Raw genomic sequence first — 54,969 nt, 5'->3', positions numbered from 1 at the left:
CATGAGCAAATCACAAGGAAGTGTGAGTAAACAGCAACCCATCCACGCAGAGGTTACAGTTACCTCTAGAAACCAAGGGATGAGGTGGCACTTCATGCATGAGATCTCTCGACTATTGGAAACCATGACTTTGCCGGGCCACGAGCTGGAGACATTAATCTAGCATAATCAGGATTAATGCAGAACACAGCCCTCTTACTCGCACTGACAGATGGCTGCAATTACGTGAGCACTTTAATACATTTAAGAGAGCACGAGTCATAAACTCATCGATTAGATTAGCAAAACCCAAAACAAGTACAGGTCTGTTCCAGGAATTGCAGAAAAATTAATACAATTCCTTAGGGGGCGGGAAAAAGACATAGAAACCTGAAAACTCTCAACACAGTTTAAAACTTTAGAGAAGACAGCTTGACGTGGAAGTGCAAAAGGATAAACCATAAACATAATTATCTGACTTTTAATGGCTAAGGAGCATTTTGGAACAATTTTGTGATTCAGTAAGCATATCAGTCCCATGGGAGAGCTACACCCAGCACCACAGAATAAAAGACACTCTCAGCATATTGCATCTCAGGAAACAGGGAGTCTGATATTTATGTGGGAGTACAGTAGGTCTGCCAGGGCTGTCGCTGTACTTTGGCCATTAGATAATTGCAGGGACGTACTTCACTGCAGTTCTCTGAACGGATCTTTTAGTTGCTGTTATCTTTATATCGATTTTGTTTATCCAGTCTGAATGTGTAATACCTATGGGGGCAATCAAAAGAGCTGGGAGTCAGAACAGTCTCACTGACTGAAGCCACAGACTCAGCGCACCATTTAGCAGTGACGTGAATAAGAAATATTTTGTCTGGAGAGCTTGGCTGAGTCATTTTTAATCTGCTGCTAAATCTGTCCTGCTATAATGCCTTCTTTTTCTGTAATGTGCTTTCCTTTACTTTGAGCCTTAGCCTACTATTAAAATTACACCTATATGTTGCATTATCATCCAGTGTTATAATTCTACCTTGCTCTGTATAATCATATTAATCTGTATAATAATATTGCACAGTATATACCGTACATACAGTATAACTAGCATTCCAAACTACATTATATTAATTTTCAAAAACATACAAGTTGGCAAATCTGTGATTAAAATCTGTGCTGCTGTATGTCTACCACTAGATGTCACTATGATAGTGCTTGAATTGTTCAAATAAAGCTCAATGATTGTATGGATGGACGTGAGAGTCCTTTAGAGAACAGTTCAATATTAAAAATATGACATGACGTATTATAGACATATGATTATTGATTGATGACACTAGTTAAAAAGTTGGTATTAAGAACATGTTACATGATAATTACGACGTCTTGCTCGTGTCCATACCGTTATTCTTGTGCACAGGCATTTTTCATAGTGCAGATAGTAAACGAGTTGGTGCAACAATGCTCAGTACTGCATTTCTGAATAAGGTGATTACTTTAAAATTGCAATCAGAATTACTCAAATAAAAGCAACAAAAATAAGGGTAATTTTTTTTCATAAAATTACAGGTTAATTAAAAAATAAATAAATTAGTGCTGTTAAATCAATTAATCGTGATTAATCGCAACTAAAATAAAAGTTTTTACATAATATTTGTGCATGTACAGTGTAAATGTACGTATAAAAACACACACATACATGCATATACACAGCGCACACATATATATCATATAAACAAACTTTTATTTTGGATGCGATTAATCGCGATTAATCAGTTTGACAGCACTAAAATAAATTAATAAAAATCTACCGACAGAAATCTAAGAGTTGGGGGAACATCTGATGTGCCCATAATCATTGACTTATTCACTATTCCCTGTATAGTGAATGCCACGTAGTCGACAATATAAACAATAGAAATAATTTGTTAAATTTCATGAGAGGAGTACTATTTAAACAATTATGTAAACTTGTTTTTGATACTATGAAGTTTTTTTAATTATGTCACTGCACTGTAAAGCAATGATTACTAGATTACAGTAACACATTGTACATCAGACTAAGGGAACACATCATTCAAGTTCTCACTTCTCTTTACTAGTTGTCCATGAATTTCTATATTAATTTAAAAATTCTGCTGTTAGTGTATAGCTTAAGTCCTTGGCAGCTGGCCCCCCAATTACATTTGTGATCTATTGTTTCCCTATTCCTCTTGAGAGAGTTGAGATTTTAACAGCCCCCTGCCGTAAATGCAAGTCCAAGGGAGATAGAGCCTTTTCAGACAATTTGTGGAATAATCTCCATTAAACGTGAACTTAAAACGTATTATTCTGTAGCTTTTAATATTAAATAGGCCTCTGATGTTATTGTTAGGTTACATTTATGTATGGATTAATTTGTACAGACATTTGAATCCACGTTTAAATGTTTTTTATGATCCAATATGGTTACACTTTATTTTGATAGTCCACTTTAGACATTTTACTAACTATGAGTAACTTTGCAACTACATGTCAACTAATTATCAATAATTTGCAAATGAACGTTTTTTTATATCTTCTTTTTTTATTATTCTTTTAATTAACCAAAAACACTAGCTTGCGCTATTCTATCCGTTTTCTTTTTATTTACTATATATTTAAAATATATGCGGTCACACTTTATATTAGGTGGCCTTAATTACTATGTACTTAAATCAAAAAATAAGTACAATGTACTTATTGTGTTCATATTGCATTGCAAAACACATTTACTGTTATTCAGGTGGGATACGGGTTAAGGTTAGGGACAGGTATGGTGGTATGGGTAGGTGTAAGGGATTGGTCAACAGAATAAATATAAATGCAATTATATAAATTAATTACATTTGTTATTACATATAGGTATTTAAAAAATATAAGTACAATGCGAAAAACATGTATGTACACAATAAGTTAATTGTACCAAATGATTAATTTAAATGTAAGTACATAGTAGTTAAGGCCACCTAATATAAAGTGGGACCAAACTTGCTATGTATACTGCAATAAGCTAATCTGAGACTTATCATAGCACTTAAAACAAAGAGCATTGCTCTTTTGTTGATTTTGATTGCTTCCTTTGTCCTCATTTGTAAGTCTCTTTGGATAAAAGCGTCTGCTAAATGACTAATGTAATGTAAATGTCTACTAACTCTCAGAGTAGACTTGGGTTAGGTTTAGGGTTGGTAGAATAAGTTGACATACTTGCAAAGTTTCTTATGTTGTATATTGTGGACCCATCAAAATATTCTACTAATAAGCAGACGGTTTACTAATACTCTAATGACTGCTAGTTGACATGTAGTTGCAAAGTTACTAGTAGAATGTCTAAAGTGGACTATCAAAATAAAGTGTTACTTAAAATATACTTTTATATACCTTGAGCATTAAATCTGTACTGAAGTTGTGGACCATCATGAATTGCGACACTGTAGCTTTAAGGAGGGGGCGGGCTGCGCAGCGATGACGCAAGAATAATAATGAAAGGATGCTTGAAAATTCCTCCTAGACTGCAGCGTGTGTGGTGACCAGCCGAGCCGCACACTTCACACATCCTAACAAGAGTAATTACACAGGGAAGCGGAGAGTTAGACAGAGACCCAAAGAAGACTTTAAAACAGGAGAAGAGACAGGGGCTCTGGAGAGACTCACAGGAGAGACACACACGACACAACTCACTTATAAACAGAAAGAGTGGGATTTTGCCATACTAAGTTCAATTAAGGATACGTCTTAATTTATATACCAACCTACTTGGGGGGGAACTTTCAAAGAGAAAAAAAAAGCAACAATCAGTTACTTCGTTCATTGGTGTTAAAGATGTCATGTTTCATGTCACTATGTCTGTCCATTTGGGTAGTACTCATGATGCCTGGCAGGACAAGTGCACAGACTAACAACATCGACGTGATGGTCATGTTGCCTCGCAACAACACATACCTGTTCTCTTACCAGAGAGTTTCTCCGGCTATTGAGTACGCAAAAAAAATCCTGGGCAGAGACGAGCTGTTTGCAGGATTGACATTCAATGTGCAGTATCAGAACTCCGCGTGCGGGATGGACGCGCTGTACGCGCTAGTGGACAAGCAGAGAGACGAGCGTCCCGACCTGATCCTCGGTCCGGTGTGCGAGTACACCGCCGCGTCGGTGGTTAGAGTGGCATCGCACTGGAACATCCCAGTGATCTCAGCAGGTGCTCTGGCCACCGGCTTCAGCGTCAAAACCAGCGAGTACTCGCATCTCACAAGAATCGCTCCAACTTACCTGAAAATGGCTGAGACGTTCCAGGCGATGTTCGGACGTTTCGGCTGGAGAACTGCATCCCTGATTTACGACGATGATAAAGACGAGAGAAACTGTTACTTCACGATAGAGGGGGTTTTTACGGTGCTCTCAGAGTACCACCACATCGCCACAGATTACGCTGTGTTGAACTCCAACGAGGAGATAGATGCCGAGGGGATCATCGCGTCCGTCTACGGGAGCGAAGGTACTTGTTTACTTGTCTGTCATTTTGGCAAATCGTTTTAACAGTTATTCCTTTAAACAAAACGGTATCTATTTTGCTTCTAGTACTTTTTTTTTGTGTATATTAGTCGCTAACAAATTGCAAGTTTTTGCCAATAAATCTGCGGCTCGCTTATCAACCATTCAGTTCAGACCAGTATATTCCAATTGTTGCTGGCTCCTGATCCAGTTTTACTAGTAATTATTCATTAGGTGCTAGTTTTGGTTTCTTCTCGCTCATTAGCCTAGTAAAACATATCTACTCAGGCTTTACTGACAAATCGTTTTAAGTCATAAAACAGCTTCCAAAAGTGTTAAAACAATCCCTGACTAAGTTTCTTGCCAGAAGGTGATAGTTTGCACAAGTGGAATGGATGGCATCTTGCTGGGTTTGAGCCCATTACCTTTCATTTATCAGCCTATGATCACAAGTGGTAGCAATCCACGTTTCCAAATAAAATCACAGTAACAAGATCAGGATAAAATTGCATTGCAAATGAATGATGTATTAGGAGGAACATGGGAGTGGAGATGGGCCTCGGGATCAGATGCGTCAAAAACACCTACAGCGTATCATTCTTACTCTCAGTAAGGCATCCAAACAACCACTGTATGTGAACAAATGACTGAGGAAAATTACTTAAAGTGTGGCTTAATTTTTGTTATTTAGTATTTTAGTGTTTATTTAAATGCTGTTTGTAGCCCTTGATACCTGTATTTGCTTTTAAAGAAAATAAATGATTTAAAGGAAACACATTTCAGATGTGGTGTTAATAGATGTGATGGGAGTAGTGGTACGTAACTGACAAGACATTTGGAAAACATTGAGAATATTAGCCTAAAAAAGATTTTTTTTTTTCTCCACCAGCAGTGACTCAACTCGGGTATTCAGAGGTCAAGAGGGTGGATTTGCTAAGTATTGCCCCTGGTCAGCACATTTGTTATTAATTCACGTTTAGTTTAAACTGGAAATTCGTTTTTCTGGAAGTGGTGTTTGCACCAAATAATAATGCATTGAAGGAAGCAGGATCCACAGCATGTTAAACTGCCAAGGATGGTGCATCGGACAAATATAGAACATATGCAGATATTTCTCTAACTAGGGCTGTTTTAATTCACTCCTGATCTCCTAGGGCTTCCCGTCTGTAAAGATAGACAAGAGGTCAGTTGCAGTCCATAAGAAAGCTTGTGGAAAAAATGATCAGAATTTTGACAGGCGGTCAACACTGAGCAAGAGCTGTTGGAATTTTGGGGAGCAATTGTAGGCTTTAGCACTCCTCTAGACATCCTCGAGCACTTTTTAACAGCTTTTCTCATGGCGAGTAAAGTCATGCGCCGTCTGCCTGGCTGATTCTTAATAACCAGAGAGGATACACCCTCTGCTACTATTGGTGTTGGACACATTGTGGCGCTAAAAGATATGCCTGCTGTCAAAACCATGAACTGTCTGCTGTTTCAGCCTGCTTTCAAACATCATATCCGTCTGCCCCAAATCTGTGCCGTTTCAGAAAGTCTGACGGTGCACCTCCTTACCGATCCTGTTTCATAAACAGTGCATTTCTTACATTCCTAACAAGAATGTTGTCGATTTCAGAAAATATACAGATATGCCTCAATACAGGGGCCCTGCTGAAGGCTCAGTCCCCTGTATCGGTTTCCTAAGACAGTCGTGTGCGTCAAAACGAACATCTTGGGTTTCTTAAGCTAAAGCATATTGCGTGAACGCTGGTCATTAAAGGAATGTTCTATCAATTCTGAAAATGTCAGTATGGAATGACTGAAACGGGGTAGGAGGTTAATGCTGTCTTGGGGCTGTTTTGACACTAACAATGCCAGGGTTACAGCTCTTGAGGCTTTTTATAATTCTTTCCCTTTTCTACTAGTTCACAGCAGCTAAAGGTCCTCGACATGTTGCAGTCCCCCAAAGCAACTTTAAAGGTACAGGTATGGAATGCTCCTCGTATGATGACATGCATACTTCCTTTGATCTGCCCATCACAGGCCAAGCAGAGATTTGAAAGTGGAATCTCACTGACGGGATGCATTTTTCAGGTCACCAAACACTCAGGGCAAAATCTGACATCTGTTTCAAGCCTTTTCTGATGTATAACATTGAACTGCACTTTCATATTCATAGGATCCACCCCAAGGTGTCATTTCTCTAGAGAGAGAAGAAATCCCACCATTTTTGTTTTGTTTAAAGTAGACAAAAAGTCAAAAGTAGACATTTTAACTAAAACCTGTGATAAAGGAACCTACTAAACACAGCCAAGTGTATGGGGACAGTCCCCACTCATGCCATTTTTTTTTTGGAGCTTATAATTTTCAGTCAAAATGTCATCCCTGTGTCTTCCAGTGAAACGACTTCTTTTTTAGTGAACAACCGATAGATAGAACCAAGTGCCCGCCCTACATTTTCACCTGCATGTACGTCACAATACTGTAAAATGCAAGGCTTATTGGAAATGCATACATCTATATACATTTCTGCAAAACTGTACCTATATGTATGAATCACTGCAGTTTCCAGTTAAAATGAACACTAGAGGCAGTAAAACTCCAACAACTTTTATTCCTTTCCATACAAAGTATGATTTACAGGTACAGGGTTTTGATCAGTAAAGCCTAATTTTCACACAATTACTTGCAGAATATTATGTTATGACTTTAAAACAATTTTCCATCCTGCACGATTTGAAAACTGATACTTTTGAATGTTGACGTCACATATACAGCTTCAAATGCATGAGTTTTCTAATTTGGTAGGTTTGCTCGGTAGCTCACGCAATACGCTGTTGCACTTGAGTGATGAAGAGCTCCGATATGAATCCTGTGAAACTACAGTTAGACAAAACTGCTCAAATCCACATAAGGAAGTTAAAATAGCAAGGCTGCATCAACAAATGCGTTTTTATTAGGGGTGGGCATAGATTAATTTTTTTAATCTAGATTAATCTAGATTAAATCTTGGAATTAATCTAGATTAATCTAGATTAAAATGGCTAATTTGAATTCTGCTGAAGGCATTCAGAATATGTGTGCTACCCAAATAATGACTAAAAGTAAGTCTTTGAGAATGGATCATAAAGCTCATAAAGCTGTTCTATGATAATTTGTTGATGAAAATAAATTATGTTCAATAAGATGTACTGTTTACTAACTAACTAACAATGAAATTATTTTTTCTACCTATTAGATTGTGTTTTTTTAACGTCAACACCTACCCAACCCTAAATTTAGCCCTTACTGTAATAAAAAAAAAACAGTATTATTGTTGTACAGTGTGATAAAAAATATACATCTACGTATGTATATCTATGGTAGCCAGTGTTTCCCCTACGTTTCCACTACTTCTACGTTCATGTTACACCGTACTTTTATTTTGACAGGTTGCCGTGAAGTTTCTGTGCATACAGCATGATATGATGCTAGTTTTCTCAAATGAAACGGTAAAAGTGACACTCACAGCAGTTTTGGAGATTGAGTTTATCTGTTCATGTGAGATGCAAATGCCAAAAATTAGCGGGAGCGTCACGTGTGTTTCAGTATGCGTGTAGTAAAAGCTCGTCTCCATCATTCATACATACAGAGGCAAACGGAACATACCGGATTCATATTAAAACGGTCTTTTTGCATTTCAGTTTTCACAGACACTAGTCCATATCGCGATTTGAATTAAGTGACAGACCAACATTTGATTTATGAATCCAAAAAACTACGAATTTACGTGGCATTTCGCTATAGTAGATTCGGTTTTTATGAATGGAGGACGACGCGACCCCGTCTGTGTTTTGGCGGAGGAGACGTAAATGCGCGACCATATTCTATTGTCTTTGGTATACATCCGCGTTAAACTATCAAGGTGAAAGTCATCATAGCTTGCGTAGTTTAGACCCAGCTCCCAACCCAAATTTGAGAATAGATTAACGGCGATATTTTTTTTATCGCACGATAAGAGTCTCACGTTAACGCAGCACGTTAACGCCGATAACGGCCCACCACTAGTTTTTATATCACTTTTGCATTTGTAACACTATCAGGTTTAGGGTTGGGTTTGGTGTAGGGGATATTTCCAACAGGATAGAGCATTAACCTTTAGCGGCACTACCCGGATATTTGAATTCTGAACAGCCGCAATACGTACCTCAACTCAAGCAGCGTAATAAAAACGCAGCAATATGTGCCTGTACCAACGTAATAAAAACGTGGCACGTCACGTATTGGACGTGTGTTTTAGCACCACTCTCTGGACATTTCACTTTGAAACTGCCGCAAAATGCAGTAAGGTATGTAATTACAGTGTTGCAGAAATGTATATAGAGGCACGTATTTTCATGAGCCGATCAACGCTACTTCAGTTACGCTGTGACTTTAAGCGACAACACTGTCAGTCTATGTTGGCATCTACCTTCTACCATCTGACACTTGAATTGGCGGCCAAAACTGTACAGACTGACTTGATGTCAACATCAAATATTATAAGAAGCTTTTGTCGTCCTATTTAAAAACCGATAAGCCTATTCATTGTGCTATCCTAACTATGCATGGTTATATGTTTAGGTGCATTGTATTATTTGCATTTAGTTCAATATTATTTAAAGAGCTTCTGATTAGTACTAAGGCACCCATTTTTTCAAAATAATATTGATCAAAATTTGTCTGATTCAAAAAGGGAACATAACAAAAAAAATGACTAGATAGAAGGCCATTGCACTGGTCATAAAAGTTTGTGTTTATATTACCATAAATTATAGACGTAGCCACTGTATAAATTAGCATATATTTTAAATGCTAAATGGTGCAGCCTGTTCCATGAGGTAGATTGCCGGCATTGGAATTAGTATTCCAGGCATGGTAGACACTTCATTGTTTTGTTTTCAGGGCCTCATAAAAGGCTGGAGTGGTGTACGTACTGTAGAAGTGAGTATTGATACAGTACAAATAGCTAAATTTACGAATTACGAGTTTTTTACAACTATCATTCGTTCACTTTATAAAGATATTTGAATTTGAAAAATGCATACTGCAACAGTGCTTATTTTTGTCCACGAAGTGGTCAGTGACAAAAGCATGTAAGCAAGCTGATTTATGTGGCTGCTTATAATAACAGCATTCATCATTATCTCACACAGTTTCTCATAATCAGATGGCAGTGCAGATTGCCAAATAGTTTTTCTTTGCCTGCAGTCATCTTTGGAGGACGTCATTGGGACATTCTCCAGCGCTTGTGACGCCTGATTTGCTTCATTTGGCCATCGCGATGCCCTTGTTTTTGTTGCTGTCAGTCTTTGTCAAGCGGTTTTCAACCTGTTGCACGAGGCAGCGGCGTGTCGATTGGCACAGCTGAGGCGAATGCAATAAAATACAGATAACTTTAATGACATGGCCCAGCCTGCACATGAGTGCTGATTTAAAAGTATGTTTTAGTGGCTGTTTTATGAAAGATTACGAGAAGAAAGAAAAACAACCAGAATCAACGTTAGAGCTTCATCTGAAGCCTCTATTTGTGTCAAAGAGCAAAGGCTATAGGATCATGATGTTTGGGTTGTACACCGTGAGTGAATATTTGCACTGTTTGTTGTTTGCTTTTGGCATCTGATAGAGCGTTTGGACCTGGAAACTGTGACGTGTGACGTCAGACTTAACAAGCAGATAAGAACGACACATCTGGCTGTTGACTGCACATAAACACATAAAATTCCAAGTTATGATCCCCACCGAGGCTAAATGTCGAAAGATAAGGCACTTTAATGAGGATGGCATAAGGTGTTGCAGTGTTTTGACAGTGAATGACGTGAGCACAGCTAGTTGGAAACCTGCGGAGTGGTCCTCGGGGAGTGAATTTACTAAGCCAGAGATATGTCATTATAGCCTTGCTTATTTTGCATTCTGTGCCATGCTGCCAAAGTCGGACAGAGGGGCGAGACAGTAAACCCTTATGCTCGGTAGCGATATAGCACGAGTTTGCACAGCGATATTATTTCCATGTGCACGTTCACACTATGCTTCTATATAGACCCCCAGGTGCATTAAATGCGGCGCAACCAACGGTAAGTGTGCCATGTGTTGCCTCTTTGCATTCCTCAGCTCATTTGTAACTAGTGTCAGTGGGAAAATCCAGATTTTTGAAATATTGCTGGCTGGAGCTGTACCCCATGGAATCACTGGAGAGCCAACACAGGGCCTGTAGTGTACTGTGCGCTCTGTAATTAAAGGGTGCTATAGTGCAGGAATACTGAGGTGAAGTTTGTCCCACTCAGCTGAGGATATTTCAAGCAGCGCATTACACTGACTGAGCTGTGGGGAAAGTTCCAATCCTCTGAATCTTCCTATTTATGGGACACTTTGCAACTTTTTTGAATTTAAAAAAACCCTCTGTTTGCTTGCTTGTTTATTTATTTATTTTTGACCTCCTCACTCCATGGGAAAATATTTTGTACCTCAGACTGTGTTTCTCTTAGAACAGGTCAAAAAGAAGTTATTCTATGGTGCTTACATAATTGAATCAATGCCACATGTTCTTGTAAACCTGGCCAGTAGCAGAAAGGTCATAATTAATCTTAAATTAACAACACTGCGTGTTCTCAGAATTGAGACGATAATAACTTAATGTGTGTGTTGGATTAGTGGTCTGTAAAACTCTTACGAGAACACAGTGCTTTATTTTGTTTGCCACAAATAGAAATGGGAATCGGAAGGAAATTAGCGATTCCGGTTCTGGTACATAGAGTATTATCATACAAACATACAAACAGCGTTATTTAATGTGTTGACGGGATTTCCACTGAAATAGGAAGTTAGGGCGGGACATATCGAGTAGCTCATCACCTTCTGTTCATTGCTCTTCATCATTGTTGTTTATAATACCGAGGATGTCTAACCGTTTGCGACGTTTGATCTCTTCCATTGTGCTTTAAAATACAGCATTCTGTGTAGAATTCAAATGGGTTGGATATTTGACCCTGGACCACAAAACCAGTCCTAAGTAGCATGGGTATATTTGTAGAAATAGCCAAAAATACATTGTATGGGTCAAAATTACGCCAAAAATCATTAGGATGTTAAGTAAAGATCATGTTTCATGAAGATATTTTGTAAATTTCTTACTGTAAATATCAAAACTTAATTTTTGAATAGTAATATGCATTGCTAAGAACTTCATTTGGACAACTTTGAAGGCGATTTTTCTGAATATCCAGATGTTCAAATAGTTAATTAATTTAATCTCAATTAAAAAAAAAATTACCCTTATGACTGGTTTTGTGGTCCAGGGTCACATGTGTCATGGTCCACACCATATGTGCAATATTGTCTCACTGGAAGACTGGAACACTGTGTGCAGTTTGTGAAGGTTTGCATGACACTGACACAAAAATCTTTCTCCCCATTGAAAACCATGTTTAAACTGTCTGAATTGCTCCCTATCCCCTAAATAATGCAATATATAACATGATAAATGTGTAAACAAATGACCATTTTTAGCCGCAGCTTTAGTGTCTTTTATAGTGCAAGGGTTGGGACGCTTTAGATTCAACAGAGCATTTGATTGGTCAGGAAAATATATTGAGTCTTTTAAATGTGAATTTTGTAGTGCTGCCCTGAAAGATTTTTCTGGTTGACTAGTAGTTGTTCATTTTAAGCATTGGTTGACTATTAGTCGCACGTTTATTAATAAACCATATAAATTATAATACTAAGTCTTTAATTGCCTACATAGCCTAATATGTGCTCAAACGTATACATAAAGCTTGCCGCAGCACACCGGCAGAAGTAATGATTATGAATGTGTCAGGGAAAAACATTAGGGAGGCTGCATTAACGCCTGCACAGAATTTATATTTTATACGGATTACATATGAGAATATTTGTTTTCTGTTTGAATTGGATCATTCAAAAGTAGACATTTCACTCTCTATAAATACATTTTTCATGTCTGTAAGGCTGTATACACGGTATACGTGGAGTTTCGAAGGTTTGCGCTCAAGTTCAGAGACCAAGATGGCAGAAAGCTCATTCTGTGTGCTTTATTTTACAAAGCACAACATTTCATTGTTATTCTGAGTGCTTTTTTCTAAATGACCAAAATTGATGGAGTATTTTAGAAGCAAGTGACTGTACCAGCGACTCTATCTGTCATGCAGTGAGTGCCCTACAATTTAGCTTTCACACTTTAAACAGACACTTAAATAGTGCACATTTTTTCTGGGTAAACAGTAGATTGAGCTGCCATGTAAAGTTGCTACTACTTACATGTTTCAGATGAAAAGCCATATTTGAGGTGGATGAATGATAGGTGAGCTTTTGAATGGTAGATGGTAAAATAATGTTCAGTAAGTTAGATTAATTGAGAACTACACCAACTGATTCATAAATTATGATTCATTAAAAAGAGCTGGCTTAAAGGGGACATCAAATGCAAAATTTACTTTTACATGGTGTTTGCATATAAATCTGTGGACAACCACCCTACAGTGATAAAAATTCACTCACCCCCCTTTTTTATTTATCAAGCTGTTTTGATTTTCTGAGCAGTATGACGTCATATTGCCCAAGCCCTGCCCACAACTGCTGACGGACTGTCTAGTATTAGCATATTTCCACCATTTTCTCCGCGCTCGAGCAGCTGTAGCAACAACAATGTCTCATAAGCAATGCGGGTGTTTTGTAGTTGGATGTAAAAGTGAACATAACAGTCTTCATTTTCTCCCAACATCAGAGCCACTGAGCCGTAGTGGATTAGTTTTGTTTTTGATGGTAAAGCGCCACCAAATACACAAAAAATTGAAGAAAAGAGGGGCAGAGTGAGCAGTAGCTCATTATCATTTAAAGAGACATGCACCAAAATGGGTCGCTGTGAGCAGAGCTGTTTTTGACAAGGTACAAAAGTGGTGTTTTACATGACCATTGAGGAATTTTAAGTATGTTGCAGACTTTTCATGAATACCCTAAAGAATTGTACTAACTTGTGGAAAATGGGCATCCGATGTCCCCTTTAAATTTTGATTTCATGGGGACTTTAAATACACCATAACATTGTATCATTTTTTGGTTCTTGGAGTCGTAAATGTCTAAATTAAATTCAGTAAGTGAGTCAGATTTATTGAGAACTACACCAACTGATTCATAAGTTGTGATTCATTAAAAAGAGCTGGCCTAAGACGAGTCTTTCATTCGGGAATCAAACATTATTTGTCTCACTGTATGTTTTTAATTTGGCGAAAAGAACTGGCTTAAAAGAGCCATTCGCTCGAGAATCTGTGTGTTGTATTTGTGCTAAATAGTAACACAGGGAACACTTTCAGAGTCTTTTAGTTTGGTGGAAAGCATGTGTGAGAACTGTTAACAAAACCAAAAAATGATAAAAATCATTTAGTTACTGTATTATTATTCATAATTATCTTGGTTAGCAACCCTACATTACATAAGATTATAAATGTCAGCCAGGTGACGTTGATAAGGGTGGTTACCCCAAATGTATTGTTTTGAATGATAAATAACATTCTGTTCTTTCTCGTTTTGCAGTGGTCATCATGTGTGCCAAGGCAGACACAGTACGAGACCTCATGCTGGCAGCCCATCGGCGAAAATTAACCAGCGACAACCACATTTTCTTCAACATTGAGCTTTTCAACTCTTCTTCCTATGGTAAAGCTCCACTACTGTACTTATGGTTGTTGTGCAGTGATTACAGAGCTTATCTCTATTCCCAAGATGAGCCATAGTCAGACAAGATTGTCCCTTTAGCACAATGAAGCTATCTACACTGAACTGCAAAAGAGGCCCAGCTCTTCTGCTTGATAGAGATTACATTCAAGAGACACTTGGCTCAACACAATAGCGCCTGGGTATTGTCTGGTGTGCAGGTCCAGGATGTTCCACTGATGTTCTTGTGCATATCTAAAAGTCCCATTGTTGCCACAAATGTAACAGAGTAGATATTTCAGCCATTGTTTTTGGTTTTATCAGCAGAAACAGGCAAAACATGCTTGTATAGTGTCCATATTTTAAGAGACATACTTTTCTTTGACAAATCTTGTGATAGGCTCATTTAAACATGAAATACTATAACACAACATTATTTTACAGGGGATGGATCCTGGAGGAGAGGAGACAAATATGACAATGAGGCAAAAGCTGCCTACAGCTTTCTCAACACTGTAACATTGCTTAGGTCCACCAAGCCAGAGTTTGAAGAGTTCTCCATGGAAATGAAAAAGTCACTACAGCAATCGGACAACCCTGTTTGCGAAGGCTGCAGTGCTGTACGTGAGTCTTTGAAACAAAATGATTGAAAATAATGATGTAATAGTGAATACTGTCAATGTTCAAAAGCCAAATGCATTTCATCATTTTATTGGATTTCATATTCATTTGGTCAAGCATTTGCAGATCTAAATTCCTACAAACATTTTCTTCATCCTTTCGATAAATGAGAAATTAGGGACACACTATTTATTTGAACTATATTGGTTATGTCATCCAAGATGTTCATGTCTTTCTTCAGTCGAAAAGAAATTAAGGTTTTTGAAGAACACATTCCAGTATTTTTCTCCATATAGTGGACTTCAATGGGCATCAATGGGTTGAAGGTCCAAATTGCATTTTCAATGCAGCTTCAAAGAGCTCTAAAAATCTGTTCTTTTACTAAAAAAATGTTTATACTATTTAATTTAACCACAAATGCTCGTCTTGCACTAGCTTTGCGACGTGCGTCTATGGCTTCACGCATTATGTAATAAAAAATAAAAATTAAAAAAATTAAAAAGTATATACATTTAATTTTTTTTTTTTTTTAAATGACAGATCGTTTCACTAGATAAGGTCCTTATTCCTCGCCAGGGATTGTGTAGAGCCTTTTGAAGCTGCATTGAAACTGCAATTTGGACCTTTAACCCATTAAAACCCACTGATATTGAATATTTTATTATTGATTCGCGTTGTTCAGTCACCTGTAGTGGTGAAATGGATCGTAGTTGATCATTTGTATGCATTTCCATGTTTCATACAGTTTGTGAACACAGAATTATTTTGCTCTTTCGCTTCTCCCTGCGCTTGAATGTACGTTTACAATAGCAATAGTCAAAAGTACATTGTATAGGTAAAAATGATCCATTTTTCTTTTATGCCAAAAATCATTAGGAGATTTAGTAAAGATCATGTTCCATGAAGATATTCGGTAACTGTAACTTAATTTTTGAATAGTAATATGCATTGCTTAGAACTTCATTTGGACAACTTCAAAGGCAATTTTATCAATATTTAAATTTTTTTGCACCCTCAGATTCCAGATTTTTTCAAATAGTTGCACCTCAACCAAATATTGTCCTGTCCTAACAAACATACATCCGTGGAAAGCTTATTTATTAATTTAAATAAATTGACCCTTATGACTGGTTTTGTGGTTCAGGGTCACTTTTTATTTGTAATTTTTCTATTTATCTAGTTCTATTTAGGTCTATTTATCTAGGCTATGCTTGTAATTTGTTCTTATTCGTCTTTAAAAATGTTCGACCTTTATTAGTTATGCTGCTAGTTTTTTTGCTCATCTGTTTTTTTTTTTCGTAATATAATCCGAACCATAAATTTTGAGAGCTGTTGCAACCCTACTCTCATTATTTGTTATTTGAACAAAAAATACAATCACTGAAGTTTTCGATCATGCTGATTTGTCCACAGTGAAGTTCAGCTGATGTCTTTTTTTAAGCTAGTTAAATTTATTTTGGGCTAAAATCGGAAGAATGCCTGCTTGAAGGGCTACCTAGGGATTTTGTGCGCCCTGTACACCATCCACATTGTCCCCTGTGAACGGTATACAGGCAAATCAGTCACTCAATCAATCAACCATAAGCCCGCTTCCTGCAATTCCATCCATTTTATGGCCTGCAATGTTCAAAGAGCAGCTGATTCATTTATTCACTCAGTTTAAAGTCAAAATACAGTGCATTCACACTTTAAGTGCTTTTCAATGGGGTGACTTGGCGTTCCATACAGGCCCCATATTTTGGTCTGGCTCTTTGTCCCCATCATGTCAGCTTCCTTTGAAAAGCCGTCAAAGCTTTTCTAAGGAAGACAGCGGGAACTGTCTTTCTGAAACAAACAATTGTGGACGAATCGAAGTGCCAAGGTTAATAACCTCAGTGGGGGCCCTGCCACTTTTGACTGGCTCAATTGCTGTATCAACAGGAGCCATAAAAGACTGAAGCTGGACCTTCACAGGGGACCACCGTCAAATAGAAAGAATTCAGAAAGTATTCAGACAAAGCCCATTCTCGTTCCTAATATGAATGTCAAGACTTCAGTGTGCCGAGCACAACTATTTCATTGTACGAGTGCACTACGCAGAGAACCAGAAGCTTTACCTGACAGAAGCACAGGCTAATGTGATGTTTCACAAGTTGGCCTTCTCCTTGTAGCTGCCGCTTGTATCTGCTCCGTTTTTACTGACAGCGGTGTTCATGCTGAATTAATGAGCTGGATGAAGAATGCTCACTTTATTCATTAAGGAAGGTGATACATTTTTGGGAATTGGCTTACAGTGAGTGGTGTTCTTATGAGCATCCACACAGATTTTAGCAATTCATACTAGCTGCCAGGAAATGCAGCCATACTCATTTGCAAAGAGCCCCCCATATGCAGAACGTAAATCTGCTGGAGAAATGACAGTTTCCACTCTTAACGTTCTGGAAGGTCGACTCTACAGTATAATCCAGCAACAAAGAAAGACCTTTGAAGATTCATAAAATGCGGATATTTAAAAAGTGCTGTTTTAGATCCAAAGGCGCCGTCAACCGTAGGTCCTTAGCGACTCTAAAATGACTGAGTCTGTGAAAAATGCGAAGCATTTTTATGCACTGATGACCAGTAGGTGGGTGTGTTGGATTACCACAGTCATTAGGAACATGTTTTATGGTTAACAATATAATGTATTACATGTTTTATGTGTTTGATTGGATTTATCCAAAGTTTTCTTCCACTTGGAAGAAAATGATCCTAAAAACAGGCAACATTCCTCAGAATCATTACCTATTTTTTTTCTAGCTGAGAAACATCATCTCTTCAAAAGAGGCAAAGTATGAATTGGGTCAGACCGACATGTATTTTATCTTACTTGGTAATAGTTGTCATATGTTGGCCCTCAGGTTTATCTGTTACTTATTTTCCTCGAACTTCGGCTCGCCCTTCGCTGTGCGTCACTGCAGGTTATCAAGTTCCGGCATGACAAAACCACTGAGGCTCAATTAATCCCCAGAAATTCTATTCGCACAGATTTAGCATTTCTAAAATACCTCCTCAGGTGTTTATAATATAATCAGAGCTAAACTCGAGTCAATTTGGGGTCATGTTTCAACTAATGAGGTTTTAATGCTTGGCAAGTGGCTCTAATAGAAAGTGTTTTTACATTTATCAGTTTAGTGATTTACATGTTTTTCCAAAATAATAACTGAAGGCAGTAATAATTTAAACAATTTTATTTATATTTTATATTTTATATAAATATATAATTTTAATTTATGAACTGATGTTCAGCTGTTTTTTTAATAATTAACTTATTTTTATATCATTAGTCATCTGAGCTAAACACTGGTGACAGTCACGGAGATGTACATTTAATTTCAACAAGCTGATTGCTCACTAAAAAAAACACAAATCAGGTTTTCAGGCTGTTTGAAATTTGATTTTGAGTCTGTTAGCTATTTACATACTTTAAGTAGTCCTCCTATTATATTGTTTATTCAGACTGATTCACGAATGCAGAATGTGCACGAACCCAAGAGGCGGGATTTATCGGATGAACCAATCATAGCCGATCATAACTAGTCATATCCAATCATATCGTGCTGGAGGCATTGCCTCCTCTCACGTGACTTCCCCCCATTCATTCTCAATTACCCCCCACCAAACTCACTGAACACTTTAGGGGGTCTTTTAAAACTCAATGGGCTCAGGGGAGGCAAGAGATGCGGACTTACGCTGTAACTGTACCTGCTGGTGTTGCTCTTGTAGTGATTTATACTCTTTTTAATGTCATACTTTGTGATATTTGCTTTGTTTTATTTTTGCATTATGGAATTTCTTCTTATAAATTTTTTTGAGGAGATACTGCCTCCCTGGCCTCCTCAGAGGAAACGCCCCTGATATATCTGTCTGTTCTTGAGCAAGAATGCTGCAAAGTTATTAAAAACAATTCAACCTGAGAAGGAGGATAGTTAAAGCAACTAAAACATTCATTAGAGATAAACAAACTCAATACACTAGATTGCATATGAATGTAAGGCCACCCATGGTTGCTTCTTTCCTTTCCTTCCTTTAACAACTCTTATCTAGAACAAGATAAGCAGTCAAGCGCTTTGCTGACCATTAAGGGTCTCTAAAGCCATCGCACAGGATCTGAACACACTGTGGCTGAATGGCTAAACTGAGACAAACAAAGGAAGTCACAGACTTATTACAGACAGTTCGTTCTTCTTTAGTCTTCTTCAGTCTTTTTCAGCTATAGAGGACTAAAACATGAAAAATATATAAATAAATGAGGAAATGTGAAAATGGAAAAAACAATCAAACATAAATACATGACTTAATGGCACAAATTTATAAATTCATTTTTACAAATTTAATAGCAGAAATGCACAGGTATATTTATGTAGCATAGGTATATTTGAAGAAATAGCCAACAATACATTGTATGGATCAAAATTATAGATTTTTCTTTTATGCCAAAAATCACTAGGATATTAAAGGGATAGTTCACCCAAAAATGAAAATTTGATGTTTATCTGCTTACCCCCAATGCATCCAAGATGTAGGTTACTTTGTTTCCTCAGAAAAACACAAACGAAGATTTTTAACAAAAACCAGTGCAGTCTGCCAGCCTTATCATGGACATGAATGAGCACCAACCCTTTAAAAGTAAACAAAAACATGCACAGACAAATCCAAATCACACCCTGTGGCTCGTGATGATACATTGATGTCTTAAGACACGAAACGATCGATTTTTGTGAGAAACTGAACAGTATTTATATCATTTTTTACCTTTGATACACAGCCACGTCCATCTGTCATGAGCACGAGTTTGGCATCAGTCACGTCACATGAGCACGCGCTCTGGCGTAGAATACGCAAACGCCGGAAGGGGAAATCAGTGAAAAGTCCCGGATGAGTTTGCGCAAACTAATGTAATCTTTTAGCTTTAAATCGGTTTAAACAATCAGGATACGCGCAAGTAATTACCATTTTGAATAGCCGCTATACCCACAATCTCTGTGCTCTGTGTAAACAATGAGTGTCGTATACATGCGACAGATCGCTTCCGGCGTTTGCGTATTCTACGCCAGAGCGCGTGCTCATGTGACGTGACTGATGCCAAACTCGTGCACATTACAGATGGACGTGGCTGTGTATCAAAGGTAAAAAATGATATAAATACTGTTCAGTTTCTCACAAAAAACGATCGTTTCATGTCTTAGGACATCAATGTATCATCACGAGCCGCAGGGTGTAATTTGGATTTGTCTGTGCATGTTTTTGTTTACTTTTAAAGGGTTGGTGCTCATCCATGTCCATGATAAGGCTGGCAGACTGCACTGGTTTTCGTTAAAAATCTTCGTTTGTGTTTTTCTGAGGAAACAAAGTAACCTACATCTTGGATGCATTGGGGGTAAGCAGATAAACATCAAATTTTCATTTTTGGGTGAACTATCCCTTTAAGTAAAGCTCATGTTCCATGAAGATATTTTGTAAATTTCCTACTGTGAATATATCAGATTTTTGATTAATATTATGCATTGCTAAGAACTTCATTTGGAACTTCAATTTTAAAGGAGATTTTCTCAATATTTTGATTTTTGCGCCCTCAGTTTCCAGATACGTATTTTAATAGTTGTATCTCAGCCAAATATTGTCCTATCCAAACAAACCATACATTAATGGAAAGCTTATTTATTCAGATTTAATGTATAAAAATTGACCCTTATGACTGGTTTTGTGGTCCAGTGTCACATATAAACAGTGCAGCATAATTGTGGTACAAGGATAAAGAATAAAACCTTTGTATTTCTTCAAAGGTTTTCTTATCAGGTCATCACAGAATATACAATCCAGCCATTGCAAATGGACTTTGATTCTCATCGTTTGACGATGTTTTACCACTCATCTTAGGCCATGTCCACACTAATACGTTTTCGTTTGAAAACGCATCTTTTTCTCTCCGTTTTGGCCTTCCGTCCACTCTGAGACGGCGTTTTTGTCAAGGAAAACGGAGCTTTTTGAAAACGCTCTCCAAAGTGGATAAATTTGAAAACGTCGTTTTCGCCTTGTAGTGTGGACTGTGAAAACGGAGGCTTTTGAAAACGATGACGCATATTTAGTCATGCGACGTATATTGTACCAATAAATATTTATGTTTACAGCAGTAATTGTGCCTGTGCTATTCACTGTCACACTGTTGCTAAAGAGATTTACCTTGTACACTCTTCAAATTACAGTCCTAAAATGATGGCAAAAAATTTACTCAGTTGCCGTCCTGCAAAACATGACGACAACTGCTTTTCAGATAAAATACATAGACATAGACGCGTCAGTGAACGATGAGATATTTCCGTAAATGATCCCGGCAGAAGAACTGCGTGAAAACTTATTACGTCTGTATAATTTTGAAGGCTTTACGCATGCGCAGTAAGGTGAATTTGACATTTTCCTACGTTTCAGTGTGGACGAGAATCTTTTGGAAAACGCTTGGAAACGCTAGTGTGGACGGAGAGCGTTTTAAAACGAAAACTCCGTTTTCAAATGTATCCGGATTAATGTACACGTAGCCTTAAAGGCTTCATCATATAAGGTTTTGAGTTGTCTTCAATCAACAAGAAAAAGTCCTACTGCAGCTGTTGAATTCCAAGTGACTAAAAGCTCTTCACGTACAAAATGGAAGATATCCGAACATTTGGTTAGCTTTCATTTTTGTTGCATTCCATTTTGAGGATATAGGTTAGGAAATAAATAGAAAAAAAGTGCGAAATGAACATTATTAATTTTTCATATTCCATTTTTTCTTCTCCATAGATGGCATCTTAAAGTTTTATTCTGGCCTTTCTGTCATTGCAGTACAGCTGGTAGTGACAGTAAGACTGCACTGGGTAATTTTTTCACCGGGGTGAGGAAACTGACATGCGGTTGCACCTTTTCATGCCAGAGCCTGAAGTTAATCAGCCCAAATAAACAGAAACAGGCTTATTGGTAAAACAGTGAGTCCAGTGAGCCCTGAGGATGAGTTACATTCACTCTAATGATGCAGGGCTTGTTTTGGTTTAATCACTGCAGTTCAGCCAACTATGAATTAGTGCCGTTATGCAGTTTTCTCTCCCCTCCCGATATCTATGGAGGAATTTAACCCTAGGAACTTTATATATGTAAGAATATATACAAATTTATTAAATGAAAACTGAATTTTAGTCTGATTTTAGTCGAAGTGTGAAAATAAAAATGGGCAGGCTAAAGAAAAACGTACAGTGGATTTATTTATTTTTGTTACATGAGAAATCACTTTATCGTTTAAAGGTGCTGCAAACTGTGATGGAAAACCAGAGATCTCAATGTGGGTGACAGGCCTTGAGACTTCTCCTTTAACTTCTGAGTTAAAATAATAGAAATTTAATCAAAATCTCCTCTATATCCCTTTCATATCACATTCTTGAACTGAGATGGCATCAGTTTTTACATAAACTGTTAGCAATAGTGCCTGATCTTAAATATCAGCAGGGTTTGTTTCGCAATGAGAAAGCATGACATTTTTTTTTTGCACGAGGAATGTTCAGTCTGATACATTGTGTTGCTGAATCACAAGCTGTGCCCTGTATGAAAACACGGCAGGGTTTGTTATGCTCAGAATGCTTGGAGATTTCACCTCTGTTCACGCTTCCAAAAATGAATATGTATATAAACAGTGATATGACTATATCAGCCTTTCCTGCTGTTTCACTCTTATTAGGCAGTTGAGGGTGAATGTAAATATACAGTAATCTTGGCAGCCGGTTATCAAATCTCCCCCGGGCCGCAGACTGACTAAGCCCCAGGTTTTACTATTGTTTGCCTTGGGCTGCGCACACGCAGCATACGGCTCTGCGGCAGGAACGGACCATTAATCCGTATCATAACATAAGCATCTATTAGTATGTGCTTTTCAGTATTCATGGCTGGGTAGCCCATATTATTTTTTAATTGCTTAACATTTCATTGAACAACACAGAGCCGTTTATGGATCCTCTCCATCTTATTCACTCACGATGTTAGAAAACACTGTCTGCAGTTGTTCATTCATTTGCAGTTTAACTGAAGTATGATATCGATAGATTGCTTGTGGATTCTCTCACAATAACCTTTACTTATAGTTTTCTAATAATATATTCTAAATCTATGTAAATGTATTTGTTCAAAAAGAAAGCTATGGAGGTCCAAACAGGGTAAAAATAATAATATATACAGTCAAGCCCAAAATGATTCATACCCCTGTCAAATTCTGACTTAAAGTTACTTTTATTCAACCAGCAAGTTTTTTTTTTGACCGGAAATGACACAGGCTTCTCACAAAAGATAAGACGATGTACAAGAGGCATCGTTGTGGAAAAAAATATTTCTCAGCTTTTATTTACATTTGAACAAAAAGTGGCAAGTCCAAAATGATTCATACCCTTTGCAAACTGTCACAGTCTATGGGAAAATCCAAAGTTCTATACCATTCCAAATAGTCCAAGCTGTTCTAAAGCATCCTAATTACTCTGATTCAGCTGTTTTAACCAACTCAACAGTTGAAAAACAGAAGCTCTCTGCTGTTGGTTTGTGGACAGACATGGCTAAGACAAAGGAGCATTTCAAGGCAGACAGTCCAACAGACACTGCACACCGCTGGGTTCCACGGACACAGACCAAGGAGGTCCACTTCTCCAGATAAGGCACACAAAAGCCCGCTTGGCCTTTGCAAATGCTCATCTGGACAAAGAAGAAGACTTTTGGTCTTTTGTTTTATGGTCAGATGAAACAAAAATGTAATTGTTTGGCCACAATGATGTAGCCTTCGGTAAAAAGAAGAAGCCTTCAACCCTAAGAACACCATCCCCACTGTCAAACATGGTGGTGGGAACCTAATGTTTTGGGGGTGTTTTCAGCCGGTGGACCAGGGAACCTAATCACAGTAAACGGCACCATTAAAAAGGAGCAATACATCAAAATTCTCAACAACAACATCAGGCAGTCTGCAGAGAAACTTGGCCTTGGGCACCAGTGGACATTTCAGCACGACAACGACCCAAAACACAGCAAAAGTGGTGAAGAAATGGTTAGCAAAAACATTAACGTTTGGCAGTGGCCCAGCCAGAGTCCTGACTTAAATCCAATTGAGAATCTGTGGAGGGAGCTAAAGATCAGGGTGATGGCAAGGAGACCCTCCAACCTGAAAGAGTTGGAGCTCATCGCTAAAGATGAATGGGCAAAAATACCATTGGAGACTTGCAAAAAGCTGGTCAGCAATTATAGGAAGCGTTTGATTGCTGTAATAGCCAATAAAGGCTTTTCTATTGATTATTGAGAAGGGTATGAATAATTTTGGACATGCCACTTTTTGTTCAAATGTAAATGATAGATGAGTAACATATTTTTCCACAATGATGCCTCTTGTACATTGTCTTATTATCTTTTGGGAGAAGCCTGTGTCATTTCCGGTCAAAAAAAAACTTGCTGGTTGAATAACTTTAGATCAGAATTTGCCAGGGGTATGAATAATTTCGGGCTTGAGTGTATATATTTTTCCATTGTTTAACAAATTTTTAACAATTACTTACTCTTTTTCTTTCTCCAATAATACAATGGAGGTGTCTCTCTCAGAAGCAAACCTTTTTTTTTTTTTTTTTTACATTGCAGGTTAATATGTTTATGGAGGGGTTCCATGATGCTCTGATTTTGTACGCAACTGCCTTGCGTGAGGTGATGAGCAACGGTCTGACGAAAAAGAATGGACTGGAAATTACGCACAGCATGTGGAACAGAACATTTGAAGGTAATTCACAAAAAATGCTGTTTTTTTTTCTCATCTACGTAATGTTTTGAAGTCAGGCCTCCAAAGTGCTGTGGACACGGCTCTGTGGTGGACATCATTTGCATTTTATAACAACAATTAATCAGCAGCTGCAGTTCTGAAATGCAAATATATACTCAGAGAAGCGTGAGGGTTGACTGGTTCAATTTTGTGTTAAAGTTCAGCGACTGCGAAAGTAAACAGTGGAAGCAAACTTGTCAGTAATCAAGTGAAACCTCCTAATTAGCATGTCTGGATGATGCACCAGCCAGATGGTGTCAGAATAGGATGATTACATGAGAAAATAAACATTACACTTGTGTTAATCAGGCTGATTTTGCATGTGCGCATCTTGGGTTAGGGGTGTAGCATTAAATTAACATAAGGCTATGAATGTGTTCAATGCATAATTGAGAGTTCTGTGTATGAAATATGCACATATCAGTTTGTAGTATTATTCAAGACCTGTTTATTTAAACTATATAAATGTTGCATTAAATTGTCTAAAATACTCTTTTGTTATTCATAATAGCTGCAACAACTTTAATCTATTTACCATCATCTATGGAAGCCAGTATCCACCACTTTTTTTTCTCAGAATTGCATGATATAAACTCGCAATTGAGTTGAGCCCAGTTTGGATGGGAAAAAAGACTGTTCTCAGAATTGAGAGTTTATCTCACAATCTCTAAATTCTGAGTCAGATCGCAACTGCATGTTCTAAACTCAGAATTGTAAGATTTAAACACAATTCAAAGAAAAAAGAATTTGTGAATTTATATCTCGTAATCCTGAATTTATAACTCGCAATTGTGAGTTTATATTTACAATTCTGAAAAAAAGTCAGAATTGTGAGATAAAATCATCATCAGTTCAGTGTACTGGACACAATACTATTCAGACGTTTGGGGTCAGTAAGATTTATTTTAAAGAAATTACTCAATTTATTTAGCAAGAAATTAATCAAAAGTGACAGTGAATACATTTATCATGTAAAATCTATATTTTTCAAATAAATTCTGTTCTTTTAAACATTAAATTCACCAAAGAATCCTAAAAAAGTTTTATTATGGTTTCCAAACACAAATATTAAGTAGCAGAACTGTTTTCAGGATTAATAATAAGAAGACATGTTTCTCAAGCCCCAAGCATATTAAAATGATTTCCAAAGACTGGAGTAATAATGCAGAAAATTTAGCTTTGCCATCACAAGAATTGTATACATTTTAGAATGTTTTCAAATAGAAAACCATAATTATAATAATTAGGGCTGCCCCTATTAGTCGACCAGAAGAGGCTTGGTCGACCAAAATGTATCGTTTAATCACAGAAAAAAAAATTCCACAGGAAGTGGCAAAATCAAGCAGTCCATGATGGACAGATCGTTAATGGCTAGTCTATGTGGTAATATAGTACAACGGGCAGGACATCCAAACGCTCACCTATCATTCATAGACCTCAAATATGGCTTTTCATCTAAAAGATGTATGTATTAGCAACTTTACAAGGCCACTCAATCTAATGTTAACCTAGAAAAATGTGCGGTCACTTGCTCTTAAAATACGCCGTCATTTTTGGTCATACAGATAAGAGTAACACATCTTTCGAATCTGTAAAGTCTCTACATTTATTTATGTGCACTCACAACAACAACAACGAAAGGTTGCGCTTTTGTAAAATAATGAAACAAAACTGAATGCGCTTTCTGCCATCTCTGTCTCTGTGAACTTGAACACGAAACATATATAGAAATTGTTAAGGAAATACTTGGTTGGTAGTAACACTTTTGTCCTAATTAATGAGTCAGGATATGGAGAATCATTATTTTCCTGATATTTACACATTATGTAAATATGTAAATGTTACTCTACAATAAAATCATACTGCAAGTTTCAAAACTCAAAGCAAACTCCTCAGGTTTAAAACATGAATTATCCTTTTTGAAATCAGAATTTTAAATCAAGAGAATCAAGACATCATGAAAGACGTCACTGAACACACAGCAACCAATCCTGATCTAATCAATTTACACTGCTCAACGAGTCTCAACAAGCATTGTTTTCATTGTGTTAGTTATGATGAAAGTATTGGTGAGATTGCAAAAATCATGTTGCAATAAGATGACTGCATCATGTGCTCAGTAGACATAATAATCAACACTTTTTACGATTAATTCATTTTGGCCGCTGTTGTAGTAAAAATGCTGTAAAAGCTTTCACATCTAATACTCATTTCATATGCAGATGTTAGCCAATCATAGCAATGGGTGTTACATCGCAATCTCGTAGCAGTCACGCCCCTCAAACAGACCTTTTTTTTTTTTTGTGAAAAAAGGCACCTCAGGAAACAATGCATTTCATGACCCATTTAAATGAAACGTTACACTCTAAGCCTATTATTAGGAAAATAATAATGCATATTTTGTACAAAGAGAACATTGGACTCCTAACACAATGTTCCATTTTATTCCCATTATTATTCACCACATTTGATTTCCATTATTGTAGCTGTGAACCGAGGGTTCGCAGGTATTCTTGCCACTGTGATTCATTAAACTTCCCTTACAAAATAAGTGCTCAGACATGTCTGCGGCCCAGACCCGTCTCAATGACCGCAGCAAGACAACTAAACGTGAAATAACAATGTTTCGATCGGCCAGAATCATCAGGAACAGGGTCATGTTTTCCTGTAAAATGAAATAATATTTTAAAAATCTCAAGAATTTAGGAACACAGATGTACAGATGAAATTACCATTTCTCCAGTCAAAGCCAACAAAAACGGCAGGAGGTGGATGAGATTTCCTGTTGTATTGCCCACCCGGAATTTGTCGACTCTTGCTGGTGTTTTCCTTGGAATGTTTGACTCTTCAAACTAATTAATTTTCTCATTCCTCACATTCCGTTATACAGGCATTGCTGGCCAGGTGTCTGTAGATGCCAATGGTGACCGAAATGGGGATTTCTCTGTCGTTAGGATGACAGACCCAGAGGCAGGAACTCATGAGGTATGCACGCTTAATCATTTCTGCTTTCAAATTCAGGACAATAACTGAAATGTAGACATATCAGATTTCAGCTAATTTACCTCCATGATAATTGTCTTTTTATGCCTTCAGACTGTCATGAGCTACTATGGCAAGAATAGAAGTTTCCAGATCATGCCAGGCTTTAAGAGGGAATGGTTCTATTTGCGAACAGCACCAGAGCCTCCATCCCCAAAACACAGTGACCCATCATGTAAATTACCTCTACTGCTTCAAGACTGACACTTGTTTTTTGTAACAGCATGACATGTGCATGAGTCAAAATTAAAGGTTTATTTCACTTCCAGAATAAATTTTTTTGCTAATTGACTCTCCCCCATGTCATCCAAAATGTTCATGTCTTACTTTCTTCAGCTGAAAAGAAATTAAGGTTCTTGAGGAAATAATTCCAGGATTTTTCTCCTTACAGTGGATTTCAGTGGTGGCCAACGGGTTAAAGGTTCAAATTGCAGTTTCAGTGCAACTTCAAAGGGCTCTACACGATCCCAAAGGAGGAATAAGGGTCTTATCTAGCTAAACTACTTCTTAACCACAAATGCTCATCTTGCACTAGCTCTGCGCCCACGGCTTGCATTACGAAATCACATTGGAAAGGTCATGCGTGGTTTGTTCTTCGTTTGTGTACTTCGTTTCAAAAAGGTAGGGTAGGACAAAAAAACTCAAATTTTCTCCTCCAACTTTAAAATCGTCCAACATCTTTGTTTGACCTTTTTTTGTAAAGAGCGTTCGACTTTCTTTGCACGTTTGTTTTGTAAACACTGGGTTGGTGTGTTTTCCTCAAAAACCTTCATTTCTTTTCGACTAAAGAAAGACATGAACATCTTGGATGACATAGGGCTGAGTATATTATCAGGAGATGTTTATTCTGGAAGTGAACTAATCCTTTAAGACAACAGATAATTATTATTATTTTTATTACTTATAATAGTAATAATAGCACCTTATTACAGACCCCAGTTTGAAAAGCCCCACTCTACAGTAGGTGAACCTCGCTAAATTATATAAATGTGCTGCTTTCCTTACAAATAGTTTCATTTTCTTTCCTAAGCAGGTGGACTAGGTGTATCGGCAGTGACTGGGATAATAGTAGGGGCAATTCTGGGAACGGCTCTCCTTATGGGATTCTACTTCTTTAGGTAAACACAGAAAACTATTTTTTCATGAAATAATGTATTGTATTAATTGATATTGAGTGCTTAAACGTAAGTTAGACTTCTTTTAGAAATATCTGCAGGTGCTTTAGTATTTGTTGAGATATAAAAGAATTAGTACTGTCAATCGATAAAGAAATACTACAGTTACTTCACATTCAGTTTCCAAATTAATGTAGAAACAACATAAACAGTATATATTTAATATTAATGTTTTTATGACTGAAGGTATCATTGATACCAGTTTTACTGATGTCTCTAGTAAATAATTTTTTTCTTAATATTTAACCATTGACTATAGCCATTTAACATTACAGTACAATTTATTAGACTTATTTATTAGAAAAATAACTTCTAATTTAAGTTTACTTAAAACAATCTTCACTTAAACCTATTATTTACCTGTGTCCTTCAGCAAGTAGGAAATATACCGAAACTGTATAAAGTTATCAAACAATAAGTACTAACTGAAATATTGACGAATTCTTAAAGCTACAAAAGTTATTAATTTGCTCATTTTCATTTTGTTCTTTGAATGACAGACATTAAAGCAGCTGGGTTTTTTAGATTATTTGACTGCTATTACTTTAAGAGCTGCCACTACTGAATGTGACGAGGATCTGACATGCATGATAGTAGTTTCATTTGTGCTTTAATATGAAATGATACAGGCTACACCTCGCGTCGCAGCATTTATGCGTGCAATTTATGGTGTGTTCACACTTGTAGTTCAGTTCGTTTGGTTAATTTGGTCCGGAACAAAAAAGGAAAATGATACATTTGGTCCTGGTCCACTTAGTGTTCATACTGGCATCTTTGTCAGCGAACCTAAAGATACCAAACCTAAAGGCATAGTAATACGTCTACAGCCTGATTTTTTGGTTCATTTAGAAGTATTTGGTCCGTGTCGCATTCATATTTTAATCAAACCGCACCATAGTTCGTTTTGGAAGGAGACTGAGCCCCTGCGTTAACTGCATTAAATATTTGTAACGCCATTAAACTGGAAAAATTATGCACTCATTTTGACAGCACCAAAAAGAACAATACAATATCATCTGCATTCATGATATTTTTCTTCACCCTTCCTCAGGAAAAATTACAGGATAACCATTGAACGGAGAATACCTCGAGAAGAGTGTGACATCGGGAAGCACCGTCAGTTGCGGGAAGACTCCATAAGATCCAACTTCTCGGCAGCGTAGTCTGTAGTCGTAAGTCGACTGCTGGGGTGTTCAAATTCGGGGAAGGTGCATCTCAAATGGGTCTGCGAGCTCATCAAACACCATCCCAGGAACCCTGAAATATTTATAGACATGCTGTAGTGTTTTTTCCTTGTAAATGTCTCTTGCTCTTCAATTCGTAAACTCAGGAAAGTTGAATTATTGGAGGAGAAGTGCTCACAAGGCTTCTTGACTCTCTGTAAAGAAAAAGGATCTTTTTTATTTAGCTACAGACCTTTTTTCCTGCCAAACTCGTCTTGAGGAAGCCTGTCAGTTTTGTAGAAAATAGTCAGTTGACTTGAGTCCAATGGGGAGAAGCGGTTACGAGATATTGAGGACGGTAAGAGTGATACTCAGAACCTAAGCTTACTTTAAACGCAACACTCTCACTCACGTTACCTTCCACTACTTGCTTTAGAATGTCCAGTAGAACACACTGATAAACATCCATGCTTTCTTCTTTGTAGACTTTGTCAGGAGGCACTGATGAATTCAAAACTGATGTGAACTTTAAAATGATGTTCCTCTCTGTCAACACGCATCTCAGCAAGCCTTGATGTATCAAATTTGGCTGCATGCTGAAACACTGAACTGTTTTATTTATTATTAGAAATTCAGATTTTCTACAAGTGATTTCATGCATAGGTTTTAGTCCCACTAATTATATTAATCCAATATAATTTCAGCTCTTTTGAATTACACTGCCATGTACAGTATCATACGCGCTGCTGGGTGCCTCATGACCAAATGTTGTCCGACTGATGGTGATAAAACCGACTTAAAAAGTGTCCATTCATGTCAAGGTGTTTGAAAAAGATTTAACAGCAGGAACATAATATAGGCCTCCTCCACCATTACCTTTTTATGTCCGATGTTTTGTACAGCCCACTCTTTATTGTTAAACATCACACTTTTTGATTGCTAGATAGAGATTTCAAGAAAAGGTGATTCTGCTCAAATCATGCCCGGTTTTTCATCGTCCTGCATCCGTGAAGGTGAACTGCAGAGGCAAGTGATTTCTTTGGTTTAAAAAGCTAAAAAAAGGGAGGTTGTCAAGTTATGTAATAGCTAAAGATACATCACAAAATGATTTTATACACAACAGAAGCCGGTCTACCTATCAACAACAGATTTTGAAAAGCTATGTTCAGTTTATATTGCACATGTACATTTTTTTGAACTTTATGTCTTTAGATTGTCTTTGTCAGGAGGTGGTTATCAATAATCAGTTTAATAGCATATAAAGTATATTTTTAACATTTGTGATGATTCAGTAATGATGATGAGATGTAAATGTGAGAACACATTTAAAACCATCTCTATGGTTTGTGCATCAAAAAAAAAAATTCTAGGGTTTTATTCAGGCTTGATATGATGGCAATTGTATACTGATGTAAGTAAATGTATCAACATAAGATGTGATGTTATTTATTGATATTTTTGTAGAGGTTTCATTTTTCTTAGTGTTGATTTTAACATTGTTTCTTGTGTGAAATATACAGAATCCTTTTTGTAAACAGTATATCTGCCTTGTCAGAGCAAATTTTACCTGATAAGTATATTTACAAGGCTTTGTAAACACTCGGAAGAATTGTAACTTATTTAGATTTAGATACATATTGACCAATTAAAACTAAAATTTATGAAACAAAATAGTCTCTGTGTTTACCACTAACGCTCTTACAACTTACAAATAGTAAGGTCTCCATTCTGGAAAGGCCAACCCTAAAGGTATAGTTCACCCAAAAATGAAAATTCTGTCTTTAATTACTCGCCCTCATGTCATTCCAAACCCGTAAGACCTTCGTTCATCTTCAGAACACAAATTAAGATAATTTTGATGAAATCAAAACCCTGACCCTGCATAGACAGCAACGTAACTACTACTACGTTCAAGGCCCAGAAAGGTAAAGGACATTGTAAAAAAAAAGTCCATGTGACATCAGTGCTTGAACCGTAATGTTATGAAGCTACTAGAATACTTTTTTTGCGCAACAAAAACAAAAACATATATATATATATATATATATATATATATATATTTTTTTTTTTACAATTTCTTCTCTTTCGTGTCAGTCTTCGACTTCGACTTCGGGTCAGAAAGCACTTGGATTTCACCAAAAATATATTAATTTGTGTTCCGAAAGATGAATGAAAGTCTGGTTTGTAACGACATAAGGGTGAGAATGATCCCTTTAAGAGCAGCACATCTTGTTCTTGTAATGTTGCTTCTAAACTACAGAAACAACCGTATGGATGTGTTTTCCATGAGCTGGTGTCCATTCAGTGGGCCAGTGGACTGTCATAGCTGTGGTTTGAAATTCCTCATAGATCTCCAAGAGGGTGTGTGCAAATGATCCCAGACTGCAGAGACACTGTGTGAACACAGGTCATGTAGCCAAAGCAAACACAACCCACTTCCTTTGCTGCTCATCACAACAGGTGTCTCTCACACACAAAATCTTTCCACTAGTGGTCCATCTATACAGCTCCTCCAGAACACATTCTAAAGGGATCACCCAAAAATGAATTACTCACTCTCATGTTGTTCCAGTCCCATAAGACTTTCGTTCATCCTCGGAATACAATTCACGATAATTTAAAGGTGCCATAGAATGGAAAACTGTATTTACCTTGGCATAGTTGAATAATAGCAGTTCTGCACATGGACATGACATACCATGAGTCTCAAACAACATTGTTTCCTCCTTCTTATATAAATCTGGTGTTTGCAAAAGACCACTGAAAAAGAGACCAATTCCAACATAACACAGTCAATGACGTTATAGTTTCGGGATCATTAATAGTAATGCCCCCAACATTTGCATAGCCCAATCATCAGGAGTTCTGCAGGTAGGCTATTGTGAAAAACAAAGCTAGGACAATATATAGGAAATAAATGTTATGTTCCAGGTTGTGTAGAAAATGTTAAGTGCAGGGATGGGCTGGTGTCTGTACTCAGAAAGGCACGGAAAACAAATAAGGCGTTCGAAAAAATAAGGCGAGCCACTGAAGGGACACGGTTAGCTTCTTGCTAGCGCTAGCCAGTTATATCGCAGTACATAAAATTTCACTTACCACATAAACAGAGTAAGGAGAGATGATTGCACGGATGATGGCGAATGATTTTCAGATCCTGATCACCGCTGACAGCATCTAAACTTGTCAAATGTGCTTAGTACTGCCGCTGTAGTATAACGTTACACAGCATTGCAAATCAGTGAAAGTAAAAAGTTATTGTGCATTCAAAATGGCAGTTTCAATGCCCCGCATATTAATAGCTGCTTGAGCTCCGTAATTAAACATATATCTTCCTCCATGTGTTTCCTTCCTGCTAAATGAGCAGCTCTGTGAAACAGCCAATCAGAGCAGAGCTCATCATTATTATTCATGAACCTTCCAAATAAAGTAATAACAGACCATTTCATTCTAGAGACAAATCCTAGGGTTGTAAATGGACTTGTAAAACCGTTTCTGGAGAATTTTTTTTCTGGAGAAAGCCATATATCTTCTATGTAGATATCAGAGAACAATTTAAAATATTGTATCAATGCATTCTATGGCACCTTTAAATGAAATCCGAGAGATTTCTGTCCCTCCATTGACAGTCTAAGCAACTTTCACTTGGAAGACCCAGAAAGGTAGTAAAAACGCCATGGAATTATTCTTACGCCAGTGGTTCAACTTGTGATAGGGATGTTTTTTTTTTTTTTTGAGATTTAAGTGTAAAGTGAGTATTTACTGACAGAATTTTCTTTTTTTTGGGGGTGAACTATCCCTTGATGCTGAGGAATAGTTCTCTCAAAAGTGAAAAATCTGTCATTATTTAGTCACCCTCATGTTGTTCCAATCATCTATTACTTTCTTTTGTCTGTGGAACCCAAAAGGTGGATTTCTTTTTTTGGATGAACTATCCCTTTAAGGTCCTCTTGAATGTTTAACATGCCAGACGCTCTTCAAATTACTATCAAAACGGTGAACCAACAGCTCAAAGTCATGACGCTGAATGCCTATTGGAGTACAGTACGAGTTCAAACGCACTTCAAAGACAGCTGATACAAAGTCATTCTTTGACCTCACATCTGGCAATGGAAAACCACATGGAAAAATTCCTTGAATTCTTTTTAATCAGAAGACTACAGACTATGAGGCCGAACCTGTTGACTAAGCACATGCCCTTAAACAGAGAAAACGTACCTGTTTGTATACACGCACGCACTCTACAGCTGTAATCTCAATGTGAAATTAAACAGCTAATGCTACGTGCTTTTAAACATCTTGTTACAATGTCCTAGTCTTTACACAAACAAAACAGATCAGTTTTCAGCACACGTCGATGGAATGCATTTTTCATTTTTTTCAGAATGGCATAGGGTTCCTGTAATCTGGTGCAAGTGTTTTCAAGTGGAATCCATGATTCAGTGCCTCAGCCATTACAGCTGTTGGAATAGGAGGGATAGTTCACCCAGAAATGATTATTCACTGAAATTGTACTCAACATCAGGCCACTCAAGATGTAGATGAGTACAAAAACATCACAATAATCCACATGACTCCAGTTGATCAGTTAACACATTGTGACGTGAAAAAACTGCATGTTCGTAAAAACAAATCCATCATTAAGGCTTCCATAATACATAATGATGGTTCATCCCGTTGTCCTCTTACATCAAAATCCATGACATATGTTTGTTTTCACTTGTAAACTTGCAATATTTTAACTGAAAGCAATGATTTTAAGTTAAAGGAGAAGTTCACTGCCAAAATGAAAATTTCCTGACAATTTACTTGCCCCATGTCATCCAAGATGTTCATGTCTTTCTTCCTTAAGTCGCAAAGAAATTAAGGTTTGAGGTAAACATTCTCCATATAAATTTTCTCCATATAGTGTACTTCAATGGTGGCCAGTGGTTTGAAGGCCCAAACTGTAGTTTCAATGCAGCTTCAAAGGGCTCTACACGATCCTAGCTGAGGGGCAAGGATCTAAACCAAGGGTCCTCAAACTTTTTCCTGAGAGGGCCACATAATTTTCTTTTCTTTAATGGGGGGCCGGGTCAGTTTATAAAAGAAAATTCCATGGGCCAGACTGACTACTAGTATTATTATTATTATTATTTCATTATGATTTTACCTGTATTTATTATACATTTTAATGCTAGAATAGTTTATTATTTTTATGCACCACACAGACAAATTATAATTTCTTTTCAAAAGATGTACAGGTGCATCTCAATAAATTAGAATGTCATGGAAAAGTTAATTTATTTCAGTAATTCAACTCAAATTGTGAAACTTGTGTATTAAAGAAATTTAATGCACACAGAGTGAAGTAGTTTAAGTCTTTGGTTCTTTTAATTTTGATGATTTGGCTCACATTTAACAAAAGCCCACCAATTCACTAACTCAACAAATTAGAATATGGTGACATGCCAATCAGATTATCAACTCAAAACACCTGCAAAGGTTTCCCGAGCCGTCAAAATTGCACACAAGGAGGGTACGCCACAAACATTCATTGCCAAAGAAGCTGGCTGTTCACAGAGTGCTGTATCCAAGCATGTTAACAGAAAGTTGAGTGGAAGGAAAAAGCGCTTCCACAGACTTTTCAACTGGGAATGGGGCCACTGGTTTCTCAGCTGAAAAACTTTGGATAACTGGGAGATGAGTGAAGTGTTGCTATTGCACCTATCCCACAAGCAGTGCTAGTTTCACCTCAAATGCTATTGAGTCATTTTGTCATTGCACTGAATTTTCTAGTTGGCTCGTGCATCACCTGTTCGATCGCAATGACACATTATGTTGAATGTATCATTCTGTTGGTGAATTTAACAAATAATTAGGCTGCCTTAATGTTAATAACTAAGGGAAATTTTAGTTTAAAAGCCAACATTTATTATCAAATACCGACATGATATAAGTAAAACATATATTTAAAATTACATTTTCAAAATATGTCTCTGGCATTGTTCAGAGGGCCGGTCCAAATGTGGGGGCGGGCCTTAGTTTGGGGACCCCTGATCTAAACAATCGGTCATTTTCTTAAAAAAGATAAAAATGTATATACTTTTTAACCACAAGTCCTCATCTTGCACTAGTTCTACGATCTGCAATCACGTTGGAAAGGTCACGTGTGGTTAGTTTCTTTATCAATGTACTTAGGTTAAAAAAGGTAGAGTAGGGCATAAAACTCTCAACTTCAAAACTCTCATCTCAACTTCAAAATCATCAGACATGGCTGTTTTACCCTGTTTATTTTATTTTTTTTTATAAAGGACGTCTGTTTTTGTTTGCATGGCCGCTTTGTAAACACCGGGTCAGTACTTTTGCCTAGCTAGTGCAAGACAAGCATTTATGGTTAAAATGTATATAAATTTGCATTTTTCTTAAAAAATGAACGATCGTTTCACTAGATAAGACCCTTATTCCTCAGCTGGGATCGTGTAGAGCCATTTGAAGCTGTGCTAATTTGGACCTTCAACCTGTTGGCTCCCATTGAAGTCCACTATATGCAGAAAAATCCTGGAATGTTTTCCTCAAAACCTTTTTTTTTTTTTTTTTTTTTTGACTGATGGAAGAAAGACATGAATATCTTGGATGGCATGGGGGTGAGTAAATTATCAGGAAATCAGGAACTTTTACTTTAAAAATGCCTTGGATTTGTACTAATTATTATCAGTACAAACATGCAGCTTTTCACTTCATGACACATTAATTGACAGACTGGAGTTGTATGGATTAATTGTGGATTATTGTGGTTTTGAACTGTTATTCTGACGGCACCCATTCACTGCAGAGGATCTATTGGTGAGCAAGTAATGTAAACTCATCTACATCTTGAGTGACCTGAGAAATGATTTTCTTTTTTCAGAACAATGTCCATTTGTAATGATTTATGAGATTATCTAAACGGCCTTTGAAATCCAAGAAGAACAAAGGCACCCATTATCATAAACATTCATCACAATGGCATGAGTGTTACAGGTTTTGCTTGTTTTGTTTTTTTAAGAGCATAAAAAGTACTCACTGATAAAACTATGATATAATGAAAGATTTGCAATATACTGCATATGTGGCTTGCAAAACTGTTTTTCACAAAACACATCTACTTTTGAATGAAGGAGAATAATGCTCTTTGCAGACAGATGGTGTAGTTACAGCACTTACCAGCAGAGGCTAACTAGACCATTCTAACCAGCCAAACTTTGACCCCTCTGTGAAATCTAACATTCTTTTTAAAACCCAAACCTGACATGGCTTTTGTTAAATATGACATGCCAAGATATATTATGACTTTTAATATGCATTTAAAACCTGACGTAGTTGTAAGTGGCTGTTATAACAGCTTGTGATCTTAAGCACTACCCACACACATTGTTTAGTATCCCACACCCAATCTACGGCCAGAACAAACATTTTTGATTCATTAAAATGCACTGCATTCTCTCATGAAATCTTAACAGTTCTTTCTTAACAGTTCACTAACAAAGCTTGAATAAAAATGCTGATAAATGAATACAACAAAATATTTCTGGTAACACTTTACAATAAGGTTCATTAGTTAACAATAGATAACTACATTAGTTAACATGAATCAAGAATAAACAATGTTTCTACAGCATTTATTAATCTTCGTTAACGTTAATTTCCGCATTTACAAGTTGTGTTTGTTAACATTAGTAATCCACTGTGAACTAACATGAACAAACAATGAACAACTATATTTTTATTAACTTATATTAAGTAAGATTAATAAATAATGTATTGTTCATTGTTAGTCCATGTTAGTTAATACATTAACCCCCGGTTTCACAGATGAGACTTAAGCCTAGTCCTCAACCTAAATATATAAGTCTGAGCTGTTTCAACTGAAAGAAACTTGCACTAACTGATCTTAAAATATATCAGTGATTTTGTTTTGCTTCAAGATGCACACCAGTAATGTTTTTTTTTTTTCTATGGCACGTTTATAAAAATTACTTAAATGTCCTAATTTAACTATGGCCTAATCCTTGCTTAGGCTAAACCCTGTCTGTGAAACAAGGCCTAAGAAATGTTAACAAATGACACCTTATTGTAAAGTGTTACTATATTTCTTTAATGCCTTTATTATTGAAACTTGCATGGAAAATACAGACCAAGAAAGTTAAAAATATATACACTTGGTTTTAAAGCTCCTTTTAGATAAATCATTTGTAAAGACATTTTTAAACGGCAGGTTATCTGTATATATTTTTTATGAAGGTCTTAAAGTAGTTCACTTTCAAAACAAAAATTTACAGATAATGTACCCACCCCCTTGTCATCCAAGATGTTCATGCCTTTCTTTCTTCAGTCGTAAAAAATTGTGTTTTTTGAGGAAAACATTTCAGGATTTCTCTCCATATAATGGACTTTTATGGTGCCCCGGAGTTTGAACTTCCAAAATGCAGCTAAATATAGCTTCAAAGGGCTCTAAATGATCCCAGCTGATGAAGAAGGGTCTTATCTAGCGAAATGATTGGTTATTTTCTAAAAACATTTACAACTTATATACTTTTTCATCTCAAGTGCTAGACAAGATGAGCATTTGAGGTTTAAAAGTATATAAATTGTATTTTTTTTTTTTTTTTAAGAAAATAACCCATCGTTTTGCTAGATAAGACTCTTCTTTCCTCGGCTGGGATCATTTAGAGACCTTTGAAGCTGCATTTAAACTGCATTTTGGAAGTTCAAACTCGGGGGCACCATAGAAGTCCAATATATGGAGAGAAATCCTGAAATGTTTTACTAAAAAATCATAATTTCCTTACGACTAAAGAAAGAAAGACGTGAACATCTTGGATGACAAGGGGGTGATGTTCAAGATGTTCAATAAGGTTTTAGAAGAACTCTGTAACACAGGTTCTTTGTGAACCCTGTTTCAGAAGTTTTCACCGAGCATCTTTACAGGTTATCCAAGAATGACAAAGAACAGGTACTTTCCTACAGCTGCGGTGTTGCGTAAATGATTAAAGATGACAATGCGACAAAATAAACTCCATTAAATATAATCCTGAAATCATAATTAAAGTGTGGAAGAAGCGCTTTCTAAAACCCTTTACATAACTTTTTATCAGAGCAACAAACTTCAGCAGTCAACGGAATGCTCTCCCTTGTTGCACAATTGCATGTGATCTTGGATAAATATTATTATCCAGGCGGGATGTTGTGAGGGATGCTTTCATTAAATTTACTCAGTGGCCAGATTAGCATCTGTGCTGTTACAAACAATACAGCTCACTGAAACAGCCTCAGTATCAACACTGGCCATTGCGCTTCCAGTCCTCTCAGACTGCTTATGACCTCCGTGGCCTTAATATGTCCTCGCAGAGACGTCAGAGTTTCCTTATCAGTTGGGATTCTTTGTCCCAGAGCCCCCCTGTTTAAAATTCATACACATTTAAGTCTTGAAGCAATTTCAGTCTTCCTTCCTCCTTGATGCAGGGTTTCCTTTTCATTAGTCTTGTTCAGCTCTGATCAATTTCGCTTTCCTGCTACTCTGTTGATGCTCAGGCAGAGGAACAAGCCGCTGCAGCTGGAACTTCTTACACCGACCTTCTAAGGTCTGTCGCAGTCTTCTTTAATGCTTCTAAAAAAGTCTGATGTTAAAAATCTTTGCAATCTATTAATCATCTGCCTACATCTGTCTAAACTGATCTGACTTTATGCATGAGGATGCAAACCTTTTACTTCAACAGAAAAAAGCTAAATTTCATAACATTAGGTTTGGTTGGAAAAGTCTGAAGCATGAAGCATTATGTAATGCAAACATTTAAATACTGCTTGCGATCCTGTTTCCATAGCAATCCGTCTCAGTCTTTTTTTATTTTCTTATCAGAATGACTTGATCTGATGGAGTGGAGTTAAAAGAGAAATGCAATCTCGCTGAAAGCGGCAATTCTTTCTTTCAGTGACAAAAAACAGCATTGACAGTGAAGATATGACTTAATCTATGGAAGAGTATCTGGAACTGCAGATAACGGTGTCAGGTTAGCAATAACAATCAATGGGATTTGTGTTTGTTTTACTACTTCTCTTAAAGGGACAGTTCACCCAATAATGAAAATTCTGTCATTAATTACTCACCCTTGGTTCATTCCAAACCTGTATGACTTTTGTTCATCTTTGGAACACAAATTAAAATATTTTTTCTCTCTTGGCTCATCGTCTGTATATATTTGTGGGCCCTGAACATGTTCAAGCTCTCGGATTTCATCAAAAATATCTTAATTTGTGTTCCGAAGATGAACAAAGGTTCTATGAGTTTGGAACACTGAAGGTGAGTAATTAATAATAGTATTTTCATTTTTGGGCTTCCTTTAAGAATGTTCACAATGTAAGCACAAACAGCAATGTTCTACCAAAGCGCCCATGTCTGAACATGGATATGGTTTCGTACAAATGTGCAGACAGCAGGATGATGGTTTACTTTATTAACCGCTTAATTCACAGTTTGTTTAATTCTTTTTTTCCCCCATCCAGGACCCCACTTGACAAAGAATGAAATTATAAAAACTGAAGCTCCTATTACACAACCAAAGGAAACGTTTTTACTTGAATTTGGCCCGTGTCCAAAAGATCTGGATGCACGTCAAACCACGATGGTTCTCAGCTGTGTTTCCGTCTTCCATTCCCTCTAGGTACTCCCAGCACAGATTTCAGTAACTGGATAGACTTTGAGAAATACAGGCCACACGAGACGTGTTTGTAGTTTTAAGAATTAGCCCTGTAAGGTTATGGGCAAGAAACAGGAGCATATAGTCATCAGGCTCAAAAAAGATCCTGACTCCCAAGTTCTTTGTAGGGAGGACACAATGGTGATAACATATGACCATTGTCTGTTTTATAAAGATTTAGGTTTTTTATTTCATGATGGCTGAACACTCAGACCAGTGCTCATTTTGACAACAAATTTTGATTTAGTCTTAATCACAGTTTTTTGGCTAAAATGCTATTTAGTTTTAGTCATATTTTAGTCATCTGAATTGTTTCGCTTTTAGTCTAGTTTTAGTAGACTAAATATTATAAGATTTTAGTAAACTAAATCAGTGGATTTAGTTACAGTGTAATGTATTTATTAAACATTTCTCTAAAATGACCAAACTCATTGTATAGGTTTGAATAGTAAAGGAGTAGTTCACTTTCGGAGCAAAAATTTACAGATAATGTAGTCAACCCCTTTTTCATCCAAGATCATGTCTTGGATGACATGTCTTTCTTTCTTCAGTCGTAAGGAAATTATGTTTTTAGAGTAAAACATTTCTGGATTTCTCTCCGTATAATGGACTTCTATGGTGCCCCGAGTTTGAATTCCAAAATGCAGTTTAAAAGCAGCTTCAAAGGGCTCTAAATGATCCCAGCTGAGGAAGAAGGGTCTTATCTAACAAAACGATGGGTTATTTTCTAAAAAAAAAATACAATTTATATAATTTTTAACGTCAAATGCTCGTCTTGTCTAGCTCGGCTCGTGATATTACTGCGCCTCCATATTATGGCAGCAAACTTCCTTGACTATTACGCCGGAATGGGAGTGTAGTTCCTAATCTTATCGGCCTAGAAAATCACACCTTTACATTTTCCGCCGGTCTTAGTACACGATATAACTGCAGAAGAGTCAAGTTTTAAATAGGACAAATATCGAAACTCGTTAGTCATTTTTGAACGAGATGCTATTGGTCTAATAGGATTCAATGATCTATGCTAAGCTATGCTAAAAGTGATATCGCCAGAACAGGAGAACGGCTGAATGGATTTCAAAAAGGTAAAACTCAACTTATTAACTCGGGGGGAGTTGGAGAATGAGCCTATTTCCAAAAAAAGTGGAGTGTTCCTTTAACAACAATGCCACAGCGATAGCAACTAAATTAGGCTGCTGTCCCTTTAAAACTGAATGGACGGATACAATATACTGATATACGTCCAATATTCTCCTAACTGTTTACGTTCACGTGTTTACGTGAATACGGACAATTCAAAATGGACAATTCAATGCTCTTCTCCTACTTCCAAATATTTAAAAAAAAATGCAGCAAATGTATGCTAGCTTATGTCCCGTCAGATAAATGAATAGGCTATAATACAGTTCAAATGTACGTATCTAACATCCTAACCATGCTGCAGATTCGTTCTGAATGAATCTCTTCCCAAACTGTCCCTCCCTAACATTTTCATCTACTTTTTATTCGTTGACGATGGCTATAGATTTTCGTTCGAGTATAGTTTAGTCATATACTTTTTGTCATTCAAAAAGTTTTCATTATTACATAAGTGTTTCATTATAGTCTCTTTTTCATCGGTGAAAAAATTACAAAAATAATTAGTCAACAAATTTAAAACACTCATTCAGACTCAACTCATTAGTATTTATACTTTTACACATACTTTTTTGTGAATTTGGATGCAATGTGGACATATAGACCGCATCTAAAAAATGCTCAGAAAATCAGAACAGCTTGATAATTGAGACTGATTTTTGCAGATTAAAAAAGGAGGTAATTTTTGTCATTGTAGGGTGGTTGTGTCCACACACTGCTAAGACACATTTATATACAAACACCATGTAAAAGTGAATTTTCTAATACACACAAAAAATGCACTGGGGTACTATGGTACATCTTTGTACCTTTTTTACCCCTAAATTATACACATTAATATGATAAAAGTACATATTAGTACCTTTCAGCTTTTGTACCTTAGAGTACCACCCCAGTAACAGCCATGTCCATCCAAACATACAAAAATTTATGTGGTAGAATCAATCTTTGCTTGAGAATAGCTACACTATGACCATTAATGTTGCCTTTTTTAAACAAATAAAAAGATTTAGTTTGCCTGGTGTAAACTGTTGAGCATTCTTTTATACATTTATAGGGCAAATGAACAGCACACTGTAAAAAGTGAACAGTTGGATCAACTTAAAAAAATTACTTCAATTGGTAACACCTAAAATGTAATAATTTATTACATTGTATCAACTTAATTTTCCTAGGTCAATCACACTTACATAATTTTAGTTCATTCAATCCTAATATTTAAATTGCACTAACTTAATTCAACTGCATAAGTGAACAGTTGGATCAACTTAAATTTGTTAGATGTTACCAATTAAAGTAATTTTTTTTATGTTTTTTCAACTTAATTTTCCTAAGTCAATTCAACTGCATTCTCGTTGAACCTGAAATATTTAATTAAATGTGAAGTTGAGATATATTTCTAAGCATTTAAGTTGAAAGAATGTACAATTCTAAGTTACAATTTGGAAAGCAGAAAGTCGCGTTAAATAGACTCAAATAGTCATAGTAATCCGACTTACACCCAAGTTTACTTTTTACAGCGTATGTAGCATTGACATGTCATATACTTATATATTATTTGTAATACTGCAACTATCTATTAATCTAGTGGGTGTGTGGCATTTGTGGACAAAATTATTATAATCAGAACAGCCTTCATATAATCAGATCATTAGTTATCATGCATATTCAGTGTGTTAAGTATAGGGTAGTTGAAGATTAATTGATTTTGTTGCATGTGTAGATGCCAAGATCTTCAGGTGATGACCAGTTTTGTGGACATGTTGCTAAGCAACCAATTTGGACAAAGAGCAACTGATTCGGGCGGTTATCATTGTTTCTGTTGGACAGGCTATTGTTTTATGTCGCACTGCTGCTTATCTCTAGTACAGATGCTCTAGGAGTCCCTGTTTAAAATCAGCATTACACAGGCTGTTCTTTCAGCTTCCCTAAACATAAGAAGCGAGGCCTCAGTGAAACCGTCAACATGATCTACGCATTCCAAGCACACACATAAAAGTGGACAGATTAAAAATATGGCACAACTCTTTCAGACATGTTTTCATTTGTAAAACACAAAAATTCAGATGGCTTATTTTCTTATGGAAAGGACTTCAGACGAGGAAAAGAAAACATGGGAATTATATTCATAGCAATGTAATTCGATTTATGCGCAAATGTTCCATAGAGAGTCATGCAATTCGTGTCTCGGTACTCAGCTCGGGCTGTTTTCGGGCTTTGAAATGTTCTTTTAAAACATGATCTTAATTCAGAGCAACCAGCACGCCACACCATCACACATCTTGTGGGCACAGCAACTCCGATGTCAAACTCCATTTGCTTCAGATCAGTTGAGATTTTCATTGAGGAGTGCTCCCTTGCTCCCCTAAAATACTTGCGAGTGAAGCCTGGGGGAAAAAGCCCAAGCTTTAACATCTAAAGCAAATAACATCTGACTTTAAAACTGCATTATGGGATGAAAATCCACAAAAGTACTCAGACTTTAAGAATGTGTCTGATCCACCCTGTTTTATTGCCAGGCTGTGCTTTTTGTAGATTGAAGTTCTGGAAGGTTTACCTGACACATTCCCACGATGGCCGTGGTTTGGATTTTATTAAAAGTGCATGGGAACCGCCTGGGAGTGGTCAAGATGTTTCAATTAAATTACATCCATACCCTTCTTTGTCCCCAATTATTAATATTTATAGCAGAGGGAAGAGGAAGCACAACACCGGCCCAACCTTAATTGCACACAATCCCATGTAAATGAAATGAAGTGTCACTGCCACTTTTGTGCTTGGTCTCGCTTAGAACTTTGTGATTTATTTCTTTTCAGATCAGTCTGTGCACTTTAATACAGATTCTTGGTTATAGGACATTTCAGACTACATAACATTTCCCAGAATCCTCTCTGAGAATCACTTCAAAAACATTCTTTCTGAGGAATTTCAGAACAGAAACTCCATGCCTTCTAACTAGTGACTGTTACACTGACTAGTCTTCCTTTTATTGTTTCATGGATTATGTCCAAACACACTGGAGCAGATTTGCTGCATCAGTGCCTTTCTATACAAATAAGAAAAAGACAATTCACCACTATGTTGCTACAGGTTGAAGGCCCAAAGGTAAAGTTCACTGGGCTGAGATACATGCAAAGAGTGTGCAAAACCTTTTTTATACTAGGCCTACCTGAAATAGCCTGGATTTTCAATAGCATTTGCTTCCTTTTCTGTTTTGAAAGTATTATCTGAATGTACACTGATCTAAACTAAAAACAGTACAAAAGCTGTCACTGGGATGTTCCCTTTTTTAAATACAGTCAAGCCCAAAAATATTCATACCCCTGGCAAATTCTGACTCAAAGTTACTTTTATTCAACCAGCACGTTTTTTTTTTTTGACCGGAAATGACACAGGCTTCTCCCAAGATTATAAGACGACGTAGAAGAGGCATCATTGTGGGGAAAAAAAATATTTCTCAGCTTCTATTTACATTTGAACAAAAAGTGGCATGTCCAAAGTTATTCATACCCCTTGCAAACTGTCTATGGGAAAATCCAAAGTTCTGTACCATTCCAAATAGTCCAAGCTGTTCTAAAGCATCCTAATTACCCTGATTCATTGGGAACAGCTGTTTTAATCAATTTAACAGGTGAAAAACAGAAGCTCTCTGCTGTTGGTTTGTGGACAGTCATGGCTAAGACAAAGGAGCTGAGGACCTGCGGCTGCGCATTGTGGCTGCTCACAAGTCAGGAAGGGGCTATAAGACTATATCTAAATGTTTTGAAGTTCCAGTGACTACAGTGTATGTATAAAAATACAAGACGTTCCACACTGTGAAAAATCTCAAAAGATGTGGTCGGAAGCCAAAAGTGACACCTGTGCTGGCCAGGAGGATAGTGAGAGAGGAAAAAAAGATGATTCAAGGATCACCACCAAGGCCATCCTGATGAATCTGGGCTCTGCTGGTGGCAACATCTCAAGGCAGACAGTCCAACAGACACTGCACACCACTGGGTTCCACGGATGCAGACCAAGGAGGACACCACTTCTCCAGATAAGGCACACAAAAGCCTGCTTGGCCTTTGCAAATGCTCATCTGCAAAGGCATATATATTTTGATCATACAGCCTACCATTTAGGTACTAATATGTATCTTTAAAGGTACAGTATGTAATATTGACAGCTTGCAGTTGAAATTTAGCCTAGAATCTAGACGCGCCCCTAGCGGCAGCAAATTACATTTGCTTCCAAGGTCAGTCTAGTTACTCTCAATTCACTTAAAATTCCGAAAAATCCAAGATGTACCGGGCCAATCACGAGTCGGTGGGCGGGCTTAACATGATGACGCCTGACCTGCGACCATAAGTTCAGTCAGACATGAATTCCTGGTTCTGTGAATTACGCGTGGAAAACTGAACAGTATTTATATAATTTTTTACTTTGGATACACAGCCACGTCCATCTGTCCTGAGCAGGAGCTCGTTACATGTGAACGCGCTGTGGTGTAGAATACGCAAACACCGGAAGCGATCTGTGGCGTGTATACGACACTCATTGTTCACACAGTGCACAGAGATTGTGGATATAGCGGCTATTCAAAATGGTAATTACTTGCGTTTATCCTGGTTGTTCAAACCCATTTAAAGCTAAAAGATTACGTTTGCTTACGCAAACTCATCCTGGACTTTTTCACCGATTTCCCCTTCCGGTGTTTGCGTATACTACATCAGAGCAGGGTGTAATTTGGATTTGTCTGTGCATGTTTTTGTTTACTTTTAAAGGTTTAGTGCCCATCTATGTCTATTATTTGGCTGACAGACTGCACAGTGCACTGATTTTCGTTAAAAATCTCCGTCGCTCTGACTACGTCACCTGACAGACTAAGTCTCTGATTGGTTATAGCGCTATCCTATTGCGTGGAGAGGAGTTTGAAAGACAACCGTTTATCCCACCCCTCCGGTTGAGCCCTGTCTATGGAGAGTGCCCAGACCCTACATTTATGTGGGTCTGGCTTGCCAGGCTAGTTGAAATTGGTACTGCAGTCCAAATTCAAAATAGACTCCACACTTATGCGGGTTACCAGATTAAGGACGTGCAACAGGAATGAGCACAATTGACAATGGAAGGCAAAAAGCCTTAGATTATAAGTTTCTGAGTTGATTTATCCACATTTTAATATGCATGTGGTCGTAGAGCTTTTCAGATAGATGCTTACGTTTTTTTAGGTCGGGTAGAATCTGCAATCTCTGACAGAAGGTGCGTTTCCATTACAGATTTGGGCAAAACTTTGGCAATATTTCATAAATGTTGTTTGAAAAGTATTGCGAAATGACGGCAACGGACTTTTGTGGGATTTTGATGGATTTTGGCTATATTTAATGGAAGAAGGCATAGAAAGAGAATGCAGAGCTGCTTCACACGTGTGCGGCCGGCTGGCGTAAACACAAGCATTGATTAGAGTGGCCACTACCAGCTCTGGTGTCTGTGTCAGAGCCGCAGATGTATGAAGTGCAAATGGTCTAAGGATTAATGGCCCCTTATACTTGAGAGCGGCCACGTATGAAGTGTTTCTTGGAGGTAATAGTACTTTGAAGAATGATCATGTGACTTTTACATATGCCATGTGACCTGTAAATGCAAAAAAAAAAAAAAGGTTTCCATTGCAGTTTTGTGTTATATGTGAGTTTTTTCCCACTGACGTGTTTCCATTAGGCGTATTTTCAATTCGCAATTTCGATTTGCGCAATTAAAAATGTTAATAGAAACGCAGCTCCAGTTTATTGGCTGGCTTTCATGGCTTTAATACACAGTGTTTTTAGAAAACTGGCATCAAAATACTATATCAAAAATATCAAAAAGCTACAGTAAAAACTTGTTAACCGGTTAACAGTACGTTTCCGTACGGTGAATAACTGTGATAACATTTCATTCATTGTATACAGTGAAAAAAATGAAAATTGACATTCCCAGAATTTCATTTAAAAAAAATTTTATCAGTTATGTACAATAGGGTTTTATCTTATCTAATGTTGTTAAATTAATGTTTATTGCATTATTTTAGTATCATGTGTGTTCTCATGATGGTGTTTAGTATTTGTGTGAATGACACTGTGCACCTTCTCTATGTAAGTGTTTATTTCCCCAGCTTGTCAAAAACCTAAAATGTTGCTACCATAATTTTTACGATTAAGTCCTGACAACCACAGCTGTCAGTATTTCACTGTAAATGTTACTGTTTTTTTGTTTTTTTTTACAGTGTGTGTGTGTGTGTATATATATATATGTGTGTGTGTGTGTGTGTGTGTGTGTGTGTGTGTACCTGGTATTCATCACGTTGTGGGGACAAAATTGCTCACAAGGATAGGAATACCAGTAAATTTTGACCTTGTGGGGACATTTCTCAGGTCCCCACGAGGAAACAGGTTTATAAATCATGCACAATGAGTTTTTTGAGGAAGTAAAAGTTTGAACAATCTCCTGTGAGGGCTAAGTTTAGGTGTAGGGTAGGGTTAGGGCGATAGAAAATACGGTTTGTACAGTATGAAAACCATTACGCCTATGGAATGTCCCCATAAAACATGTAATCCAGTGTGTGTGTGTGTGTGTGTGTGTGCGTGCGTGCGTGCATGCGTGTGTGTGTGTGTGTGTGTGTGTGTGTGTGTGTGTGTGTGTGTGTGTGTGTGTGTGTGTGAAAATGCACCTTTAAGGTACTAATATGCACCCTTGAGGGTTAAATGCCTTTTTAAAAGGTACTGCCCTAGTGACAACTTCTGTAACTTTCTTCCTGAAAGTGTATAAATGTTTTCAATCAGAGTTGTTATTTCCTCCACCATAATATCGCAATTAATGTCAATCAGAATAATTTACTTTCACAACTTCAAAACAAAACATTTAAACTGTGAATAAACTAAGGAAATCTTCCTTTATAATCACTGACTGAGCTCTAATTTATTTCAAACACCTCTTTTAAACACCTCTGATTGGATGTTGCAGTCACGCATGATTGGTTATGATGCACAATGCCGCTTACTGTATAAGTCTTGTGTAAAAAAACAGATTATCCTAAAAAAAGTTTGTTTTGCCTTTAAGAATTTAAATGTCACATATCATCTGTTTGTGTTCTGACACATGTTTTTCATAATAATACTAGGACTAACCATCTGTGAGCATCATGTGATAAACAATGCTGTCTGGAGTTTTTTTTGTTGTAGTTTTCACATACTATAGCTGTTGTTCATGATATGTTTTAAAACTGTCATTGTAATTTCATAGTGAGCAGATGATTGGTGCTGAGATAGCAGCCTATTAATATACACAGTATTTAGTACAGCATGTGCATGTGATGAGTCATTTTTGTTTATATGCTGATAAAAGTTTACAGAAACAAATCTAGAGAACACACCAAATCTACGGAAAATGTGCACAGCCTGCATAAAAATGTACTTGTGTGAGCTGGGACCCCCCAGTCAGACAAATCATAATATTTGTAAACAGACAGACGTTTTCAACTCCTCTGGGTACACAACTATCACCCAGCATTTGGTCTGCACAGGAAAGATAGGAAAACAACTGGGAAAGGTATAATATCAGTGTTGTCTTTACATTAAAATGAAAAAAGAAATGGAAAAGTCCTCAGAGATAAAGCTTTTAACCCTGATTTGAGTTGCTATGTTCTTCTATTTTGCCCTTGAGCAAGCCACTTAACCCTAGTTTGCACTGGTGGGAACTGTCCCTTCGGTAAATGTACTGTAAATTGCTTTGGATAAAAAGTGTCTGTTGAATGACATGGAGCTGAAGTGATGACAGGTATGTTGTTTATTGATCTGGCTGCAAGTAATAAGATATTTCAGCTGCATGTTCAAAGGAAGGGCGATAATGCTGGAAGGCTCAGAATGGTCCATCAGTTCAGACAGTGTGAGAAACCTGCACTGACACGACCAAATTTTTCTAGAATGTGTTGTCTGTGTCTTTACAAGCAGCCAATAGGAGATCAGGATAAGCTGAGAAATAGAAATTAGTCATAAGGGCAAACCACAGTGTTATTACATGGAACATCAACAAATGAGTTGGCACAATCTAAAGTTCAGAGTAAAATGTAACGAATTGACGTAAAAGCTGTAGGAAATTGGAATAGTCCTCTAAATATGTGTCTGTGATGAAAGGATAGAGAGTAGACTGTTGCCATCTCCGACAAACAATGCTACTCTCACATTACACATTCTCACACAGTGAAAAATACATCACAGAGCAAATAGGAAACTGACAACACGCAGACATACATGACAAAGCAGATTACTTCTGGTATGTAACAAGGTGTCAAGACTCTCATCTTTCAAATGTTTTAATTTTTAAAGAAATTCTAACAATAAATGCCGTTTTTTGGCTCTACCAGATCACGGTCCTGCCTCAGTTCAAGGAGCACACGTGAACCAATCGTTTTTCATATGTAATAATAGTTAAAACACGAAATGAGCATGAATGAACACTGGAAAGTATTTTATTTCAACCGTGGAACACACCATTGTTTAAATTTAAGTCCACCGAAGTTAATCTACTCGCCTGTCTGATTTGTGCTCAAGGCAAGGAGGGATACAACTGCGGCTTGCACATATCAATATAGAGTAATATTTGTCACACCGTACAACAATATTTGAAGAGCTCTTTTCCAAAAAGCTATAAATCCATTTTAATAGTTTTCATGAAAATTACATTTTTTTTTTACCTAGACCAATACATTTTGTTAATATTCAATTTATCCTGTTAAAATGGTCTGTTGGCTCAGTCTGAACATGTTAAACAATGATTGTTAAATGAAACAACAATATTGTCGATTATAAATTCAATGTTTTTTTTTTTCAAAATGTTACAAATCCATCCTTTTTTTCCAAAACTTAAAAAATTAAAAAAAAAAAAAAAAAAAAAAAACAAGAGAACATGCAACATATGACATTAGGGACTCATACTATTAATTAATATAAATCTTTATTTTTAATGTCGGTCTTTTCGTTTGTTTACGTCTAGGTCTTTTCAGGACGCTGCCTTTTCACTTGCGTTATGTCCAGGAGATGAAGTATGACCCTGTCCTGGTCAACCTTGTTTTTTCATAAAACTTTCATAAAAGCGTTTCATTGTAAACAGACCAAAACTGAGACTTTTGAAAACGATGGCGTGGCTGCCCACATTCTCTCTGGCGATCGCCATGTTGGATTGCGTCGAACGCTCACCGAATTGTGATCAGTCGAGAGGAGATATCGCATTTAGACTTAAAACAGGTACGGTGCTTATAGCGTTTTGGAAAGGAACTGCATCTTGCAGTACATTTAAAACAAGGAAATATAGCGATTTGGCATGAAACATTGATGGAGCAGTTAATAGGTTCAGTACACAACAAAATGGCATAAAAAACTCATTTTTTTTTTATTTGGCGTTTATCGCGTTTTGGAAAAGAGCTCTTCATTTACTGTTTTTGCATTATTGTTTAGGGTAGGGGTAGGTGTAGATGTTGATTACACTAATGCACCCTTTTCTAAATGTGGACATCTCGTCCGACTGGAATGGTGCTTTTTTCTGAGGTTTCTGGTGTTTTTAGTCACATTTAAATATTTTCAGAGATGATAATATAACATTAAACCTATGAAAATGCTTTGAAAAAGCACATGGCGCCATAGTTCCATCACTTTAAAGTGTCACAATGACAGTCTTTTTGCAGTGAAGGACCTGTCAAATGAGTGGGAAGATGACATGAAGCAATGCAAGGTTAGCTGCGTTGAAAACAGATGAGCGCACATGTGCATATACAGCTCCTGATCAGGTCGAAGTTCACAGGATTTTGTCCACAGAATGATAAGAGCATACATTAACATATTATTATGTTATTATACACTCCGTATTTTAACTTACATGCTGGAAGCCATGCATACAGCGCTGGACATAGACCACTGATCTATATCAGTGACACGGACAGATTTTCTGATACGCAAAACAAATACTTTAACGGAATTCCTTTAGCTTATTGCCCATACTGTGGCGGTCACCAACAGTACAGCTTAACCCTGCACACATTATTATATAGTTATATTGAAAGTTTTTTTTACCGTGTTTTAACATTGGATTTCTATGGAGACTGGCCGTAGCTGTCTGACAAGATGGCGGATATCAACGGCGACATGTAATATCTGCATTCTAATTGGTCAGATCACCTGTCAATCAAGCTCCCTGCAAAATTTTTTTAAGAATTTCAAACAATAAATACCGTTTTGTGTTGTGACAGAATGCTATAGTGCCTCAGTTCAAGCAGCTTTTCTAGTTATAGCAATATAATAAACATGAATGGACATCAGAAGGTATCATGTTTCAACCACGGAAAGACATAAATACACAATATTTTTCAAGTTCAAGCTGTCTGATTTGACAGAATGAAAGATTCGCTGTTATGATTGGTCACATTGCCTGTCAATCAAACTCCCAGCAGAAGATTTCTGCTTTCTGAATGCAAATAATTTTGAACGAAATCAGAAAGTGATCTTGGCTGCAAATAATAAAATATTTGCATTCTGCATGTTTAAAGCAAGGGTGATAAGGCTGGAAGGCTCAGAATGGTCCATCAGTTCAGACAGTGCGAGAAACCTGCACTGACACAACCCAATTTTTCTAGAATGTGTTGCTGTTCAAGCAGCCAATAGAAGATCAGGATAAGCAGAGAAATAGAAATTAGTCATAAGGGCAAACCACAATGTTATTACATGGAACGTCAACAAATGAGTTGGCACAATCTGAAGCTCAAAGTAAAATGTAACAATTTGACAAAATTATGCATCAATCAAGCTCCCAGCGAAAGGGTCAACTGGTCTATTTCTGCTTTGTGAATGCAAAAAATTTTGAACGAATTCAGAAATGTCCTACTTCTGAAGTTTTATGAGTTTGTTTGCATTTCAAATGTTTTGTTGTCGGAAAGAACAGGAATCATGGACGATGGCCCACTCATTCTTACCCATTTCTTGTTGAAAACAAAAGATATTTAGTACATTTTCAACAAGTTTTGAAGAAAATGTAGCATCCCATTTATTGGTAACCATATAAACATTAACCACACTATCTAGCTATTCAGCTTGAATTTTTGGTCAAATAAATGCTATTTTTGCTGTATTCAATACATTCAATATGCATCAAATGGCTATTTATATATGTGACTGTAACAACAAGAGAAAGCAATGTAGGTGTTGGAAAAAGCGGACAAAAAAAATTACTACAGCTATGTATCTTCACTCTCAATCAAGTCTCCAAGTTGTAAATATGACTTGAGAAGACATTAATGTCTAAGTTTCAACTAGGAAACTCATTTACAGTAATTTCTGATTCATCAGAATCATTAAACTCCAAGAAACAAGCAGTGGGTAGCTCCTGAATGAGGTTTTAAATGAATCAGTTGTGTAAATGATTCAGTGATTCACACAGAAAAACAGTTGCATGTTACGTTTGTAAATGAACCAGTGTTTCGAACATATCGGCTGAATGAATGATTTAAGAATTTACTCATGAAGACAGTCACCTGCCGCCAACATGGCATAACAATGTAATGCGCAACTCTGACAATCTGTTTGGATCGCACAACCATATGTATTTCCATTTCATAGGCCAAGAAGTCCGTATCATGAGGTTTGAGTTTGCCTGAAATTGTTTATTTGATATTTCCTTTGATTAGTTTACTTATATGATTCATTTCTTCCTAGTTTTATGCCCCTCAGATCCACATATCTTTGACTCAGACAGATGTGCCCTAAAGACACAGCAGAGAGTGTCTCTAAGCATTTCACAGGCTTTTAAACACACATTAGTCACTGCTCGCGTGAGCCTTTGTACAAATGTTATTGTGTGAACTATCAAAAGGCTTGCTTTTCCACAAATATATCAATGCTAAAAGGGAGGTGCCATTCCGTGAGATCCCTGGATGTTTCAAAATTCAAGACAACTGGGAATGCTCAGAAGTGAGTTGCAGTCAGGACAGCCTGTCATTTTCAACGTTTAAGTTGGATTCACAAGAGCCGATTGAAAGATGGTTTCAGATGCAATGTGGTTCTAATTCGCACAGCCTGGGTTTGGTCATGTCTGAGAATGGCCTTTATCACACACAGTATTCAAAGCCCTTGCATGCCAGACATGCCCTTCCAAATGTGGTCCAACAATCTCTTGGAGGACTGTGGGTAATTTTGATACCTTTAATCAACTATGTTACAGTTTAACCCTGTGTTGACTCTTTCCACTGATTTTTATCAGCGATCTCAAAACATAAGACTTGCACACAACCTCTTCAGACCTGTTCTAGATCTTCTGGATGAAAGCAAAACCATATGTTTCTCACATTTCAACCTGGAGCTATTTCACTTTATAGCAAATGTGCTTGACTAGACTACATAACCATTTCTTCTACTGTGTATTAAGTCACTGATGTGTATGTATGTATGTATATATGTGTGTGTGTGTGTGTGTGTGTGTGTGTGTGTGTGTGTGTGTGTGTGTGTACAGTACAGACCAAAAGTTTGGACACACCTTTGAACCAAAGTTTTCTTTATTTTCATGACTATGAAAATTGTATATTTACACTGAAGGCATCAAAACTATGAATTAACACATGTGGAATTATATACATAACAAAAAAGTGTGAAACAACTGAAAATATGTCATATTCTAGGTTCTTCAAAATAGCCACCTTTGCTTGATTACTGCTTTGCACACTTTTTGGAATTCTCTTGATGAGCTTCAAGAGGTAGTCACCTGAAATTGTTTTCACTTCACAGGTGTGCCCTGTCAGGTTTAATAAGTGGGATTTCTTGCCTTATAAATGTGGTTGGGACCATCAGTTGTGTTGTGCAGAAGTATATATAGTATATATATAGTATACATAGAATTAAATATTTTATAGAATTAAATATAATTCCACATGTGTTAATTCATAGTTTTGATGCCTTCAGTGTGAATCTACAATTTTCATAGTCATGAAAATAAAGAAAACTCTTTGAATGAGAAGGTGTGCCCAAACTTTTATGTATATATATATATATATATATATATATATATATATATATATATATAAATATATATTATTATATATATATATATATATAATAGTCAAAGACAACTTAACAAAGATGTTGTTGCCGACTTTGTGCAATCTTACC

General features: G+C 36.9%; 1 protein-coding gene across 2 annotated transcripts; it reads left to right on the top strand.

The window, feature by feature from the left end:
* The first annotated feature begins 3,538 nt into the window (after positions 1-3,538).
* npr3 (natriuretic peptide receptor 3) lies at positions 3,539-31,620 on the top strand. 2 transcript variants are annotated; one of them, XM_073840695.1, is made up of 8 exons: positions 3,539-4,483; positions 14,023-14,145; positions 14,587-14,762; positions 24,409-24,544; positions 27,474-27,568; positions 27,680-27,800; positions 28,659-28,743; positions 29,852-31,620. In XM_073840695.1, exons 1-8 carry the CDS (start codon positions 3,814-3,816, stop codon positions 29,961-29,963), a joined length of 1,518 nt encoding a protein of 505 aa, XP_073696796.1. In that variant the 5' UTR covers positions 3,539-3,813; the 3' UTR covers positions 29,964-31,620. The 2 variants fall into 2 exon arrangements, with proteins under 2 accessions (XP_073696796.1, XP_073696795.1); XM_073840694.1 differs by having other exon boundaries at positions 28,656-28,743.
* The last annotated feature ends 23,349 nt before the right edge of the window (positions 31,621-54,969 follow it).

Source organism: Garra rufa, chromosome 5, assembly GCF_049309525.1.
Source record: "Garra rufa chromosome 5, GarRuf1.0, whole genome shotgun sequence".
NCBI classification, from domain to species: Eukaryota; Metazoa; Chordata; class Actinopteri; order Cypriniformes; family Cyprinidae; genus Garra; species Garra rufa.
This window is presented reverse-complemented; position numbering and strand designations above follow the sequence as displayed.

What these genes read in the sequence shown, in the direction of transcription:
- npr3 (XM_073840694.1), top strand. Translation starts at nt 3,814, where the DNA reads ATGTCATGTTTCATGTCACTATGTCTGTCCATTTGGGTAGTACTCATG. An exon ending in TTTGCGAAGGCTGCAGTGCT is followed by an intron (nt 14,763 to 24,408) that starts GTACGTGAGTCT and finishes TTTACATTGCAG; the next exon opens with GTTAATATGTTTATGGAGGG. An exon ending in AAAACACAGTGACCCATCAT is followed by an intron (nt 27,801 to 28,655) that starts GTAAATTACCTC and finishes TTCTTTCCTAAG; the next exon opens with CAGGTGGACTAGGTGTATCG.